Below are 72,089 nucleotides of genomic sequence, written 5' to 3' on the forward strand. Positions count from 1 at the left end.
AGTAGCAAGTTGATCAGTAAGTACTGAAACAGCAAGCACAGATCAACATTGACACTCAAAAGACTTCAGGTAACATCTGAGAAATAAAAATCTTCTGTGCAATTAACACGCAGTGTCCATAAGCACACAATCTCCATCATGCACACACTTCAGCTCTTATGTTAGAAGAATCTTAGCTGACGATTTCTTCCTACCTCCCTTTGTTGTCCGTTTGCTTGACAAGTTCCATCCTAGTTCCAAAATTCTGAAGGCCTGAAGCATCCCTTGAAGTTGGTCCGACCCTGACCTGTTCCACCGCCTGCGTTTCTGTACTGCCTCTCAAGTCCATAGACTCTAAGAAACATGAAGTTGTATTTTAAGATTAATAAGTTACGTTACGCAATTTGAGCATTTTCTTGTATATCATTTTAAATACGAGTTTTTGTATTTAATGCATATGTATGTAGAACTGTATAAATATACATACTGAAGTTTACTCCTATATACGTTGTATACATACATTCTTTATTAAAAAATGCTGGCGTATATGTAGGTTAAGATTTATGTCTTGTATTTACGATCTACACATCTTGCCTTGGTATCTTGTGCTCTTTGCCACCTTACATATCACTACTTTCCATAACTGCGTTATGAAAAACAAAACTATTCTGTACATCTCCCCTTCCAGTTCTGATGGAAAGCAATGACAATAACAACAGAAGGAAAGCACACTGTGCCATACTTCTGTCATTCCCAGGCCAGTAATTGATTTTGACATTTCATTTAATTTTAAATTGAGGCTTTGGTTTATGTATAAAACTACAATAAATGAGTATCTCATGGTATAGCTTTGACACATAATCTGTGGACAGGAATTGGAAAAATCACTTCAGTTTTACGTTATAAAGAGCCATGAATCTGCTAGAAGAAACTATTTTAAAATCCCAGGATAAGAAACAGGCTTACCACTTTGAACACTGTCTAGCTGTTCCACAACTACATTCATATTAAGAGACTTCTGGATTGCACTTTCATTAGACTTCAGTACTTCAGTGTTTGGATCTGACTTCTGGAGACTGTCTCTTCCCAGTCTCATACTGTTCACCAAAGGCAGAGAACTGTTGCTAAAGGTAAGAAGGAGAAATGCCATCAGCATAGCTCTTGATTTCTTGACATCTAGCAATAAGATATTCTCAGCAAAGACGCTGTACAAAAAAGATGAGAGAGGTAAAACAGATGACAGTGAACAGATGTAACACAGACTGCAGCTGACAGAGGAGGCATTATTTGGCAGAAAACAAAACAAAAGCAAACATCAGCTACTTTGGTAACTGGAACAAGTACGTTTATTGCAAACTAGTACGTACTCTATCAAATTAACTGAAACATGAAAATGTGAGATGATCAGTGATCTAACGCTGATCACATGCTACTAAATTTTGGTTAAAAATATAGCAAAAGAACATATAGCAAAAGAAAAAATAGCAAAAGCACTTAAGTAAAAGCTTCAATTATGTTTTTACAGAAGAGTATAAGCTGATAATTTGTTCAAGCAGTCAACAGTCTTCCAAATAACAGAACATGCTGATCTCTAGATTCTTTCTGAAAAAGAGTTCCATCTATTTTAACTTTGAAGAATATCTGAGTAAAATTGACAAACACAATGATAGAAGATCACTGCTCCTTGATATTTGTTCTATATGCAGAGCGCAGGAGCAATGACAGTTAAGCAATCTGCCTTGGCCCAATTAGCCATAAAGTACTTTGGGAAAATGATCTTAAGGATTAGCAGCAATTTCATACCAAGAAAGTTCTATCATTCTTCCCTCCCAAACATAAATTAACTTCTGGAGTGACGAATAAATTTCACATCTCTCAAATCACAGAACAACATCGCAAAAATTATAAAGAAAAGATATAGGTGATGGTTCCATATGACACAGAAAATTACCTAAGCTGAGAAATTTTCACTAAAGCAAGACTGCTTGCAATTCAAAACAAAATTCCATAGAGAACCCTGCAAAAGTGAGCAGCGTCAGAGGATTTGTCTCTACAAATTAATTGAAGTAGTAATTTAACCTGGCATCTGCTGCATTTTCCTTGACATATTCTTCAGCACCTGTTCCTGCACAAGTGCTTCGGTCCTCCACATTAACGTTGCTTCCATCCTTGCAAGGTACCTGGGCAGAAGTAGCTGAAGAAACTACACACTGATAAGGAGCTCTGTTTTGCTCTGACTCATCGTGGCTCACAAGACTGTTGGCCACGTTCATCTCATCTTGCGCAGGTAACACGTGTGTCCATTCTAGTTAGAACAGCAAACAACACAGAACAGCAAAATTTAGAAAGTTAATATTCAAACAGTGGAAGTAGATGATAAATTCTATATGAAAATCTACCAAAAACTAGACTAAAAGCCTGGTAACCTAACGTTACAGCTAGTCGGAAGGGAAGGCCTATGTTTCAATTTAAAGGTCTGCAAAGATCACTTATGTCCATTTAACTCTAGATCCTCCCTTTTGTCCAATCTGTGCAGCCAACAGAGATCAATTAAAACACATCCTTCCTTAAATAGCTCTGAGAAACACACAGTGATGCAGTTGGCACTACCTGGTAAGGTGCTTTGCTTTTCCCATCCAAGACTCTTGTCCTCCTGCTATTCAGCCTCATGTAGAGAAGCTCTGCAGCTACTGCTCTGTTCCTCCTTAGGTGGACCCAGAATGCACAAGGAAGACTTTGTCTCATAAATCAGTTCATACCTTCAGTGCTTGCTTTTAACTGCAACATTGGATCACCCATTGCAAGTAAAGTCATGGCAGCTTCAGTGCTTCCATCGCTAATTCCTACAGAGTTGTTCAGAGGTAAAAAATCACAAGTATACTTACAAGAAATTCATGTACCCACATCCCCAAAGCATTTGATGTTATCATCCATACAGCACAGAATGCATTTTTACGCTGTTGCCATTCCTGAATTAAGATACTCATGGACAGATGGCAGTTCTCATCCACTACATTCAGAACTCCCTGAATGACACCCCCTGAAGGAACCGCAGTCTGGAGGACATATGGTGGAGAAGGCTTACGCTGAAGAGTTGTGAAGGATTGCATCCCGTGGGAAAGATCCCATACTAGGCCAGTGGAAAACCACGAGGAGGAACGCGTGGTGGAGGTAAAGTACTATGGGCTGACTGCAGCTCCTGCTTCTTCTGTTCACGAGCAGCATGGGGAAAGGGGAGTTAGGAGTGAAGGTGTCAAGCTGAAGGTGGGAAAGGCCAGGATGGGGAAGTGTGGTGGGGACGAGGTGTTTTAGTCTTCCCTGCTTCTCACCACTCAACTCTACCTTTAGTTAGCAATAAAATAAACTTTCTGTCTTGTAAAACGATCTCTCTGTCTACATCTCAATCCATGAGCTTTTCCATCTTACTTTATCCCACCACATCTCATAACCAACCAAGCCACCAAGAATGGAAAGGGAGAAAGTCTTTAAATGCAGATATCCATAACCCGTAATAGCACTGAACTATATCCCTGTTTAAACTTCTGTTTCCTAACTAACTGGTCATACAAAACTAAACATTTCCATCCTCCAAAATTATCGTACCGAAATAAACCAAAGCAAGACAGTAGATTTCACCTCCCTCAACCAAAACCGTAGCCCAGGCAATATCAAGTGCTCCTTACAAAGACTGAGAATGTAATTAAATTCCTAAGTGAGAGCAATTCTGAAAAGCAACAGTTCTGTAAGGGTTGGACACATATCTCCTATGGAAAGAGTACTTTCTTCTGGTCAGAGCTGAGTTAGGGACCTTACATACAGAGGACAAAGCTTAGACTCTGGCCACTTTATTATCACTTCACAACACGTCAAGTCAGCTGTAAGCTGGGGGTTGGAACTAGATAATGTTTAAGATTCTTCCCAACCAAGCCATTCTATGATTCTATGGTTTGTAAATGTTTCTCTTCTCCCAGTACAGATAACTACAGAATAGGACTCAGAAAATGCACATTCCAACTCTAAGAAACAAAACTTTGCAATGCTTGGTCCATCTACTTGATAGAGAACAGAAGAATGTAGATAGTTTAAGCCTGTTCAAAAAGACATGAAAGAATCCAGCACCTCATGAGTGTTTTTTTTCTAAAATACATGAATTTTGAAATTTTCTCCAAGAGTAACCACAAATTGGTAGCATGTTAATGGAGAAGACACAAACAAGAGAATTGCATATCTACCTTTGTCCGCTTCTGGATTTTCATGCTCAGTTGCTTCCTTAAGCAAAAAGAAAAACATATCAGGTATTTACATAAAAATCCGTCTGCAATTTCAATGTAATGCATCCTGGTGAATTCTCAGCCCAGAGGTCACCCTGGCTTTAAAACAGATAGTAGGAGCTGACAAAATGTTACAGTTTTCCATATCTATACTGTCACAAACAGGCCTGGAAACCAGTCAGAGGCCAGAGCTTTGTATCTGCTATAAAATAAGAGAGACAAAAGGAAGGTGAAGGAGACACGGTGAGGACACAGTGGGAATCTGTCTCCTTCATCAACTGGCTCCCCAAGGAGAAAGAACGCAATTATCAATAGTTCCTGAGAGATGGTTCCCAAAGTAGATGGCAATGCTGAATAAGATGTCAAAATAAAGAGGCATTCTTACAGCTGGTAAGGTGCTTCCTTTTTCCTCCTCCTGTATGACTGGCTGGACAGACACATGAGAAAGACCTTCTCCATTAGTAGCCACCGGCACATCAGGGATATTCAGAGATATATCCAGCTGTAAAGATTAGTTTGAAAGCATTTCAGTTCATCAGCCCTGGTAGAAAAATCTGTCAAATACTTTATTTTTTTCCTAATAAACTACATGCTTAGCAGACATTGAACATCTCACGGAATCCCTCCACAAATCAAGTACGAAACAATACTGCAGGTTAAAGAAGGAAGCAACTGGAGGAAGAACTGGCAGTGCTGCTTGTAACCAACGAGAAGAATCAGAAAATCTACATTATCTAGCTGAGACCTTTTGAGCTGGTTATTTAACTCAAACGGATTTTGTTGATTTTATCATTTTTTCTGCTTTAAATTCTCTCACTGTCATTCAGAGCAAGAAACTGTATGATTAATTTATGGAAATAAGAAGGATTTCAACAGGAGAAAAGAGGAAGAGAACTACTAGTAGTAAACCAAAAGGAGAGCTGGAAGCAATGTCCACTCTAGTGTTTGTTCAGTTGAGATGATACTCAGTCTTGTTACATTCTTAGAGTTCTAATTCTAGTCTAAAACCACAATTAAACACTAGGCCTTTACTCCAGGCTGAACTATAAAAGCAGTTCATGGGAGAGGCCAAAAACAGCTTTTGAAAAAATAATTGCCAAAATGTAAGGACCACAGGCTTTGAATCTGCCCACACCAGACAGAGCAGGATCTTCCTTGAAATACCTCCAGCCTGTGGAAGGGTTACATTGGAGCACAGGGAAGGAGTGGATTCCACTGCTATGTCAACCTCTGCAGCCTAAACTGCAGATATAGGGCTGTATCTTGTAACAGACACATGTTTAAACTTAACCCATTACTTAAGTTTTATGTTACAGGAAGTATATCACAAGAACAAAGGAGGACAAACCTGCAGAGAAACCATAAACTGTACTGGTAATCTCTCTCATTCCCTGACATTCAAATGTAGAACTGAAATGCTCCATTTGCTCCACCCTAGGCCTCAAAACATGCAGTAAGCACATCAGACTGTGCCTAAATCCAGTCCCAGATTAATTACCTGGTGAGCACCCTGCAGACCTACTGATAGTTCATAACACTGTTTGGATCCCAGGCTGATGTACATTCATCTGAAATCAAGTACATGTGTCAAGTAAACATCCTTGCTACTGTCAGCACTACTCTTAACAAACTAAACTTAACAAGTACTAGCAATTGCAATTAGAACAAAAGCTTCTGTTTGAAGAAACAAAACAAACATGGACACAGAACACAGCTGCATTATACCTCTTGCATCGTCTCCTCTATCTGAACAGGAATAGGTTTAGGAGATCTAAGTCACTGCATTTTCTCTGTTTGGACTTTCCTACCACATGAACTAAGAAGTTCAAGATGCAAAGCATCTCTCAGGAGTCCATACTGAGAGTAATACCATTTAAAAGCTTCAGTAATGAGACAGAGGTGTTGCGTGTATCCTCTGCAAGTCTATGGATGATATCAAACTGAGTGGTGAAGTTGAAACAAGAGAAGGAAGGGATGCCATTCAGACAACCCACAAGAAGTCAACCCATGTGCATCTCGTGAAGCTCAACAAAGTGCAGCACGGCATCCTGCATAAAGGTTGGGGTAATGCCCAACACCTGTAAAGACTGGGAGGGTGACCTGAATGAGAGCAGCACAGTGGATAAGGGCTTAAGAGATGAAAAGCTGGATACGAGCTGGCAACAAGCACTTGCAGCCCAGAGGCAGTCATATTCTGGTCTGCATCCAAAAGAAGCCAACAGGGTGGGGAAGGTGTTTCTCCCCACCTACTCAGCTTTCAGGAGACCCCATGTAGAGTACTGCATCCAGCTGTGGGGTCCTCAGCACAAGAAATATGTAGATCTATTACTGAAAGTGCAGAGAAGTACCACAAGAATGATCAGAGCCACAAAAGTCTCCCCTGTGCAGAAAGACAGAGAACTGAGTTCCTTCGGCCTGCAAAAGAGAAGGCTGGGGGGGAAACCTCATTGAGTCATTTCAATATTTAAAGTGGGCATATAACAAACACGGAGAAAGACTTCACAGGAGCCTGGAAGAGCGGTGGTTGCCCAGAGCTATGGGTGCCCCACACCTAGAGGCAGGTGTTCAAGGCTAGTTTGGTTAGCAGATCTGAACATCCTGATCTAGTGGGAGGTATCCCTGTCTATGGCAGGACAGTTGAAATGAGATAGTCTTTAAGATCCCTTACAGCACAAACTGTTCTCTCAATCTAAAGTAAACATTCATTCATGTGATGCTTAGCATAGCAGTAACTGAGGCTTTCATACAACTAGCGTTAAATCTACAAGTAGTAACATTCAGAATTTTTATTAGACATTCTTAGTCAATTAGAAATCCATCTAATTAGATGGATTTCTAGTCCATCTAACTAGAAATCCACAGTTTCCTCTTAAAATGCCATCCTTGTTAGTCGAGGTATAAATGCAGCTAGACCCTTACCCAGCAATAGTACTTGAGGTCTCATTCAGGTAATCTACAGGTAGACAGGCCTCCATGTTGCCACACTCTGATCCAGAAGGTTTGTCTGGGGACTTAAAACTTGAGCTTTCAGAAACATCCTGTGGGCCAACTGACTCTGCCTTTCCTAAGGATTCCAATGACTGCAGGACTTCACAGTTTTCTGCTTTCTGAAAAATAGGAAAAACAAATATGAGCAAAAGCAAGTCATGGTACTAAACCCAAAAAGGAGATAGCTTTATGTTCACAAAGCTCAGTACTAATCACTCCTCAGAGCACTTCCTGTCCAAAAAGACCATCTCCTTTTAGTTGCTCCCTAATCACTTCACTTCACTTCACTCCTGTGATACACCTTTATTTATATCCATCTCTTCCTTCCTACTCATTGTTCTGAAATTTGGCTTTGGTCTATGGAATTGACTCCTCAGTTACCGAACTGATGAAGTAACAGTTTTGTCTTCTTGGATCTCAGGACCAGACTCCCTAAAAAACCAAACAGGCAGTTGATGGCATGGGACAAGATGAATTCTTCCAATCACATTTCAAATGCTTGTATTTAATTTTCAGCAGTAGCTAGAACGAGAGCAAAGGAAGGGACGTCATGAAAAAGATCAACTCAGATCACATCAAACATCAAGAACCTGTACCTTCAGGACAGGTCAGCAAATGTAAGAAGAATGAAGCAGTTTCAAAGCAGCTGCAACTTCTAGTCAAACCTTGAGAGGAATGTAAACATTTAACCAAATCCTTCATCTAGGTCATAATTTCTAAAACTACAAAACAGATCTACAGCATTTCTTAAATTCTTATTCATTAACCTTTTTCTTTACCAAAAGGAGAACTTGTCACAGACACGTCCAACCTGGAGCGCATCCTCCACTCCATCTCTCCACTTAAAAAATAATCTTACCCTGTACTGAGATCTGAAGCGTCTTTCAAGACATCTGAAGGTCCTTTCTCATCTTCAACAGCTTTTAGCTGCTGTGGGCTTTTCTTGGGAGCATCAGCCACTCCCTAAAAAGAAGACAAGTTCCACTCTAGTAAGAAAAACATTTTTGGCCAATCTCTTTTTTGGAATGAAAGGAAGAAAAAATATTTACTTTAATCATTCTCGTATTAAAACACCTCAAAAATTAAGTTCTTTTTTTTGTTCATCAGCTAAAATCCCCGAATACTTTAAAGAGAAAAATTTGTTATTTTTCTGCATACATTCCATCTGAAATGTTTTTTTTTTCAACATTATCCTTTCTGTTCAGCACTTCTCTTTTCAAATCTGGTATCACCACCACCAACAACAAAAACATCAGTGAAATATAATCTCTGTCTCCACAGAAAGCGGAATCTAATTACAAGCACCAGAAAACTCTATGACAGTTCAGTTTAACTGGAAGGAATAAGACACACAAACACCATGCTTGCAGATTAAGTGGTAAATCTTTCTTACCGCTGCCCAGCAAAACTACATCTATGCAGCTGCTTGAGAAGCTTACATCTTTGTGGCACGAATCCTTGCTTTCATTCACATGGTGTAACGCACGTCCTTCTGCTTCTCCACCTTCAGCTTCCTCCTCTTCAGGATCTTTTTCATGTCCGTGGTCTTTTCTCCATGCAACAGTTCTTTCTAGGTTTGGTCTGGTTTTCTGCACTCGGCCTCTTTTGAAAGGTGCTGGTTTCAGCACACTCTCTTTGCTGCCTTCTTGTGAACCAGCCATGTCATTAGACCTGGAAAAATACAGAATACATCTTGTGTACTTATGGATCTTACATTGGAAGGCTCTTAAGGCAAATATGTTTTCCCTTTTAAGCACTAAATCACATACATTTCCATAAAGCAGAGCTATGCACTGCTAAGTCCATGGAGACAGTAGAAGTGCTTGAGAAGTAAAAATGTATGCTTGCACCGTTCTTTTCTCTCCCCACTGGAAATGGGATACTACGCTACAGATCTTCTTCTGACTCACAAAGGCACTTCTCAAATTCGTAGCTGCTCTAGAGGCAGAACAACCTAATTTAACAAAGGCTATGAAAGGTATCGGGAGCTTTATAAGAATATAAAAATAACTTACTAATCTTACTGGCGTACAAATACAAGATGTATCTACAACTACCACCTTCTTCTATGCCTTTACACCGAGAGCCACGTTATACAGCAAGGAAGATAATAACAGAACTAAATGCTGAAGTGTTTTTATGTCTGATCAAACCTTGTATAGTCATCCTTCACCTTCTTTAAAAGGACTAAATAAAAAGACAAGGTGTTTTTGTTATTAACTCCCCTGCAAAGGACATTTCTCCTGTCACACCACATCTGCCATTTCTCCACTGAATACAGGAAACACTTATTAATTAAAATATACATTAAACCACCCACACTGGAATGTTGTTTTTTTTCTCCCCACACTCAAATGCTTAACTACGCTTTAAGAACAAACACTTATTCCTGTTGCTTAAACACTCAATACTTTTCACTCACTGAAAGGATGATACATCAGTATTCAAACTATTGGAGAAAACTTGCTTTAGTTTGCAAGGGACTAGCTAATTCTTTGCATTCATCATGGGGATTGATGCATTTAAAAACACCGCTTTGAATCGAAAAACAACCAATTTATTTCATGCATTTAATAAGTAAGCACACAAACAAACAAATAAATAAATGTTACTCTTCTCTGAATTTCTATCTCAGAGCAAAAAGTGCCTAAGAAACTTCTGTTTTAAGAACTGCAAGATGGTGAAGATGCTGGTGTTCCGTGATCCTGTGTAACTAACATCCTGTGTAACATGACCAGATGTGAGGGTGGCAAATTGCAAGAAAGAAGCATCCTTTATTTCCAACCCCACTCCCAGCATACTTACTGAGACACCATCTCCAAGACTTTGCCATCTTTTTCCACAGCTTCTCCACTGCTGACATCAAACTTATTCCTTTGGTCAGTATTCTGAGTAGAAATAGAATATTAAGACATTAACACCTTTGTACTTATCAAGTGCATCATTGCCTAATAGACCAGGTAACTATCCATGACAAGATAGAAAACAGGCTGCTCATGACAGATGCAATCACTTATGCAGTAAGTATCACATGCCCAGAAAGGTGCTGTAAAGCCTAGTTCAAAAACCAGTGTTGTGCTTGCTGCAAGGGGGGGCAGAGAGAGGGGGAGCTGCAGACACTAAGTCTGAGGAAACAAGGGGATGAAGGCCATGAAGATCAGGGTGGAACAGCCCCAGAGCAGCGTGGTGATTAGATGTCCGCAGGGCAAGCTGGAAGCAGGTTGGGGGGTGCCCCTCCCGCAGGGTGGAAAGTTGAAGGCGAGGAAGACGATGAGCCTTCATCCCACCCCCACCCCCACCACTCACTACGCAAGGGGGAGGGGCTGATGCTCATGGGGTCTCAGGAACGCCACGATCATACCTGCTTGATCTCTGCTCTGTGGGGATGGAGTTGGATTCCTAAGGCACTCCTGCAGCAGGAGCTGTGCTGCCATTGTGGATGGGAGCAAACGATCTCTCGCATCCCGGTGCTGCTCTCGATCAGCCCGAGCTTCCTGTCTGTGGTTTGTGCTGCTGTTCAGTGCTGTTTTTCCTGCTGTTTGGATGCTGCTCCCTCACACCTCTGTCCTCCCCCCGCGGCCATTCCTGGCTCCCAGCTCCTGACCGGTGTCCGCCCCTCCCCCGGCCTCCCATTGGGCAGCGGCAGCTCCGCCGGCTCCGATTGGCTGAGCCGCAGTGCGCGGGAACCAGCGTTGCGTCCCGGCCGTTGGAGGGGCGGCTCCACACAGAGCGCGGCTCCCGCAGCCCGGTCCGAGGCCGAACGGGACCGGCGCGGCAGCCGGGGCTGTGCGAGCTGCACCGGGACGGAAACCGGCACCACGGAACGAGTGCTGAGGACAGCTCCGCCGGAGTGCGGGGAGAACGGCACTGGTGCGGGGAGAGGGCTGGGGGGGGGAGAACGCGGTATGGGACTGGGGGGGATGGGCAGAGGGGGATATGGGGCTGTGTGGGGAGGGCCAGAGGGGGATATGGGACTGGGGGGGGGGGCAGAAAGGAATATGGGACTGGGAGGGAGGGGCAGAGGGGGGATTTGGGACTGAGGGGGTGGGGGCAGAGGGGGATTTGGGACTGAGAGGGGGGGAAGGGGGGATATGGAGCTGGGGGGGGCAGCTGGGGAAAGCATCTCTCTGTGTAGATTGCTTCTCTTGGAGTTTTCCCTGTAAGCCTGTGCAGGTGTGCATTTTGCATTTGTTTTCAATGGTCTCTTTCTAAGTGCACCGCTCTAGTTTTGTTTTTTCTTCAGGGGCCATAGAGGGATGTGGGGGTCGCCACTGGGGGATATAGGAAAGTAGGGGGCTGTGGGGGGACTCTAGGTAGTCATATAAGACTGTAGGGAGCTGTGCAGGGGCTGTAAAGGCCTACAGAGAGTTGAGGGGGACTCTAGGGGGAATATGGGGCTGTGGTGGGCCATAGGAGGACTAGGGGCTCTAGGGGGCTATGAGGGTGTGTAGGGGTTGTGGGGAGCTATTGGAGGATATGGGCAGGTATGGGACTTGAAGGGGTGGTGTATAGAGAGAGAGAGGGTTGTGGGGGCCTTAGGGTGATATGGGTCTCCTGGGGGCTGTTGGGTGCTATGGGGAGGAATATGGAGTTCTAGCAGATGGTGGGGGTGTAGGTGTGGTCTATATATGTACATAGATGGGAATCTAAGTATGAAAAAAGATACATCCACGTGTGTTCTGGGCTGCACTGAAAAAGGGGTGGCCAGCAGGGAGAGGGAGGTGATTGTCCCCTCCTACTCAGCTCTTGTGAGGTCCTGTTTGCAGTACTGTGTCCAGGCCTGGGAAGGATGTGGAGCTGTTGGGGTTGGTCCAGAGGAGAGCCACTGTGCTGATCAGAGGGCTGGAGCAGCTCTCCTATGAGGAAAGGCTGAGGGATCTGGGCTTGTTTAGCCTAGAGAAGAGAAGGCTGCGGGGAGACCTCATTGTGGCCTTTCAGTACCTGAAGGGAGTGCACAAACAGGAGGGGGAAGGGCTGTTTATGAGGGTGGATAGTGATAGGACAAGGGGGAATGGAAGTTGTGGATGCCCCATCACTGGAGGCATTCAAGGCCAGGCTGGATGTGGCTGTGGGCAGCCCGGTATGGTGGTTGGCATCCCAGCACCCAGCAGGGGTGTTGAAACTAGATGATTGCTGCGGTCCTTGGCAACCCAGGCCATTCTGATTCTCTGATACGGGGGGATATGAGTCTATAGGGTGGACAATAGGGGGATGTGCTTGCAGACACTCGTGCAGCCCTGTGCACACACACACACGTGTGCAATTCCATCCTGGCTTTATGCAATCCTGTGTGCACTCATGTGTTCTCTATTGATTTCCCGCTGAATCCTCCGGTGGACTCGTAGTTAGGCTGGGAGTGAAGGGGAGCACTGGGTAGCTGTTTGTGTTCCCTGCTGTGTGCTGCGGGGTTGTGCTGGCAGCGGTGCGGTTGGTTTGCTTTTCCTTGGGAGGGTGGGAAGGAGCTGAGCAGGCCCGGTTCTTTTCTCCAAGGATTCTGATCCTCCAGTGTCACTGCACCAGGGAGTGCACGATCTAAAGGACTTCTGGGTTGTGATAAACTCGTATCTCGGCAGCTTCTATGATTTCAGATTGGGTGTTCTAGTGCAAGCAGTTTGGGGGCATGATTTATTGTCCCTGTAGCTAACGCAGTGTGGGAAATTTTGACCTGCTTTGGCTTGCCAGTGCTTTCCCCTGTCTCCACTTGTCTGGAGCCTCCTTGAAATGTATGCCTAATGTGGAAATATTTTCCAAGAAGGCCAGTGGGATCCTGGGGTGCATTTAAAGGAGCCTGGCCATCAGGAGAATGGTCTCTAGTGGTCCCTTCCAGCTCCAATTCTGTGATTCTGTACTTGCATCATTGCTTCTTGCAGCAGTACAGTGTTTCAGAAGAGAGAAAAACGTGGCGGGCATAAACTGGATTTCAGCCATTAGTGAAGTTGTGCTGAGATCTGGGCAGACTGTTGCACCTGTGAATGTGTGCAAAGCCTGCCGACAGAGAGAAATAACTTTTCCCTGCAGGTTGAGCTTGTCTGACATAGGTCATTGCTAGGTGAGCTTCTGCTTTAAAGCATCAAGCTGTATAAACAAGGCAATTTTAAAAGCAAGCTTGCCAGTTCTTTTTTTACCAGTGATTTTTTCAGGAAGGAAGGCTTGGAGATGCTGTTTGCTAATGGAAGATGGAGAGAGGAAAAGCAGGAGAAAGGCATGGTGTGCATAGCCACCACATCCCATCTGCAGCGTTCTCCCCCTGTGCAAATGAGGAGCAGCTCAGCAAGCTTGGCCTGGGCCGTGGAAAGGGAGCATGCAAACGTCTGGACCAACCCCAAAGGAGTTAGTTCTGCAGGTTGGTTGTTTTCTGCTGTTTGTCTCATATCCTGTTGCTCAGCGGTAGATTTGTTCATGTTCAGTGCCAACAGGAAACTCTCACAGCATTTTTGTTTCTGCTGTCCCAGCGCTTTGATCCCTTGCTGCTGGGATGGGGTGTTTGAAGAATGATGCATGTGTTGATGTCCAGCCTGGCTCTGAGGATGAGTCTGCATCCCTGGCGGGACTGAGGGTCGGAGCAGGCCAGGTTGAATCCGATGCACTTTGCTCTCGTTCTTAGTGCTTGTTCTTGCGCAGGAGGGCAGGTGGTGAACCTCATGAGCCAGTGCCTGCAGGTGGGGTTTGCGGAGAAAGAGGTCCTGCAGGTCTTGGGTGACACCCATGGAACCGTTGCGAGGCTGCATGGGTGTAAAACTCTGGGAATCGACAGAGGTGTGAAGGTGAGCTGTGGGCTCCAGTACCACAAGAAGGGATGTGTGTGCTCTGGGTTTGGATGCTTCTGTGTGTTTTAAGTGACTGAGAAACCGATGCTCAGTCCGCTTGAGTGTGTAGAACAAGTGTAACATCCTTTCTGAGTATTCTGAGTATTGTGAAAGGAATCCTATGGGATTGAGACCTGCCATTAAGCTTGTGGACATCATCCAGGAGTTGGGGATGAGGCAAGAAAAGTTGGGGTGAGAGAATGAGGCATTAGAACAGAAACTATCTTGGTCCATATTAACTCCTCCCTTTTTTGAATTGGAATTGATGTGGGGTTTTTTTTGTATAAAGAACAGACTGATTGTGCAGCTTGTCAATGAATTCATTCACGCCTGCTGATTGGTGCTGTTCTCTACAGGGAGCTGCAGTGGAAATGGACACTTGTGGTCCACTGTCTGGCCCCCTCCCGCGTGCTCAGATCAGCCAAGTTGTCAAGGCCTGGCTCTTGGTTGGTGAGTTGTGCCGAGGTCAGAGAGTTGGATTTTCTGGGCTTTGAGACACGTCTTCCAGTGGCACGTTGTGTTATTTCTGATGTGCTGACCTGTTGAGCTCCAGCCCCAAATGAGGATTCAAGTCCTACCACAGCAGGAATGGTTGAGATTGGAATTGGAATGCAGAAGGCTGGAGCCAGCAGGAGCAGGGAATCCATCATCCCCCTGTAGTCGGCACTGGTGAGTCCTCACCTGGAGTTCTGTGTTCTGATCTGGGCCCCTCACTGCAATGAAATGCTGAGATGTGTCCAGAGGAGACCAGTGAAGCTGTGAGGTGTCTAGAGCACAATCTTATGGGAGCTTCTTATGGAACTGGGATGATTTAGTCTGGAAGAGAGGAGGCTCAGGGAAGACCTTATCATTCTGTACGATTACCTGAAGAGAGGTTATGTGGGGGTGGGGGTTGTCCTGCTCTTCTCCCGTGTAACTAGTGACAGGAGTGGAAGGAACAACCTCAGGTTGTATGAGGGGAGATTCAGCCTGGATGTTAAGAAAGCCATCTCCAAATGGATGCTCAGACGCTGGAGGCATCTGCTGGCTGAGCGCTTTGTTGGGTGAGCATCACACTGCTGGAAAGCACGCAGCTGTTGTCTCTGCGAACAGCCCCATCTGTGGGGACTGGTGGCTTTTTCATGTTACCCTTGTGTTTCAAGTCCTACATCCAGTTACTCGTGCTGTTTGAAAGCACCATCTTAGAGGCAGCCTTGATTTCTCCAGCTGCGAGCTTTGTGCCACGAGAGCTCTCCTGCTTCTCGCTGGGATGGGCGAAGGAATGGAAGGCCCAGCAGAAGTCTGGGTAGGTGATATCACTTGCTGTTCCTTTCCCCACCCGTGCCAGGAGAAGCAGGGAATGGAACTGGACGAGATCCCGGCGGTTTGATCCTGCCTCAGCAGAACTGAATGGCGGTTCTGATCCCCGTATTTTAACCGGAGTGAATCTGACACTAACGACAGAATTGAGGGGCCTGTGGGAAGAAACTGCATGTGCCACAATTTGTGGTGCAAGGTGTTCTCAGAACTGCTGCTTACAGTGCCCAGAACGCCTCCTTTTTGACAGGGAGAGGATTAACTCGGTTATTTTAATGAATCTCTTTCATTTCTGCTCATCTTTCATACTACCTCTCATAAAACTGTCTGTGGATTCTCAAGTAGTATTTCTTGCTAAAGAGAATAGGCGTGCAGCCTGCACTTTCGTTTCCACAAAGGATCTTCTAATCATCTCTGTCTGTGTTTCTTTTAGACCCTGATGTGGAGCAGAGTGGAACACAGACTTGGGTGCATGTTCAGTCAGGAGCAGGGACACGTAATGCTCATCTTAGGTGTCTGGCTGACATGAAGAGCAGAGAGGTAAGTTTCACAGGGTGGCGTGCCCATTTAATTTTATTTTTCATTCATGATGCATAGAGGCGTTACCCAGACAAAGTGAGCATTTGTCAGCTGGACTTTCTAGAAATGACCTGGGCAGTGAAATGGGTTTGAAGCATCCCAAAGAGCCCTGCAAAAGAATGCTGAGAGTTAACCAGGCACCCTCCTTTGGAAACGTAAGGTGTCTGCCAGCTCTTCAGCTGTGCCCAAACACCTCCCATTGCGCTGCCACACCAGGACGTAATTCCAACCCCACAGTGAGTTCTGCAATGTTGTGGTGCCGTGTTGGAATCAGATGTGACCCCGTGGTCTTGCCTCCCCCCCTTGTGGGGGTCATGGTGGAGCAGGCTGGTGGCCGTTGGTGATGTCATAAGCGGCTGGAATGAGGGGAGGAGCGGTGCGTTCTGTGTTCCTTTGTGGGCGAGTAGGAGTTCGGAGTGGTTGGTTTTCTTGTTGTTCTTGTGCGTTTAGTGCCTTTGTTTGAGTACCATCGTGCGCAGCATCCTGTAGGTAAGCTGAGCCAGCGTGGGATGGACGGGTGGGCAGCGAGGTGTTGAGAAGTGCTGGCTGTCAGCGCTCAAAGCACCATATTGCTTACTCTTGACCGTCAGACATAATCTTCCCCTGGTACACACATTCCAAAGGGGGTGTCCATAAAGGTGGCACCTGTCCCATGCTTCTTCCGTTGTCTTCTTTGCTCAATTATGGAAGCAGAGTAAGGTTGCTGGGTGGACAGGCATCACGTAGCCTGAGACTCAGCATGTCTTGCAGCAAGTGGATGGGACGGTTGTGCTGTGTGCGTTATGCCATGGCTGTCTTAGCCCTGCTCACTGACCTGCTCTTTCTCTCTCCTCTGCCCACCCTCCGCCCACTGCCTTGGTGCAGCTTTTGCTCTCATAAGATCTGAGCAGAGTGACCAGGAACTGCTGCAGATAGCCTGAGGTGATCTCGTTGCCAGGTACGTGCCATGTTTTGTCCCACCACGTCGTTTTACATGCCGTGGGTTTCTTCACTGCCCTCCAGCTCAGCCCTCAGAAGGATGCTGTCTAATGCCCTGCTATCGCACTGTCAGAGTGCTCTGGGTAATTGCATCTGCTGCTCTGTGCCAGAGTCCCCATCTGCTGGCAGAGGGATAGCAACTTGGTACAGCGCTGCCTAATAGGCTGTCACGTTTGAATTTACTGAAGCAAGGGGTAGTTTCTCGAACTCTTGCCTATGCCGCAGAGTATGCAAGGGTAGTTCTGAAGAAGTCCCTCCATACTGTGCTGGGTGAATAGAGAAAACAGACGTGTGTTTCTTCTCTGTTCCAGCTTGTCACACCTGCTGGGATGGGCAACGCATGCAGCGAGATCAGATGTGAGCCCGAGGTGGCGGGCACGGAGGTACAGTATGAAGCTCTGGCTTGTCTTTGTTCTCTGTGTTGAGCCAGCAGAGGGAGCCGCAGATGTGCTCTCCTGCAGGAAAGAATGGGCCAAAAAGGGCTTGGCCACCTGTCTGCGCCAGTGCCATTGCTGATGAGTCTGGGTAGAGAGAGATGCATCTTGGCATGGCCTGGCACTGCCCGCCAGGAAGAGAAACAACTGTGATGAGAAGTGCAGCTCCTTCTGAAGTGCTCCTGATCAGGAGGGAGCGCATTTCCTGCAGCTTTCTCTGCAGATGTGCTCCTCCCCTTGAAATCCTCCTGGTTTGTCCTCAGCTCCTGACCACGGCCTGTGCTCTGTTTTGCAGGCTGATAACATGTGGAAGCCGCAGCTGGTGCGTGCGGAGTCATCTTTCAACGTGCCAGCGATTGCGGCAGCCCATGTTATTAAGCGTTACGTCGCCCAGGGGCCGGATGAAGTCTCCCTGGAGGTAAGCAGTTACAGGCGTTCCTTGTTGTCATGCACGGGAGAGTAGTCTAGGGTGTGAACGGCTCAGGAATCTTCTCAGACACCTTCAGAATGTCTCACGAGGTGAAGCTTCGAAGGTTCGGTTCCAGCTTAGACTTGCGCTGGGTCAGGAGGAGTTCAGCCATCTCTCCAGTATGGTTGGATTGGGCATTTGAACCTTGTAATCAAGCAGATCCTGCCCAGTATGGGAGCCTGGTCTCTGAGCAACAGCAGACGGGTGTGTGAAGTGTGCAGATGTGTTCAGGAAGCCCTGCTAACTGATGCCCGTGGTTAAAGTGGAGCTCTTGCATAGCCTTTGGCAGAGAGCCAGCTGATTTTGAGACCTGTTTCCTACTGCACAGCAGTACTGTGTATGTTGTGTGACTCTTGTACCTCCAAGTTCAGTTTTAGAAGGGAAAATGCCTTGGGGCTGCATTGGTGCAATTGCTGTCTAGCTTTAGGATATTCTGTGGCGCAGAAGAAGGCAGTTATTTGAGCTGTGCTTTCCTGCCAGCTGTGCTGAAGCTGGGATTGACGTTTCAATCTCTTGCAGGTGGGAGACTTGGTGTGCATTATTTCTATGCCACCAAAGGAGCTGAGCCCCTGGTGGAGAGGCAAGCTTGGCTTTCAGGTAGGCACACGCTTTCGACTAGAGAGCCCAACTTCAGTAGAGTCAGGAATATCAGCTTGGAGCTGCTCTGCCTGCACAGGATGGCTTCCGGATGCAAACGGTTGCCCTGTGTCACTGTCAGGGGACATTCCCTTTGGCTCTGGGCTCAGGCTAATGCCCTCCTCTCTTTTTGTTCTTGTTACAGGTTGGGTTTTTCCCTGGTGAGTGCGTGGAGCTCATCAGTGGAAAAGTTCCCGAGTCCCTCATCAATTCATTGCCAAAGCCAGGTACACATGTTACATTTGACAATGCGGGTTAGTAAAATGGGGTCAGAGCGTGGCTTTCAGGGCGTTCGTTAATGCCCGCGTTGAGCAAGCTTAGCAACAGGACTGCATTAAGGTCCATGGGAACACGCAGAGATCTGTCCCAATCCCACTGTGTTTATTGTTGGGCTTGGGGAAGTCACAGAATCCTCCTGGAATGGCTTGGGATTGGAAGGTGCCTAAAGGATCATCCTCAGGCTCCAAGGCCCCTGCCTCAGTCTGGGTGCCCAGCCTGCGCATTTAGCAGGAGTCGAGAGCAGGCTGTCCGGGGCCCCTTCTGACCTGGCCTTGGGCACGTGCAGGGACGGGAAAAATCCGTTCTTGCGTGTCCTTGTTGGGAATGTTCTTCCCGATGTTCCGTGCTCGGTCGAAGGCGTTAAGCTCAGCCTCGTCCAACTGAGCCAAGCCTGAAATGAACTGGTTTCTTTGTTTTGTTTCTTTGCAGTGCCGAAGAAACGGGGCAAGCTCAGCACCTTCCTTCGTTCGGTGGTGAAGGCTCGCCCCAGGAGATCGGAGCAGCCGGAGCCGGCGAAGGAAGGGGTGTTTGGGTGTGACCTGGGGGAGCACCTTCTCCGCTCTGGCCGTGATGGTAAGGAACAGCCCATTGCTGAGATCTCCCTCCTCTGGGCATCTAAAGATGAAAGGGAGATCATATCCAACAATTGTTTCAGTCTGAAAACGTAGGAAGCCTTCTGGCCAAAGAGAGCATCCTGCAGCCTTTTCCTAGCTCTTCTGGTCGTGAGATTGGATTCCTCCATTCCCCAGGGAGCTGTGATGGGACTTGCAGTGTCTGTGATTTTGCCAGAATTACTTTCTCCAGGCTGTTGCTAGGTGGTGGCATTTCTGGAAAGCCAAGAACACGTCTCTGTGCAGCTTCCTCACAGCTGTCTCTGCCAGCTTTCTCCTCTAAGGAGGAAGCAAGTGGTAGCCCGGCTGGGCTTACTGGGTGGGATGTGAGAAGAGCAGGGCCTGACCCAGGACTTGAGTCAGAAGCTAAGCTAACCGCTGGCTCTTGTTCTGTAGTCCCCCAGGTCCTGCAGAGCTGCGCTGAGTTCATCGAGCAGCATGGCGTGGTGCAGGGGATCTACCGCCTGTCTGGCGTGGCGTCCAGGATCCAGCGACTACGGTAAGAGTGCTGCGACTGACACAGCTGTCAGCAGGGGCACGTGCCATGCTGCGGGCGTTCAGAGGAACCCCTTCCTTTTCTTGACTGTATTTGTTGTGGCTTTGGACTTGCTTTCCTCTTTCTCAAAGCCCTCTGCTCAATCCTGTGTCCTTCTCTGCAGCCATGAATTCGAGTCGGAGCAGGTTCCCGAGCTCAGCGTCCGAGACATTCACAGCGTGAGCTCCCTGTGCAAGATGTACTTCAGGGAGCTCCCAAACCCTCTGCTGACCGAGCAGCTGTATGGCAAGTTCTCGGTAAGCTCAGGGCAATGTCTTGGAAATGACACGTACCTCTTCCCTGGGCGTCCTGGCTGATGGTTGCAGCAGTGCCCCAGCTCCGAGGTCTTCTTTCTGTTAGCCCCATGAGGCATGTCTTTGCCACCTCCTGCCTCTGGCTGATGCCACTTCTGGTGGTGCCAGGAAGTGCTTACTTAAACCATTCACGATGCTTGCGAGAATTCCCTTCCCTTTGCTATTCCCGCCTGGTGTCTGAATCCCTTCCTGCCTTTTTCCAGGACGCTGTTTGCTCAGCTACAGAGGAGGAGCGGCTGCTCAGAATGCAGGACACCATCCAGCAGCTGCCCGCTCCTCACTACAGGTCAGTGCTGCACTCGGTCTGCTGAGCTCAGCCCTGCTGCCTTTCAGAGGGCCATGATGCGATTCCAGGTGTTGCCTCACGCTGGCAGCATCATGCCTGTGCACGCTGAAGCGGCTGAAGGCTGCGTCGGGTCGATTGATTGGGTCAGTTCCTTGGCATGGGGGCACAGTTGGTGCAGCCGATGGCTGCGGCTGTGCTGTGCTGGGGCTTGGTGCTGCAGCGTGGTGGCACATAGTTAAGTTTTACCTACTTCCTATTCGGGGACAGTAGCAATGACAACAACCAGCGTGAAGTGAGGTTTGTTTTGTGCACTGCAGCACGGCTTGCTTTTTGGTGCTGAACATCTGCCCCTCTTGTTTTCCAGGACGCTGGAGTACTTAATGAAACACTTGGCGTCTCTGGCTGGGAACTGCTCCGTGACCAACATGCACGCTCAGAACTTAGCGATAGTGTGGGCTCCAAACCTCTTAAGGTAAACTTCTTTTTCCGTTTCACCACGATGCTTACTTCTGCTCCTGCCCAACGCCAGGGGCACAATTTCCAGATGACAGTTTCTAGTCACTTGTTTAGCTGGGACTGCTGTGTTCCTGCTTATCCAGGAGAATTTTGTCAGTGGCATCGCTGATTGCCCACTGCGGAAGTCTCCAGAGCCCAACTTGTCAGTTTTTGGCTACAGAAATTCAGACTTGGGGAAACGATCTTGGGGAAATGACTTGTAAGATCTGCCTTTTCTTCAGATCCCCGCAGAGCCAGTCTGCCTCCACCTATGGAGAAGCTGCATGCAAGGAGCTGCAGATGCAGTCAGATGTGGTGGAGTTCCTCATCACCCACACAGACGTCCTCTTCCCCTCCACATCCACACCAGCCGTGGGAGAGGGAGCAGGTGAGCGTCTTCCTCCATTAGCTTGATGTTGATCTGACACCTTGATCTAATCCAGGCCTTCTCCAAGACCTTTGAAAATGCTCTTACTGTTGAGGAGACAGCAGGCTTCTGGGTTTAGATTAGAATATGGTGCCCTGTTCCTGGATTCTGAGAGTGTCCAAACCCATAATTTACATGGAGAAAACCGTCACTGCCATTCAGATGTTTTGAGCCCCTCTTCTTCCAGTGGCTCTGATAAGCAAGTCTGAGAGAAATGCAGAACTGGGATGTCTGTGCTGCTGCTTTCTGATCCTCCCTCTTACCTGTGGTTTCCCCTTGCAGGGCACAGTTCTCTTGCTGGGCCCAAGTCTGTGTGGGTGTCTCCTCCATCTGCAAAGCTGCTCACGCTGCAGGAGGCTCTGGCAGAGAGGAGAGGCCAGAGCAGTTCTCCTGCTGCGACACGGAGCAGCAACACTGAGGTGGAGGAAGGCCCCGCAGCTGTAATGAGGATCTTCCACACAGTCCTTGATTTTCCATCTGAAAGGTAAAGAGGACTTCCCTTTCCAGCCCCTACCATCATTAGTCGGGTGGGTTTGCCAGAAATGGGCAACTGTCGTCAAGGGCTCGGAGCAGCTCTTCCCTCACCCTGCACCACGACTGGCAGCATGCTCTGTTTTCTCTCTCCAGACCAAGAGTGCCCAGCAAGAGGAAGCAGGCACCAGCTGGCAGTTGGCGTTCCTGCTTCTGCCTGGGCAAACCATCCCCTGCAGCCGAACGCCAACTGCAGAGCAGTGCCAGGGAGCCCTCAGAAGCAGAAGTGTTGGTCCTGGCAGGTAAGGGTGCAAATGCAGCTTTCAAAACACTGCTTGTCAGCAGCACAGGTAGGATTCATGCTTTCAGTGGGCTTGTACCTCCTTCTGGCGTTCGAGCCCGTGCCTGACATCTTTGGTTCACCCCTGTCTTTCCCAAATGTGTCTCTTGTCAACACAAGAGGTGCACCTGCACGAGGATCACTGTCAAGACAGTGACACTGTTGCTAGAAGCCTATTTGCTTCTGCCCACCACCACTACATAGCCAAATGTCAAGATCCTCTTTAAAGCACGATTCATCTTGTGAACGTTTGACACTAACCGCTGTGCATCTCCTCCTTCCTAGGTGACCCGAGCCCATGTGTTCCCCGAAGACGCCGGGCATGGGACGACAGCGCATCCTGTGCTTCCATCAACGCAGAGCTGTTAGGAAGCACAGGATGCTGCATTTCAATCGACAGCCTTCCATATGGCACCATCAATGAAGATGAGAACGTCATCGTTGTTCAAGCCCTTGTTCATCCCATCCCTCCTGAAGCTGCTGACCTGAGCCTGCCAGACACCACAGGCACCAGCCTGGATTGGGACCCAGTGCAGGGGTCCCAGGACAGCACAATCCCAGCACAACCCGAGTGCCCCGACAGCAGCACCACCATGCAGGCTCAGGTCAGCATCAGTGAGGAGAAGCCGAGCGTCTTGGGTGGGGGCGTAGAATCAGACCACCAGTCCCTGCCTCCAAGCAACAGCACGAGCTGTGAGCCACTCTCATGATGATAAGGGAGGATGAATCCCACCTTTCCTTCAGACCTCACACCCCCTCCTTTCTCCTATTGAATAAAGGCCCGCTTGTGCTCAATCAACGCCTTGACTGCATTCCGAGTCTTCATTCGCAGAGATGGGGATGAGTGCAAGAAACAGCAAGGCAGCTCAGCTTGCACTGCTCTGGTTGTGGGGTGCGTGCAGGGACACTGTAACCATACAGGGAAAGGCTTCCACTGCTTCCTAAAGCTGTAGTCCAGCCCTGCTACTGCTCTGTGGCACAAAGCCCTGAGGGGTGTTACATATTGTTAACCCAAGAGAAGTCAGCTTCATGCACTGCGTTTTGTTGTTGCTGGGTGAGAGGGGGATGCACCTTGGTGAGAAGATGAGCAGCGCTGGATCTGCCTCTAAGAAGATGTCCTAAGGAGGATGTGAACACTGCTGGCACTTCCTCGTTGCACGTGCTTGGAGGATCTTAAGTTCATGCACATTTCAGGATGTCTGTCAACAGCTACGAGGAAATTCTCAAGTCCTGGGAATTGCATTAAGCAGTTGGAACGGGTAAGTGCCATCTTTGTACAGAAACAGCACACCTAACAGTCTGTCTCACCACTCTAGAGTTAATCTGAGAATAGATTGACAGCTCATGTCAGTTCTCTATGTCAGGTTTCATTTGTATAAACTTGAAATTGGACTTTTGAAATCAGTTGGAAAATGATGGTGCCGATTACCTCTTCCTCTAGTATTACATTAGAGAAGAATTCACACTCAACTTTAAGCATCTGTATTTTGAACTGTGGGTGGTTTTGCAAAGGTAACACTCGGGCGGCATCTTCTTACTGGTGAAAGAGTTGCAATAAAAATCATGGACAAAGTTACTTTAGGGGTAAGCCAAAACGCATTTCAATATGATCGTATCTTCTGTTGGAGTTGTGGAGTTCTCAAGAACACGGGGGCAGGGGGATGGTACATAGGAATGCAGCCTGCTGGTCCCACTGGCTTTTGAAAGAAGCTGTAGAACTGGAAAAAGTTGAACAGAGCACCACAAATCTTGTTCCTCGCTGTTCAGAGGGCAATATTCTCTGGCTGTAAAGTGGAGGAAGTTCAACATCATGACAGCAACTTTCACAAAATGCCAATGAAAATGCTGAATGTTTTTCTGTTCAGTTTTCACAGATCTGCGTTCCAGAATTTCTATGGAGTGATGTCAGTCTTTGCTGAGTTGATGTTGAATTGTGCACTGTGCCATATGTGCTTTTTATGCTCCACAGCAGTCAGATGTGGTACCTGGTATGGCACAGTAGTTAGCGATTCCATAGCTTGCTTTTATGGTCTCTTAAGGATGACTTGCCTCGTGCTAAAACAGAAACTGATGCCACGAAGAACTGAAGTCATCCACATGTTTGCCCATTGTATCATGTAAGAGAGACACCAAAGAAATATTTACAGTCTTAGAGGTAAGAAATAGTTTCTGCCACACTTCGGTTTACTGTTTTTATCTTTAGCAGTAGACAATAATATAAAAATAAAGCTGAAATGAAATGATTCTGACAGATCTCAGTGGAGACTGGGTTCAAGATTCACTGGTTTGAAAATGAAGTAGGAAATGTGATATATTCTCTTTTTGTAGAAGCCATTGATCAGCACTCACGGTAAGAGAACTGGTTTTAATTCCTAACATATTTCAGTGTTTTGAAGTAGCATCTGCGAGGTCTGTGGGACACCAGAGCCCCCGAATGTCATCACCTTCTGAGTGATCTGTGCCACCCACAGCATGAATGCAATGCTTCAGTTACACAGTTTGAGGCCAGGGTCAGATTTCTTAGCTGGTGTGGTCTGCCACAGTGACGACCCAGGGCGTAACTGGAGCACTTGTGCATACTGCTCTGATTGAGCACGGGGAATGGGAGAGAGTCCTGTCGGTGCTGCTCCGTGCTTTCTGTGCTGCCGTTGTTACTGATCTTTCTCTGATACTTTCTAAATGCATTTTCAGATCACCTTATCTTACAGGGCATCTCTCTGATTTCACTGTTTCTAAATTGGAGAGAGAAAGTTACCCTGCTGTTGTGGTTTAACCTGGCAGGTGGCTCAGCAGCACACAGTCCTCCACTCCATTCCAGTGGACTGCAGGAGAGAACCGAAGGGGGAAAAAGTAACACAAAGTGAGATGGAATTATTTACTGAGATAGAGAAAGGGATGGTAGTTATGATGAATGCAAAAGCAATTGCTCACCACCTACCAGTCCGTGTCCAGTTAGCCTCCTGGTAGTGGAAGAGATTCACATGAAGTTCTACCCCCTTCAAAACTCTTTCCACAAGCTGTCGTATGGTATGGAACATCCCTTTGGCCGGTTTCAGTCAGCTGTCCTAATTCTGTTCCTTCTCACTTCCTTGGGCACTCAGCTGATGTTGACTTTGGCTTTGCACAACGCTGCCTGGCAGCAACTTCAAGCATCACCGCACTGTCTACATTGCTTTTCTAGAACGAAAGCATTCATACTATCAGACACTGAAGAAAATTCAGTCCCAGCTGAAACTCAGACATCCTTCATCATCTTGTGCGTAGAATTCTTTCACTACAGGAAACGTTAGATACTTATTGCTATTTGGTACTACGTTCTGGATCTGAGCTGGATTTTGTATCTTCCTCTGGAAGGGGAGTAAAGCATTATGCTCCTCATGGGACACAGATCTGATATGAGTGTTGGTTTCCCATTTTTGTTACGCTCTTTGCTGCAGTTTGTATCTAGAGAACAGCCCTTGTGGTGTCAGTCTGTTGTGTAAACTGCTCTAGTTTCGTGCCTCAAGGAAGAGTGATCCTTTAAACAAATGGTGGCCATACAGAGGGTGTGGGGTGAGATGCATTCCTCTGGCCCCATCCAGTGGATTTTCTGTCACTGAAGACTTGAAGCACAGGTTAGGTACTGGAAGGCTTGAATCTTTCCTCACAGGTAGGTTAGAGCTTTGCATGTTTTAAGCTGCCGGTATCTCTCAGTAAAGCAAATTATTCCGGCACGAGCATTTTCCTAGGCATCTTATGAAATCCCTCTATCTAAAGAGCCTTTCCCCTCTGAAAAAGAAAGCACTGTCTATCCCTCTTAGAAGAAACTGGCTTCCAGCTGAGAGGCTGATGGATTTATAGGCTTGGATGGTAACTTGGTGTGGAGGGGACTTGTAGAGATCTGTGCCTGAACCTGCTGCTCTGGGAATCGTCAGACCAAGTTTCTCAAGAGCTTTTCCCACTCTCATCATCGCCTTCTCCCAGGGATGAGGCTGCATGTTCTCTCTGGGGAATATGTTCAGTGCTTGAAAAGCTTTTTCCTTCTATCTAGTCTGCTGTTCTGGTGTATGGCTGTTTCCTGTCACTATCCCATCGTGACCTGCTGGCCACAGCCTCAGTCAATCTTCATACGCACCCTCTCCCCCCCGTAGGCATTGAGAAGCTGCCATGAGGTTCCTCTGAACCAACATCTTTCTCCCTGGCTTCTCTTCACTGAGTGGGAGCTTCAGCCCCCTGCACAGGCTGCAGGTCATCCACAGACTCTGTGTCAGGTTGTTATCCTTCCTGGCCAAAACTAGATACAGTGTTGTAGATGCGGTCCAATGAGTGTTGAAGCAGGAATGACTTGTCCTGGTCTGGTTGTGCTGCTTTTTAATGCAGCTGATGACGTTGTTGTACTTCTTTTCTGTCAGAGCGCACTGCTGGCTTGCATTCAGCCTGTGCTCTATCACCACTTGTCCTCCTAGTCCCCAGGTCCTTTCCAACAGATACAAGCTGGTATTTCCCACCTGGGCTATTGGAAGATGGGTACTTGCTAGCAGTGAAGATCTCTGAGACGGCGAGAGCGAGCGAGCTTTTAGTAGACTGGGAACCACTGTCCACAGCAAGAAATAACAGAAGAGAAAATGTCTTTCCTTGGGCACTTGGGTGAAAATCATTCCTGACTGCTTTCCATCCACTGGGAAAATCTGCTGACTGATAATTAGAAGCTGATAGACTTTGGACTCTGTGCAAAGCCAAAGGGAAGAGCATCTGTTAAATAAAATGCATGTTTGACCACCATATGCAACAGGGACTTGTCCAAGCAAACACCCTAAATTCAAGCTGTTTCTGTGGCTGGCATGTACTTGCATCTTGTTTGGAATGGCCTGAACTGTGTGAGAGTGGTTAACAGATTGCTCAGAAGCACAGTTAGATTATTTTCTCCACCTAGACTCCCTATTTTCATAGTCTAAGCTGTAGATAATCTTGTAGGTACATCACCTCTCTTATGCAAGGGTATGTGGTAGGAGTATGGGGTTGGTGTGCCTCAGGAACCTTCTAAGGAACTGTAGGTAGGCTGAGATTGTGGATAGAATAAAATGACTTTTGCAGGTGACATACGGATCCTGTGATTGCATATGCTTGAACTGAATTGCTTCTTGATCTTCAAACTGATTTCCAGAAGCCTTTATTAACATGGAAGATGGGTGCTGGTAAGAAAGAATGGGAAGGCTGCCTTACTGATTCAAAGAGAATTACTTACCCTCAAATAATTTTTGCTGGCCAAAGTTGGAGCCTCTCACAGGTAATCAAGGCCGACAGGCTGTTGTTGCACAACCAACAGGCACAATCCAGATGATCAGCTGAGGAAAATAATGCATCATGCCAAGGGCACTGGATAAGTGAGCAGCTTGAGATCTGCACATTTACGTGATACTCACGGTCTTAGACAATACTTGCTTAGTGAGGTCCCATTGAATGAAAGCAAAATGTAAGATGAATGAAAATATACACAGGAGAAGAAGCCTCTGAGGCTTCTGGAACGTTATTCCCAGAAGACATCAACTCTGTTAAAGCAAATGTTTCTCTCTATTCTTTGTGTTATTCCAGGGAGGCCTTGATTACCACCTGAGCACATGCTGTGGAAGCCCAGCTTCTTCAGCACCAGAGCTAATCCCGGGCAAAGTGGATACTGGCTCAGAGGTATGTAGACCGGTGTTTGTTTTACCCTCTTTCCCTCCCCTCTGCACGGAGCATTTAAACGCAGTGGAGCTCAGGTAGGCTCTCTTGGTTTCCCTTCTGAATTCTGCATGGCTGCATTGCTTGGTAGCTCTCAGAAGCCGTCAGTGGCCACAGACTAGAAAAGTGCAATTGGTCTCAGTTCACACAGCTGGCTGGTTTGTCTCTGGCTAATCTTGAACTGTCTCAAGCGACTGCTTTGGGGCTCTACAAAACAGCAGCTTCAGAGATCTCTTTCTACTACTAAGTTTTTGAAAGAGCAATTTGCTCTGTTAATTATCCATCATTTGTCACATTTTTGCGCAGTCTGTTTTGTCAGACTTGTCTTTAGCTGCCAAGTTGTATGTGAAGACTTGTTTCCATTGTAATGCATCATGTACTAAAAACTGGGAGATGAAAATGTGAAGAGTTTTTCCATCTTTGATTTCATGTCTGAAATTTTGGAGCCCATTCCTTGCAGTTGTTCATCTGTCCAAACTGGTCAGGTTTGGAATGCCCTCATACTTCTTGAATCGCTCTGCTGTTAAAGGCGGAGCAATTCCTACAAGTGCCATGGCCCCGCTGTTGTGCTAATTCTGGCTTTGTTTGTTTTCCACACGCTGCTTTTCAAGCCTCCTTTTTCTTTGCAGTCCAAGTGAGAATTGCACTGTGAGGTGTGTGAACCTTGTTGTGCCTGTACATAAACAGAGCAGCAGCAAAGCCTTACAGGTGACTGTGCTGACAGCTCTCGTAGCCAGTAACACACAACTGTGCTGAATCCCTTGTGAGGGCTTTGATTTCGTTTTTGCCAGTGAAATCCTGGTCAAAGGAACTGCAGCAGTGTGATGAGCTAAGATGAAGATACTGGTTTTAGTAGCGCTCTAAGTTGAGTGGAAGAGCAATTGAATGAGTGTTACATGCTTTCTCTGGGACTGTAAGGGTTTTTTTTCTGAGGGAAAGAGCCAGCTTTTCATGGGCTGTGTGGGCTTTGGCAAGGGCAGACAATGCAGTCTGTCAGTAAGCCATTTTGGGTGCTTCAGGTTTGTAAGCTTGTCTTTCTGTTTCTCAGGCGGATATTTGGAGCATGGGTGTACTGCTGTATGCTCTGCTGTGTGGGTTTTTCCTTTGGATGATGACAATACGATGACACTCTACAGGAGGATAACATTGGGTATCAGTGGTGCTAGAATACACTGAGAAGGGAAATAGCTGAGCTTGACAAGAGACCTTACTTTTCGGATGGCAGAACATGCTGAGCTGTGGGCAGAAAGGCCTGTCTGATGAATATTGTCCCCCTTTTTTGCTGCTTTGTCTACCAGTATTTTGTGGACTTGGTTCCACACTTGGTTGGCCTATGTGGCACTGTAGCCTGATTCTATGACATGATAGCATACAGAATTTAAGAAGTATTTTCTTGCCAATGGGCTAGATTTTTGTATCTGATTCTTCAACTGGCTGCTCCCTATGCTATATGTAGTAAAAATAAAAACACATCATTTGATTTACCAGAAATGAATGTCATTAAACGCCAGCTCTTCTCATGTCTATGAAGAGCAAAGTTCTGCATTTGCTATTAGAATTTCCTCTTCCAGAATCAGAAGGCAATGCAAAACCCCATAGATTGCCTTCGGAATTCAGCATTTGGTTCCATTTCCTTTTGGAGTGCATAACAACCTGAGCACATTAATTGAATGACGTGGCTTTTGAGTCTGGCACAAACTATGCTGTACATTGAGACTTTGTCCATTTGTAAGCAGGATTTTGTTCGTTTCTGCAGGGCAGCAGAAAACCCTTTGTGCTAACCATTATGCCAAGAAGCAGAATGCAGCAAATGGCAGATGATCCAACTGCTTCAGGTGTTCGTTTCCTTAAAATTGTGAATAGTTTTGGACTGCGAGTTTGCAAGCAGAATGGAGCTCTTAAAGCTGTCAGAGATCATTTCTGCACTGCTTAGTCCTATCTGCCTAACATACGCAGGATCTTAGAGCTTCATTGGTTGAACTGGTGGAACTTGCTTAAGTGAACTGGGATGAGCAAGTTTTAGAACTTAGTCAGAATGCAGTAAAAAATGGATAATCTCACAGGTATTAAGATACAGACTTGCTATTTCTGCACTGAATTTGTTTTAATTTTATGTGTCTGTGATCTGAAAGCTGCTTGAAATGCAGACACCTAGGCATTGTTGTGTAACTGAATTTCACATGTTATGGATCTTGAAATATCCTGGAATCTAAAACTCTGACTTGTTTTAAGTCTGCTGCTTGAATCTAACCAGGATCATAGTGTCTGTGCACAGTATTTTGTTCCCCATAATCTCTTCATTTTGGGAATACTGAAGGAAATCGACTATGTGCCATAACTGTGGTCAGAGCAAAGTATGTCTGGTGTGATCTTATGCATTTTGTAGCTCTTGTGAGCAGTTTGCCTTCCAGCATTGCCCTCAGCCAAGCACATCTTCATTTCACCATTGAATTTATTCAAGTGATTCTTAAGGCTGATTTTGCATATGTCTGTTCCTACGTTTGGAAAGTAAAGAAATGTCAGTATCATCCAAATAGTTGTTCAAGGTTCATTCTAAATCCTCTTTTATTTTAGTTATTTTATTTTCATTAATTTTTTTTATTGCAGAGAGGAAAATACACTGTTCCAAAATGGCTTTCACCTTGCAGTACCCTGCTAGTTCACCAACTGCTACAGGTAAAAGAGCTGCTTCTATAAAGATTGATCTACAAAATGCTGTTGCATAAGGTCAAAACATTGATGGAGTACTTAGAAAGTATTCAGTGTTTAAACAAGTTTAACTGTTCCATGCTTTGAATCCTTGAAGGTTAGCATTGCTGTGTGCTGGAAATTCTCAAATAAAAACATGGTACTAGTTATGGCTTATAGAAACAATTACTATTTTAGTAATTAAACAGTCTTCAAGCAGCTTGCATTTGGATGTTCTTAACCGTGCTGTATAACTAAAAGTGATTTATAAACCAAAGATGTCTCATAAAGAAAGCTGAACATACTCAGTATGCATTTGAGCTGTATCTAGGCAGTCTGATAATACAAAATGCTCGTGGAACGTTTGCTGTAACCGCAGGTTCTGTAACTGCTCTTCCCAGCTCAGGTGTTTGACCTTCCTGTTGGTGAAGTGATGAAATACTGCTGGTTTCTATTTGTGCTTCTAGGCACCTCGAAGCTCTTAGGAATAGAAGAATTGTCTCCAGTTCTTTTCAATGCTATAAGTAACAGCTGGAGTGTTTCTGCCCACTAGGTAGACCCAAAGAAGCGGATTGCAGTTAAACAACTGTAAAGTCACCCTTGGCTCATGCAAGGTCCTTCTGATGCTGTTCACTGGTTCAGTAAGTGCACGTACCCAAAGAAGCATTTTCTGAACTCTTTTCTGGACCGCTGGCATCCTCACAGCATGGAAGTGAGAATACATTGCTTCAGAGGCTGCTGACAAGTGGTGTCTCTCTGGGGTCCACCTTGGGACCAGTGCTCTTCAACCTCTTGATCAGTGACAAAGAGAACGGAACTGGGTGCACCTTCAGGAAGTTTGCAGGCAACTGAGGAGAGAGGAGCAGTGGATAAGACAGGAGGTAGGGATGCCTCGTCCATGGTGGTATTCAAGGCTGGGCTGAATGAGGCCCTGGACACTTTGATCTGGTGAGCTGCAACTTGGCGACTTGGAACTCAATGGTCTTTAAGGTCCATTCCAACTCGAGCCATGCTACGATTCTCTGGATCTGTGCTTGTCATTTCTGTCTCCTTGTCTCTCAGTTGTTTCCCAAGGGTGGGAGGCTGGGGAAGCAGCGTTGGGGTGGGAACTGGAGCGTGTGGGGAGATTGTTGCTGCAGATACTGGGAAGTTGCTGTGTATTTGCAGGCAATGGCTGCCGTTGGTCACTGGGTGGCGCTGTTTCTCTGCAGAACAGCTGTGCTGTGCATGCCGTGTAACTAGTGATTAAGAGGAGACAGAAGCGTCACTTCTGCTCTAGTCAAAAGTCTCATCTGCTGACAGGTTTTGTACCTGAATTCAGAGCTCAGAACCTGTTGCCACAGAGGGACTAGTTGCTGAAGTTGGGTGGCTCTTTCTGTTTGCTCCTTGTAATAGGTAGCCATAACACTAACTGTTTAGAAAAGCATCTGAAATCATGGCTAATTACTGACTGCTGCATAGCAGAACACTATCACGGTGAGACTGGGCTGTGAGATGACTTGAAAGCTGCTTCCTCAGTATAGGTCTTATTCTTGCAGCTGGGACGCCTCAATGAAGACTGTGCAACAGAGCTTTCTGTGCTTCACAACAGGAGAAGAGAGAGTCTCTCAGCATTAACATCAGAGGTAATAAGCGTCTGTCAGTAATTCTCTGTATTGAAGCCCACTACTACAGTAAATAACCTTACTGCATGAACAGACTCTAACACTCACTTCTTCTCAAACAGGAAATATTTCATACCTTTCAGAGGTAAGGTACCACTGCAGCACTTCATAGTCTACCTAATAACTACATTTCTGAAGTTCACAGTTATTCTTTTTTTCTCCTTTAATTGTGTTTTCTCAGCCTTTCTATGTTATTTATATGTTCTGTTCTACCATGCTAAAATCCTTATGGATCTCTGGAAGTCCAGGCAGACTCAAAACAGAAACTGATGGACGAGCAACAGATGTCACATGCTGGCTTAACTCACATTAGTGAAATGTTTCACTAAGAGGTGGAAAATATCAACACGTGGCTCAGACAACCAAGCAAGTTCGGGGAATTACAGTTCACAAATACTTAAAGAAATAAATTCATTCCTGTAACTTCTGGAAATAAATGAGGAAAGCTGAACTGAGCGCTTCTGGAGATGCTGTACTAATGTTAACAATGGCATTCCAAGCTTTCTGTAAAACTTCAGAAAGAATAGATATAAAATGTAAGTTTTATCTAGGAGAGATCATTTGTGGAGTCACTGTTACTTCTTTTTAGGTACAGGGAATAAAGAGAACAATCTACCTACAAGGGGAAAAAGTGCTTCTCTTCAAGTCTGTGATATTTTCTCAGTCTTAATTCAGAGGACTTCTCATGCCTTGTAAGTAATTCAAGCTTATTATACTACAATGAGTCTGTCAAGCATTGTACTCATGGTTCTCACAGTAGTCAAAATATCCAATCCAAATCCTCCTTCTTCTGGTTTAAAGCCATTTCCCCTCATTCTTTTGCTACCTGCCCCATCCCTCTCAGTCTGTCCACATAGTAGAGGTGCTTTCAGCCCTCTCTGATCACCTTCATGGCCCTCCTCTAGACCTGCTTGAGCAACTCCAAGTCCTCCTTGTGCTGAGGGCTCCAGAACTGCATGCAGTACTCCAGATGGGGTTTCAATCAGAGGAGTGTGTATGTTTGGTGGCCCTGCTAGGCAGGGGGGTTGGAACTACATGATCCTTGAGGTCCCTTCCAACCCGGGTCATTCTGTGATTCTGTGATTCTGTGAGTGTGGAGGGGCAGCACCACCTCCCTTGACCTGCTGGTCATGCTTCTACGCTTTAAGGCTTATGCTGTAAGGTCCTGTATGCTTTAAGGTTTAGATTAGCTCTAAATCTTTTGGTACCTTACTTGTTCTGTTTGGCTTAGCAAGGAAGGTCTTCTTCTGAAGCATCCTCAGTCTTCGTCTGGGCAGCATCCTTAGAAATTACATGGACATTACGTGAGTGGGTGCTCCAAGGGGGGAAGAGCTCACCTTTCTGATCTGTTTCCTTTTAGGACACAGTCCTGGAGAGGATCTGCTTTACTTGTTTCCTGGAGACTTGGATTCTCAGATGGCTTTGACTGCAGCAATTTCTGATGTTCAAATTCTATTTTTCAGGTTTTGTTAGCTTACTGCTGTGCATTTTGTTTGCCTTTCACAAATGAAACTGCAAAATAAATCACGGGTACTCAAATGAAGTGCTGCTGTGCCTCCTGTGCTGGAAGGTTAATGACCTATGTAACTTCTTTGCAAAGTATAAGTGCAGCGTGCATTGCAAGATGCATTAACTGCAGCGTGAGAAAAATCAGTCCTGTCTAATTCTCATTTAGGAGATAGGAAAGCCTAATCCAAAGGACAAACAAACCCCAAAACCTGGAGACTTAATATCCAACAGGTGAACAGGTAGGATTAGGGTCACCCTAGGAAGTAGCAAGTGCTGCAGTTTGGTTTGCTTAGCTCTGAACCACAGAGAGGCACCACAATGTGAAGGGCAAACGGAATGAAAACACATGCACAGGCGCTCCGCATTCAAAGCGTTTTGGTTGCCCAGGACTTTGTCAAGGAAGCTCTTCTTGCCCCTTAGCCCCAGGAGTCTGACTGCATCACCCCTGTGATGGACTGAACAGCGACTGCAGTCACACACCTGAGAAAAACCCTGATCTCAGTCCCTCACAAGAGCACTTAGAGCTGCTGTCCTGTGAAAGTCCATCCCTGTCCAACTCTGTCACAGCACTCTGTGTTACTGTGTGTCTGAGCGGCAGCTGGCCCACCTTCCAGCACTGCACACAGATGGCACTGTCCCCCCTTATTCAGTCAGCCTGTTTCCTCTGAGCACACTCGGCTTCTTCTCACACTGCTGGGAGTAAATATTCACCTGGAAATAGGACAAAATAGGTTTTGAACACAGGCAGAAATGGCTGCATGCAGGACTGAACCTATCAGTTGCGCTGTATCTTTGTGGCCCCTTCATTAATTAATGCCCAGAACGCAAGCGAATGGACACACTTTCCTCCTGTAAACCTGCCTCTGCACCAGTCGGGTCTATAAAAGTCTGCTCTTAGTGCAAGGGCTCCTAGGAACTCAAAGGAGCACCAAGAAGTGGAAGCTGAGATCCTAATGAGTGCAGTGAATTACTGCTGCCCAACCAAAGCAGCCGTAAGAGCCAATCCTTAGAGCACAGTGCACATGATGAAGGACAACCTGTCTGGCTGTCCTGACATCCAGAAGGGCCAACAGCAAACAGACGGCCAGACCTTCATCACACACTGCCACGCACTCTCGTGTTTGCACTGTTACTCCCTGCACGTGATTCTTGTCTCTGACTGCTGAACACCTCACAGCCCTTCGTGCCTGTAAATGCACTCCCACCGCACACAGGGGGGCTCGTGGAACAGAGCCACCTTCCTTGTCTTGAATCTCATTGCCAACTGCTGCCCAAATACACGGCAGCTAAAAACGGAAGTGAAAATAAAGTGTTCTACAGAGAGTTATTTGGATTTTGAGATTTAAAGGTGCTCACACCAACGCAAATCCACCGACAGCTTAGCAGAGTAAATGCATTTATTCAGCTGCTGCTTTTGTGCTTGTTTGTTTGCAGATGCAAACACATGCACACGTATGACATGTTATTCCACATGTTTACATACGTGTACCTAAACACACCCATATAATCAACCGTGGCACGTATATATACGCATACAGGAGTCCCAGAGCAGTTTCTGTAACCCGAAGTTTATATTTAAATGAAATATCCACGAGAGATACACCGATCTGAATGGATACACTCGTCTGTTTCCTAATGCTTACAGTAAGACAACACGCACACACTTCAAGTTACATGTGCCGGGCAGAACAAAAGCTCCCATATTTCCCAACAGGAACTGGTGGTGGTGGATTACCCCCCACAGCCCCTAAATGCAGGCAGGGCCACCAACCTCCACTTTCATACCAGCCCAGGCTGCCCAGGGCCCCATCCAACCTGGCCTTGAACTCCTCCAGGGATGGACGGGGCATCCACAGCCCAGAGCTTCTGTTCTCCTTCATCCCACTTTGTGCGGTGCTGAGCTTCCTGCTGGGTTGAATCGCAACAGAAGGAAACTGGCATTTATACTGAGAAACGTCAACCTCTTCCTCTCACTCCAATGGGACGGTTCCAAAGATTATCGTTGTATAAATGAAATGTTATCCAGGCTTTTCCTCTATACATTTTAAAGGAGCTAAAGTCATTGGGCTTTTCAGGCTTTTTATTTAGTTGCGCTAAGATCCCACCATCTTTATAAAGCCAATTTCCTACTCTGGGTCATCTACCTCCATGAAGATGTCACTGAAAAATACTCTGAGCTTTTGGTTGGCTCCTCTTCCTTCTCTTGATCTTCAGCACAATGAGGAGGTTTCTCGGATGGTTCATTATGTGGAGCCTAATAGAAAAAGAAAAGGCTGCTCGTAACAGAGCGCATTTGCATGCAAGTATAAGCATATGCAGATGCAAACCTTGTACAACTTCTGCACAAGTAGAAAAATGGGCGACAACTTCCCGAGAAACCAAAATGCTCATAGACAGACGTGCACAGAGAAGGCTGCTCTGTTTCCCTTTAAGTTTCCTAGACATGCACCAGTCAGAAACCATTCCCTGCAGCAGATCAGTCTCTCAGAACTGGAACACAGCATGCCCCCCTGCTCACCTGGAAGCGACTAATTCATTGTTTCTCACAGCTCAGAAATGCAAAGACATTCAGAAGCAAACATACCATAACTACAGCTTCAGCAGCTACGCTGTCATACTCCACAAATGACGATGTGCTTCTAGAGGGAAAGGAACAAGATTCCCCATCATCCTTATTAGACGGAGTTGTTTCCTTCAGACTTTGCTTTGTGGTCCCCATCTGTGGGTTTGGGATCTCTCCTCTCCTCCTTTGCATTTCTTCTGCAAGTTCAGAACTGCTTTTTCTGCAAATTAAAGATAAAAATCCCAATGGTTTTCATCTACTCCTGCTCTGAACAAGTACAGTAAGAACGTCATAGAATCGATCCATAAAAGTGATATGTAAATAGTATTACAGGAATCCAGTTCATGCTACAGCAAACACACACCTCAGAAATGCTTGGAAACTCTCAAGGAAAAAAACAAGAAGTGATCCCAGGACTTCTGTGTTACTGACTATTCAGGCACGTGGGAGTTTATGAAGCGTTAAAGGAACACCGAACAACCTCCACCCTTGAGAACAAGGATATGTAACTCGTCTCTGAACTAGAGCCTGTAACTACCAGATGTTCAGAACGGTTTCTGAGAGGAACAGAGACACAGACCTGCAGGAAGAACTCAGAAGAGCACACGTCATGTCATCAGTGGGGAAAAACAATATAACATCATATAATATAAACATAATATAACATCAGAAGGCACAGCAATGAAGTAAGGATAGAGGAGGTACAAACTGTATCAAAGCAAGGATTCTTCATTTCAATTCATCGTTTCCCAGCTGCTGCAGATATACCAGATACAAATAACAGTCAGAAACAGTGTGCACAAGTACAACAGAGAGAAGAAACTAAAGCATTTAAATACTATGGAATGGTATATTAAAGCAAGAAAACATAATTCAGATAGCTGGATGGACAGATGAGAACAATATCCTCTGAGCTGTCAGGCTAGAAAGTCCCATGGGGAAAAGACAAAATTAGTACTTGTAGAAACATGGCGAGTACTGCATCAAAACCAAATCTTATTGGCAGGAGGCCGAAAATCGTAACAAATGGATGGGTGCATATCTAAGCATTAGACTGAGCTAGGAAAAACAATGACCCTAAGTCTGTCTTACAGCCTCACGGATGTCTGTATCAGAAGAGGCATCTGTCAGTGCCTAAACAGATCGTACATCAGTAGCATCATCCCTTGGTCAATCTGCCTATTTAATGTCTAAAACACTCCAAATTTCAAAGGAGACAGTTTAATCCTTTTCAATTTCTGAGGACAGACCTATAATTCTTACAGGTCACAGAGGAGGGCAGTGCTGCTCTTGTAGTACTAACTGGAAAGAGGATATCAATGACTCAGTATGGAAAAACATCTAACAGAAAAGGCTGACAGAAACATTCTGTCAATACCTGAGTAATGGAGCTTTAGAAGATTCTGTTTGGCTTTCCGTGCATTCCAACTGTGCTGCTTCGTGTTTATCTCCCGCTTTTCCTTGTTCACCTATTTCTGTTTTCCTGCTGGAGGTTGACCTGCACATCACCTCCTCTTGGCTGGACGCTACATTGTGAAACGATGCTTTCCCTGAATTCTCTCAAGTTTCACACTGGCTTCTCTCATCTCCTGCTGTAATAGGCTCAGGCAGCAGGGCAGCAGTAAGAACATTTGTATTTGTTGAAGCCCCTTTGATTTGGAAAGGATTACCTGTAAGAGAGGTGAGAGTCATTAAAAAACTTCAGTGATTCCCTTTCATTGATAACACCGTAGTCCAAAAATGAGCATAATATTAAAATGGCTTAAAAGATGAGGGCTTTTTTTTTTCTCTTCAGTTTTTTGTCATTTTGTTGTTCAAAACCACCGCTAAGACTAAAGAATTCACAATCTACTTTTAAAGTCTGTAAAATCTTACAGACATTGTATGGAAAGAGCTGGAGAAATTTAGTTGTACAGCCGCACCCCCAATCTTTACAGCACACAACAGAGCTTAGTGAAGTCATCCAGCTGCTTACAATTCCACCATCTCTCTTTCAAGTTCACTTCAGAACCAAGAAGTACATCTCCAAACCCTTCAAAGGCTCAGCTGATTGAAAACTGTACTGTCGGGAATTCTGCTTTCCTTCTGTTGATTTCTTCAGAGACTGATTAAACAGCGCATGTACTTCTTAAAAGACCAACAAAGACTAAAAAGGGAACTGTGTTACAGCACAGTAACATGAACACCTTCAGTTATTAGCGCTCTCCAGCAGGGGAAAATATTTGCTAAGCAGACAGTAACAGGTTCAGTCCAAAAATCTCCTGAAATTCACAAGTAGAATAAATCCAGCATCTTCTCATTGAAGATTACTTAAAATGCTCTACGAGACACAAAATCAGAGCATGGTGATGGACATATGGCAATAAATATTAACCCTGCTTTTTGCGCATGCCTGTGGATTTGGCAGGAAGAAAGTATTTTGGGCTTCTAACACTGATTTTCCCATATCCTACCCAAGTCTTAGTTCCAAACCTCCAAGCTCTGTTTTAGTTTGTTTTACCAACAAGCAGTTCTCACCTTGGCACCCTGCATTACTTTTAAATGATTAGCAGCTGAAAAGTGTGTGTTCTTCAATTATCACCTCCCATTCTCCTCTTCCTCTTGCTCTACACTTGCACAGTCCAGCCCAGCCACTCACATTCACTGCTGCTGGCATTCACTTCAACATTTCAGGAGCCACTACAGCTCACTAAGCTGCTGAAAAAATACACGGGCTTCCTCCCTCTACCACCTTCAGGTTTTGAGGGGTATGTGAGTCAGTGTCACAAAGAGCTCTAACAAATGCTGAACACGGCACAGGTAATGAGCAGGCGTTCACTGCTGAGAGAAAAGAGCAAGAACTTCCCTTCTATTGATATCTAAGCTCAAGGAGTCATCCGAAAGGTTTCCAAGTCTAGTTTGCAATAATGAAACTTAAATAAGAAGCAAGAGTGGGGAATGACACTAAGCTATCGGTCCTTTTGTTTGTTCATTAAGTAGATTATTTAATCACAACAACACATTCTCTTTTTTTTTTTTTAATTAATCTTTGCATCACTGTAAGATACACAACTTTTTTGCTCACTTAAAATATATAGTGTGCATTATACCTGAAGTCTCTTCTCTGCTGCTTATGTGTTGCTGCTGACAATCCTTAGCATTTGTTTCATTCTGGAAATATCTGAAATAAAACAACACGGTAAGCTTGACAAAGAACTCTACGAAAGAAGAAACAAAGCATGTCAGACTCCAAAGAGACATAAAACCTAAAATTGTGTTTTCTCAGCTTTTACTTCAAGGCATTCCAGGCTGAAGGATACCAGACCAACAAAAGTAATATGTAATTCATATGCAGCTCACTGTCTGCATGGATGATGTCTTGAAATAAATTGATATTTCCCAGCGCACAACTCTGTCACTGATGACTCACATAACAAATTGCTCTAGGAATGTAAGTTCCACCAACCATTTCAAAACAACCAAGTGCCAAAGAGAAGCACCCAGCGCTGCAACACACCCATCCTTCTATGGTAGAAGTTCTTTGCTAAGAGAAGGAATCCTCCATTGCAAGCTGCCTCCTCCTACTGTTTCTGCCACTCCAGTACGAGCACAGTCTTTTCTGCACCCTGTTCTAAAATGACACATCTACAGGTTGCACTGAGAAAACAAGTCACTGCAATTCAGCCATTCCACAGCAACTGCAAGTATGCTGGTATCAAGCAATGCTGGAGGTCTCAAGGGAAGAGTGAATGAAACCCCCTCAGGAAAAAATAAGGTAATTCTTTATGCTAGAATGGTATCAACCACTGCAAAACTAAAGATGCAAAATATATCCATGGCCCAATAGGTATATGTAAAAGGCAGTTATGCATAGAAATGGGAAGGAGTACAGCAAAGGAGAGAGTTTACTGAAACAAAACCAAGTTTGTTTAAGCAAAGCGAATGAAGGTGACAACGGAAATGCATTGTCCCTGCAGTATGTGACTTCAGTTTAAAGAGATTTAACAGGAAGAGGCCGGACTGAATGACACTGGAGTCACACGTACTTCTTCCAACAAAACTGAGAAATTCTCAACATCTTGCTAACAAGCATCACTTATTGCTGACATCCTAAAAACTGAGGCTTGTTGTCATGGTTAAATGTGACTATACCTGTGCAAAAATAAATGAATAAATAGAATCAGAAATACCAGGTCTGTAAAACAGGGGAGCACATTTGCACCAAATATTTCCCTCTACAGAGCTTGAGAAACCGGGCACTTCCAGGCTGTAATTGAATTAAATGACTTACCTGAGCAAAGCTGACTGTACGCTGACTGTCCTTGGCAGGGCAAGGATTTTGCACAGCTCTGTCCAGAGAACTTTCATCCAGATCATCCTCTGGCCCAAGGTGAGATTCCACACATTCTGGTGACAAGTGCCCAGAACTTCCACAAACATCTTCCATCTCTTTCTCTGTTCTGTAAGATGTATGATCAGATAGTTTGAAACCAATTAAGGGTACCCTGTGTAAGGGCTTAAACTCTGTATAATATGATTCTAATTGTGCGTTTACTGAGAAGCTTACACATTTACCTGTTTAAAAATTACTAAAGAACATACACAACATTCAAACAGATCTATATGAAATATTTCAGTAGAAAATCTCCATAACACCACTAACTTGAGACTTTACTAATAAAGGCACGACCAAGCAAGAAAGCTTAGGAGCTCACTAATGTTTGCAAACTGATCCATCAATTAATGTTTCCTTCCAGACACGGTTTGTTGACAGGCAGTGAAGTAGCAAGTTGATCAGTAAGTACTGAAACAGCAAGCACAGATCAACATTGACACTCAAAAGTCTTCAGGTAACATCTGAGAAATAAAAGTCTTCAAAACAGAAGTCTAAATTAAACTTCCATGCAATTAACACACAGTGTCCATAAGCACACAATCTCCATCATGCACACACTTCAGCTCTTATGTTAGAAGAATCTTAGCTGACGATTTCTTCCTACCTCCCTTTGTTGTCCGTTTGCTTGACAAGTTCCATCCTAGTTCCAAAATTCTGAAGGCCTGAAACATCCCTTGAAGTTGGTCCGACCCTGACCTGTTCCACCGCCTGCGTTTCTGTACTGCCTCTCAAGTCCATGGACTCTAAGAAATATGAAGTTGTATTTTAAGATTAATAAGTTACGTTACGCAATTTGAGCATTTTCTTGTATATCAAATATGAGTTTTTGTACTTAATGCATATATATGTAGTTCTGTATAAATATACATACTGAAGTTTACTCCTATATATATCGTATACATACATTCTTTATTAAAAAATGCTGGCGTATATGTAGGTTAAAATTTATGTCTTGTATTTATGATATACACATCTTGCCTTGGTATCTTGTGCTCTTTGCCACCTTACATATCACTACTTTCCATAACTGCGTTATGAAAAACAAAACTATTCTGTACACCTCCCCTTCCAGTTCTGATGGAAAGCAATGACAATAACAACAGAAGGAAAGCACACTGTGCCGTACTTCTGTCATTCCCAGGCCAGTAATTGATTTTGGCATTTCATTTAATTTTAAATTGAGGCTTTGGTTTATGTATAAAACTACAATAAATGAGTATCTCATGGTATAGCTTTGACATGTAATCTGTGAACAGAAATTGGAAAAATCACTTCAGTTTTATGTTATAAAGAGCCACGAATCTGATAGAAGAAACTATTTTAAAATCTCATAATAATAAATAAGAAGCAGGCTTACCACTTTGAACACTGTCTAGCTGTTCCACAACTACATTCATATTAAGAGGCTTCTGAACTGCACTTTCATTAGACTTCAGTATTCCCAGTGTTTGGATCTGACTTCTGGAGACTGTCTCTTCCCAGTCTCATACTGTTCACCAAAGGCAGAGAACTGTTGCTAAAGGTAAGAAGGAGAAATGCCATCAGCATAGCTCTTGATTTCTTGACATCTAGCAATAAGATATTCTCAGCAAAGACGCTGTACAAAAAAGATGAGAGAGGTAAAACAGATGACAATGAACAGATGTAACACAGACTGCAGCTGACAGAGGAGGCATTATTTGGCAGAAAACAAAACAAAACTAAAGCAAACATCAGCTACTTTGGTAACTGGAACAAGTACGTTTATTGCAAACTAGTATGTCCTCTATCAAACTAACTGAAACATATGAAAATGTGAGATGATCAGTGATCTAACACTGATCACATGCTACTAAATTTTGGTTAAAAATATAGCAAAAGAACTGCTGAACTTAAGTAAAAGCTTCAGTTATGTTTTTACAGAAGAGTATAAGCTGATAATTTGTTCAAGCAGTCAACAGTCTTCCAAACAACAGAACATGATGATCTCTAGATTCTTTCTGAAAAAGAGTTCCATCTATTTTAACTTTGAAGAATATCTGAGTAAAATTGACAAACACAATGATAGAAGATCACTGCTCCTTGATATTTGTTCTATATGCAGAGCGCAGGAGCAATGACAGTTAAGCAATCTGCCTTGGCCCAATTAGCCATAAAGTACTTTGGGAAAATGATCTTAAGGATTAGCAGCAATTTCATACCAAGAAAGTTCTATCATTCTTCCCTCCCAAACATAAATTAACTTCTGGAGTGACGAATAAATTTCACATCTCTCAAATCACAGAACAACATCGCAAAAATTATAAAGAAAAGATATAGGTGCTGGTTCCATATGACACAGAAAATTACCTAAGCTGAGAAATTTTCACTAAAGCAAGACTGCTTGCAATTCAAAACAAAATTCCATAGAGAACCCTGCAAAAGTGAGCAGCGTCAGAGGATTTGTCTCTACAAATTAATTGAAGGAGTAATTTAACCTGGCATCTGCTGCATTTTCCTTGACATATTCTTCAGCACCTGTTCCTGCACAAGTGCTTCGGTCCTCCACATTAACGTTGCTTCCATCCTTGCAAGGTACCTGGGCAGAAGTAGCTGAAGAAACTACACACTGATAAGGAGCTCTGTTTTGCTCTGACTCATCGTGGCTCACAAGACTGTTGGCCACGTTCATCTCATCTTGCGCAGGTAACACGTGTGTCCATTCTAGTTAGAACAGCAAACAACACAGAACAGCAAAATTTAGAAAGTTAATATTCAAACAGTGGAAGTAGATGATAAATTCTATATGAAAATCTACCAAAAACTAGACTAAAAGCCTGGTAACCTAACGTTACAGCTAGTCGGAAGGGAAGGCCTATGTTTCAATTTAAAGGTCTGCAAAGATCACTTATGTCCATTTAACTCTAGATCCTCCCTTTTGTCCAATCTGTGCAGCCAACAGAGATCAATTAAAACACATCCTTCCTTAAATAGCTCTGAGAAACACACAGTGATGCAGTTGGCACTACCTGGTAAGGTGCTTTGCTTTTCCCATCCAAGACTCTTGTCCTCCTGCTATTCAGCCTCATGTAGAGAAGCTCTGCAGCTACTGCTCTGTTCCTCCTTAGGTGGACCCAGAATGCACAAGGAAGACTTTGTCTCATAAATCAGTTCATACCTTCAGTGCTTGCTTTTAACTGCAACATTGGATCACCCATTGCAAGTAAAGTCATGGCAGCTTCAGTGCTTCCATCGCTAATTCCTACAGAGTTGTTCAGAGGTAAAAAATCACAAGTATACTTACAAGAAATTCATGTACCCACATCCCAAAAGCATTTGATGTTATCATCCATACAGCACAGAATGCATTTTTACGCTGTTGCCATTCCTGAATTAAGATACTCATGGACAGATGGCAGTTCTCATCCACTACATTCAGAACTCCCTGAATGACACCCCCTGAAGGAACCGCAGTCTGGAGGACATATGGTGGAGAAGGCTTACGCTGAAGAGTTGTGAAGGATTGCATCCCGTGGGAAAGATCCCATACTAGGCCAGTGGAAAACCACGAGGAGGAACGCGTGGTGGAGGTAAAGTATGATGGGCTGACTGCAGCTCCTGCTTCTTCTGTTCACGAGCAGCATGGGGAAAGGGGAGTTAGGAGTGAAGGTGTCAAGCTGAAGGTGGGAAAGGCCAGGATGGGGAAGTGTGGTGGGGACGAGGTGTTTTAGTCTTCCCTGCTTCTCACCACTCAACTCTACCTTTAGTTAGCAATAAAATAAACTTTCTGTCTTGTAAAACGATCTCTCTGTCTACATCTCAATCCATGAGCTTTTCCATCTTACTTTATCCCACCACATCTCATAACCAACCAAGCCACCAAGAATGGAAAGGGAGAAAGTCTTTAAATGCAGATATCCATAACCCGTAATAGCACTGAACTATATCCCTGTTTAAACTTCTGTTTCCTAACTAACTGGTCATACAAAACTAAACATTTCCATCCTCCAAAATTATCGTACTGAAATAAACCAAAGCAAGACAGTAGATTTCACCTCCCTCAACCAAAACCGTAGCCCAGGCAATATCAAGTGCTCCTTACAAAGACTGAGAATGTAATTAAATTCCTAAGTGAGAGCAATTCTGAAAAGCAACAGTTCTGTAAGGGTTGGACACATATCTCCTATGGAAAGAGTACTTTCTTCTGGTCAGAGCTGAGTTAGGGACCTTACATACAGAGGACAAAGCTTAGACTCTGGCCACTTTATTATCACTTCACAACACGTCAAGTCAGCTGTAAGCTGGGGGTTGGAACTAGATAATGTTTAAGATTCTTCCCAACCAAGACATTCTATGATTCTATGGTTTGTAAATGTTTCTCTTCTCCCAGTACAGATAACTACAGAATAGGACTCAGAAAATGCACATTCCAACTCTAAGAAACAAAACTTTGCAATGCTTGGTCCATCTACTTGATAGAGAACAGAAGAATGTAGATAGTTTAAGCCTGTTCAAAAAGACATGAAAGAATCCAGCACCTCATGAGTGTTTTTTTTCTAAAATACATGAATTTTGAAATTTTCTCCAAGAGTAACCACAAATTGGTAGCATGTTAATGGAGAAGACACAAACAAGAGAATTGCATATCTACCTTTGTCCGCTTCTGGATTTTCATGCTCAGTTGCTTCCTTAAGCAAAAAGAAAAACATATCAGGTATTTACATAAAAATCCGTCTGCAATTTCAATGTAATGCATCCTGGTGAATTCTCAGCCCAGAGGTCACCCTGGCTTTAAAACAGATAGTAGGAGCTGACAAAATGTTACAGTTTTCCATATCTATACTGTCACAAACAGGCCTGGAAACCAGTCAGAGGCCAGAGCTTTGTATCTGCTATAAAATAAGAGAGACAAAAGGAAGGTGAAGGAGACACGGTGAGGACACAGTGGGAATCTGTCTCCTTCATCAACTGGCTCCCCAAGGAGAAAGAACGCAATTATCAATAGTTCCTGAGAGATGGTTCCCAAAGTAGATGGCAATGCTGAATAAGATGTCAAAATAAAGAGGCATTCTTACAGCTGGTAAGGTGCTTCCTTTTTCCTCCTCCTGTATGACTGGCTGGACAGACACATGAGAAAGACCTTCTCCATTAGTAGCCACCGGCACATCAGGGATATTCAGAGATATATCCAGCTGTAAAGATTAGTTTGAAAGCATTTCAGTTCATCAGCCCTGGTAGAAAAATCTGTCAAATACTTTATTTTTTTCCTAATAAACTACATGCTTAGCAGACATTGAACATCTCACGGAATCCCTCCACAAATCAAGTACGAAACAATACTGCAGGTTAAAGAAGGAAGCAACTGGAGGAAGAACTGGCAGTGCTGCTTGTAACCAACGAGAAGAATCAGAAAATCTACATTATCTAGCTGAGACCTTTTGAGCTGGTTATTTAACTCAAACGGATTTTGTTGATTTTATCATTTTTTCTGCTTTAAATTCTCTCACTGTCATTCAGAGCAAGAAACTGTATGATTAATTTATGGAAATAAGAAGGATTTCAACAGGAGAAAAGAGGAAGAGAACTACTAGTAGTAAACCAAAAGGAGAGCTGGAAGCAATGTCCACTCTAGTGTTTGTTCAGTTGAGATGATACTCAGTCTTGTTACATTCTTAGAGTTCTAATTCTAGTCTAAAACCACAATTAAACACTAGGCCTTTACTCCAGGCTGAACTATAAAAGCAGTTCATGGGAGAGGCCAAAAACAGCTTTTGAAAAAATAATTGCCAAAATGTAAGGACCACAGGCTTTGAATCTGCCCACACCAGACAGAGCAGGATCTTCCTTGAAATACCTCCAGCCTGTGGAAGGGTTACATTGGAGCACAGGGAAGGAGTGGATTCCACTGCTATGTCAACCTCTGCAGCCTAAACTAAAGAGATATAGGGCTGTATCTTGTAACAGACACATGTTTAAACTTAACCCATTACTTAAGTTTTATGTTACAGGAAGTATATCACAAGAACAAAGGAGGACAAACCTGCAGAGAAACCATAAACTGTACTGGTAATCTCTCTCATTCCCTGACATTCAAATGTAGAACTGAAATGCTCCATTTGCTCCACCCTAGGCCTCAAAACATGCAGTAAGCACATCAGACTGTGCCTAAATCCAGTCCCAGATTAATTACCTGGTGAGCACCCTGCAGACCTACTGATAGTTCATAACACTGTTTGGATCCCAGGCTGATGTACATTCATCTGAAATCAAGTACATGTGTCAAGTAAACATCCTTGCTACTGTCAGCACTACTCTTAACAAACTAAACTTAACAAGTACTAGCAATTGCAATTAGAACAAAAGCTTCTGTTTGAAGAAACAAAACAAACATGGACACAGAACACAGCTGCATTATACCTCTTGCATCGTCTCCTCTATCTGAACAGGAATAGGTTTAGGAGATCTAAGTCACTGCATTTTCTCTGTTTGGACTTTCCTACCACATGAACTAAGAAGTTCAAGATGCAAAGCATCTCTCAGGAGTCCATACTGAGAGTAATACCATTTAAAAGCTTCAGTAATGAGACAGAGGTGTTGCGTGTATCCTCTGCAAGTCTATGGATGATATCAAACTGAGTGGTGAAGTTGAAACAAGAGAAGGAAGGGATGCCATTCAGACAACCCACAAGAAGTCAACCCATGTGCATCTCGTGAAGCTCAACAAAGTGCAGCACGGCATCCTGCATAAAGGCTGGGGTAATGCCCAACACCTGTAAAGACTGGGAGGGTGACCTGAATGAGAGCAGCACAGTGGATAAGGGCTTAAGAGATGAAAAGCTGGATACGAGCTGGCAACAAGCACTTGCAGCCCAGAGGCAGTCATATTCTGGTCTGCATCCAAAAGAAGCCAACAGGGTGGGGAAGGTGTTTCTCCCCACCTACTCAGCTTTCAGGAGACCCCATGTAGAGTACTGCATCCAGCTGTGGGGTCCTCAGCACAAGAAATATGTAGATCTATTACTGAAAGTGCAGAGAAGTACCACAAGAATGATCAGAGCCACAAAAGTCTCCCCTGTGCAGAAAGACAGAGAACTGAGTTCCTTCGGCCTGCAAAAGAGAAGGCTGGGGGGGAAACCTCATTGAGTCATTTCAATATTTAAAGTGGGCATATAATAAACACGGAGAAAGACTTCACAGGAGCCTGGAAGAGCGGTGGTTGCCCAGAGCTATGGGTGCCCCACACCTAGAGGCAGGTGTTCAAGGCTAGTTTGGTTAGCAGATCTGAACATCCTGATCTAGTGGGAGGTATCCCTGTCTATGGCAGGACAGTTGAAATGAGATAGTCTTTAAGATCCCTTACAGCACAAACTGTTCTCTCAATCGAAAGTAAACATTCATTCATGTGATGCTTAGCATAGCAGTAACTGAGGCTTTCATACAACTAGCGTTAAATCTACAAGTAGTAACATTCAGAATTTTTATTAGACATTCTTAGTCAATTAGAAATCCATCAGCAGAACAGTTTCCTCTTAAAATGCCATCCTTGTTAGTCGAGGTATAAATGCAGCTAGACCCTTACCCAGCAATAGTACTTGAGGTCTCATTCAGGTTATCTACAGGTAGACAGGCCTCCATGTTGCCACACTCTGATCCAGAAGGTTTGTCTGGGGACTTAAAACTTGAGCTTTCAGAAACATCCTGTGGGCCAACTGACTCTGCCTTTCCTAAGGATTCCAATGACTGCAGGACTTCACAGTTTTCTGCTTTCTGAAAAATAGGAAAAACAAATATGAGCAAAAGCAAGTCATGGTACTAAACCCAAAAAGGAGATAGCTTTATGTCCACAAAGCTCAGTACTAATCACTCCTCAGAGCACTTCCTGTCCAAAAAGACCATCTCCTTTTAGTTGCTCCCTAATCACTTCACTCCTGTGATACACCTTTATTTATATCCATCTCTTCCTTCCTACCTGTTGTTCTGAAATTTGGCACTGGTCTATGGAATCGACTCCTCAGTAACCGAACTGATGCAGTAACAGTTTTGTCTTCTTGGATCTCAGGACCAGACTCCCTAAAAAACCAAACAGGCAGTTGATGGCATGGGACAAGATGAATCCTTCCAATCACATTTCACATGCTTGTATTTAATTTTCATCATTAGCTAGAACGAGAGCAAAGGAAGGGACGTCATGAAAAAGATCGACTCAGATCACATCAAACATCAAGAACCTGTACCTTCAAGACAGGTCAGCAAATGTAAGAAAAATGAAGCAGTTTCAAAGCAGCTGCAACTTCTAGTCAAACCTTGAGAGGAATGTAAACATTTAACCAAATCCTTCATCTAGCTCATAATTTCTAAAACTACAAAACAGATCTACAGCATTTCTTAAATTCTTATTCATTAACCTTTTTCTTTACCAAAAGGAGAACTTGTCACAGACACGTCCAACCTGGAGCGCATCCTCCACTCCATCTCTCCACTTAAAAAATAATCTTACCCTGTACTGAGATCTGAAGCGTCTTTCAAGACATCTGAAGGTCCTTTCTCATCTTCAACAGCTTTTAGCTGCTGTGGGCTTTTCTTGGGAGCATCAGCCACTCCCTAAAAAGAAGACAAGTTCCACTCTAGTAAGGAAAACATTTTTGGCCAATCTCTTTTTTGGAATGAAAGGAAGAAAACATATTTACTTTAATCATTCACGTATTAAAACACCTCAAAAATTAAGTTCTTTTTTTTGTTCATCAGCTAAAATCCCCGAATACTTTAAAGAGAAAAATTTGTTATTTTTCTGCATACATTCCATCTGAAATGTTTTTTTTTTCAACATCATCCTTTCTGTTCAGCACTTCTCTTTTCAAATCTGGTATCACCACCACCACCAACAAAAACATCAGTGAAATATAATCTCTGTCTCCACAGAAAGCGGAATCTAATTACAAGCACTAGAAAACTCTATGACAGTTCAGTTTAACTGGAAGGAATAAGACACACAAACACCATGCTTGCAGATTAAGTGGTAAATCTTTCTTACCGCTGCCCAGCAAGAATACATCTATGCAGCTGCTTGAGAAGCTTACATCTTTGTGGCACGAATCACTGCTTTCATTCACATGGTGTAACGCACATCCTTCTGCTTCTCCACCTTCAGCTTCCTCCTCTTCAGGATCTTTTTCATGTCCGTGGTCTTTTCTCCATGCAACAGTTCTTTCTAGGTTGGTTTGGGTTTCTGCACTCGGCCTCTTTTGAAAGGTGCTGGTTTCAGCACACTCTCTTTTCTGCCTTCTTGTGAACCAGCCATGTCATTAGACCTGAAAAAATACATAATACATCTTGTGTACTTATGGATCTTAAATTGGAAGGCTCTTAAGGCAAATATGTTTTCCCTTTTAAGCACTAAATCACATACATTTCCATAAAGCAGAGCTATGCACTGCTAAGTCCATGGAGACAGTAGAAGTGCTTGAGAAGTAAAAATGTATGCTTGCACCGTTCTTTTCTTTCCCCACTGGAAATGGGATACTACGCTACAGATCTTCTTCTGACTCACAAAGGCACTTCTCAAATTCGTAGCTGCTCTAGAACAACCTAATTTAACAAAGGCTATGAAAGGTATCAGGAACTTTATAAGAATATAACGATAACTTACTAATCTTACTGGCGTACAAATACAAGATGTATCTACAACTGCCACCTTCTTCTATGCCTTTACACCGAGAGCCACGTTATACAGCAAGGAAGATAATAACAGAACTAAATGCTGAAGTGTTTTTATGTCTGATCAAACCTTGTATAGTCATCCTTCACCTTCTTTAAAAGGACTAAGTAAAAAGACAAGGTGTTTTTGTTATTAACTCCCCTGCAAAGGACATTTCTCCTGTCACACCACATCTGCCATTTCTCCACTGAATACAGGAAACACTTATTAATTAAAATATACATTAAACCACCCACACTGGAATGGTGTTTTTTTTCTCCCCACACTCAAATGCTTAACTATGCTTTAAGAACAAACACTTATTCCTGTTGCTTAAACACTCAATACTTTTCACTCACTGAAAGGATGATACATCAGTATTCAAACTATTGGAGAAAACTTGCTTTAGTTTGCAAGGGACTAGCTAATTCTTTGCATTCATCATGGGGATTGATGCATTTAAAAACACCGCTTTGAATCGAAAAACAACCAATTTATTTCATGCATTTAATAAGTAAGCACACAAACAAACAAATAAATAAATGTTACTCTTCTCTGAATTTCTATCTCAGAGCAAAAAGTGCCTAAGAAACTTCTGTTTTAAGAACTGCAAGATGGTGAAGATGCTGGTGTTCCGTGATCCTGTGTAACTAACATCCTATGTAACATGACCAGATGTGAGGGTGGCAAATTGCAAGAAAGAAGCATCCTTTATTTCCAACCCCACTCCCAGCATACTTACTGAGACACCATCTCCAAGACTTTGCCATCTTTTTCCACAGCTTCTCCACTGCTGACATCAAACTTATTCCTTTGGTCAGTATTCTGAGTAGAAATAGAATATTAAGACATTAACACCTTTGTACTTATCAAGTGCATCATTGCCTAATAGACCAGGTAACTATCCATGACAAGATAGAAAACAGGCTGCTCATGACAGATGCAATCACTTATGCAGTAAGTATCACATGCCCAGAAAGGTGCTGTAAAGCCTAGTTCAAAAAACCAATGTTGTGCTTGCTGCAAGGGGGGGGCAGAGAGAGGGGGAGCTGCAGACACTAAGTCTGAGGAAACAAGGGGATGAAGGCCATGAAGATCAGGGTGGAACAGCCCCAGAGCAGCGTGGTGATTAGATGTCCGCAGGGCAAGCTGGAAGCAGGTTGGGGGGTGCCCCTCCCGCAGGGTGGAAAGTTGAAGGCGAGGAAGACGATGAGCCTTCATCCCACCCCCACCCCCACCACTCACTACGCAAGGGGGAGGGGCTGATGCTCATGGGGTCTCAGGAACGCCACGATCATACCTGCTTGATCTCTGCTCTGTGGGGATGGAGTTGGATTCCTAAGGCACTCCTGCAGCAGGAGCTGTGCTGCCATTGTGGATGGGAGCAAACGATCTCTCGCATCCCGGTGCTGCTCTCGATCAGCCCGAGCTTCCTGTCTGTGGTTTGTGCTGCTGTTCAGTGCTGTTTTTCCTGCTGTTTGGATGCTGCTCCCTCACACCTCTGTCCTCCCCCCGCGGCCATTCCTGGCTCCCAGCTCCTGACCGGTGTCCGCCCCTCCCCCGGCCTCCCATTGGGCAGCGGCAGCTCCGCCGGCTCCGATTGGCTGAGCCGCAGTGCGCGGGAACCAGCGTTGCGTCCCGGCCGTTGGAGGGGCGGCTCCACACAGAGCGCGGCTCCCGCAGCCCGGTCCGAGGCCGAACGGGACCGGCGCGGCAGCCGGGGCTGTGCGAGCTGCACCGGGACGGAAACCGGCACCACGGCAGCGAGTGCTGAGGACAGCTCCGCCGAAGTGCGGGGAGAACGGCACTGGTGCGGGGAGAGGGCTGGGGGGGAGAGAACGCGGTATGGGACTGGGGGGGATGGGCAGAGGGGGATATGGGGCTGTGTGGGGAGGGCCAGAGGGGGATATGGGACTGGGGGGGGGGGCAGAAAGGAATATGGGACTGGGAGGGAGGGGCAGAGGGGGGATTTGGGACTGAGGGGGTGGGGGCAGAGGGGGATTTGGGACTGGGAGGGGGGGAAGGGGGGATATGGAGCTGGGGGGGGCAGCTGGGGAAAGCATCTCTCTGTGTAGATTGCTTCTCTTGGAGTTTTCCCTGTGAGCCTGTGCAGGTGTGCATTTTGCATTTGTTTTCAATGGTCTCTTTCTAAGTGCACCGCTCTAGTTTTGTTTTTTCTTCAGGGGCCATAGAGGGATGTGGGGGGGCCACTGGGGGATATAGGAAAGTAGGGGGCTGTGGGGGGACTCTAGGTAGTCATATAAGACTGGAGGGAGCTGTGCAGGGGCTGTAAAGGCCTACAGAGAGTTGAGGGGGACTCTAGGGGGAATATGGGGCTGTGGTGGGCCATAGGAGGACTAGGGGCTCTAGGGGGCTATGAGGGTGTGTAGGGGTTGTGGGGAGCTATTGGAGGATATGGGCAGGTATGGGACTTGAAGGGGTGGTGTATAGAGAGAGAGAGGGTTGTGGGGGCCTTAGGGTGATATGGGGCTCCTGGGGGCTGTTGGGTGCTATGGGGAGGAATATGGAGTTCTAGCAGATGGTGGGGGTGTAGGTGTGGTCTATATATGTACATAGATGGGAATCTAAGTATGAAAAAAGATACATCCACGTGTGTTCTGGGCTGCATTGAAAAAGGGGTGGCCAGCAGGGAGAGGGAGGTGATTGTCCCCTCCTACTCAGCTCTTGTGAGGTCCTGTTTGCAGTACTGTGTCCAGGCCTGGGAAGGATGTGGAGCTGTTGGGGTTGGTCCAGAGGAGAGCCACTGTGCTGATCAGAGGGCTGGAGCAGCTCTCCTATGAGGAAAGGCTGAGGGATCTGGGCTTGTTTAGCCTAGAGAAGAGAAGGCTGCGGGGAGACCTCATTGTGGCCTTTCAGTACCTGAAGGGAGCGCACAAACAGGAGGGGGAAGGGCTGTTTATGAGGGTGGATAGTGATAGGACAAGGGGGAATGGAAGTTGTGGATGCCCCATCACTGGAGGCATTCAAGGCCAGGCTGGATGTGGCTGTGGGCAGCCCGGTATGGTGGTTGGCATCCCAGCACCCAGCAGGGGTGTTGAAACTAGATGATTGCTGCGGTCCTTGGCAACCCAGGCCATTCTGATTCTCTGATACGGGGGGATATGAGTCTATAGGGTGGACAATAGGGGGATGTGCTTGCAGACACTCGTGCAGCCCTGTGCACACACACACACGTGTGCAATTCCATCCTGGCTTTATGCAATCCTGTGTGCACTCATGTGTTCTCTATTGATTTCCCGCTGAATCCTCCGGTGGACTCGTAGTTAGGCTGGGAGTGAAGGGGAGCACTGGGTAGCTGTTTGTGTTCCCTGCTGTGTGCTGCGGGGTTGTGCTGGCAGCGGTGCGGTTGGTTTGCTTTTCCTTGGGAGGGTGGGAAGGAGCTGAGCAGGCCCGGTTCTTTTCTCCAAGGATTCTGATCCTCCAGTGTCACTGCACCAGGGAGTGCACGATCTAAAGGACTTCTGGGTTGTGATAAACTCGTATCTCAGCAGCTTCTATGATTTCAGATTGGGTGTTCTAGTGCAAGCAGTTTGGGGGCATGATTTATTGTCCCTGTAGCTAACGCAGTGTGGGAAATTTTGACCTGCTTTGGCTTGCCAGTGCTTTCCCCTGTCTTTACTTGTCTGGAGCCTCCTTGAAATGTATGCCTAATGTGGAAATATTTTCCAAGAAGGCCAGTGGGATCCTGGGGTGCATTTAAAGGAGCCTGGCCATCAGGAGAATGGTCTCTAGTGGTCCCTTCCAGCTCCAATTCTGTGATTCTGTACTTGCATCATTGCTTCTTGCAGCAGTACAGTGTTTCAGAAGAGAGAAAAACGTGGCGGGCATAAACTGGATTTCAGCCATTAGTGAAGTTGTGCTGAGATCTGGGCAGACTGTTGCACCTGTGAATGTGTGCAAAGCCTGCCGACAGAGAGAAATAACTTTTCCCTGCAGGTTGAGCTTGTCTGACATAGGTCATTGCTAGGTGAGCTTCTGCTTTAAAGCATCAAGCTGTATAAACAAGGCAATTTTAAAAGCAAGCTTGCCAGTTCTTTTTTTACCAGTGATTTTTTCAGGAAGGAAGGCTTGGAGATGCTGTTTGCTAATGGAAGATGGAGAGAGGAAAAGCAGGAGAAAGGCATGGTGTGCATAGCCACCACATCCCATCTGCAGCGTTCTCCCCCTGTGCAAATGAGGAGCAGCTCAGCAAGCTTGGCCTGGGCCGTGGAAAGAGAGCATGCAAACGTCTGGACCAACCCCAAACGAGTTAGTTCTGCAGGTTGGTTGTTTTCTGCTGTTTGTCTCATATCCTGTTGCTCAGCAGTAGATTTGTTCATGTTCAGTGCCAACAGGAAACTCTCACAGCATTTCTGTTTCTGCTGTCCCAGTGCTTTGATCCCTTGCTGCTGGGATGGGGTGTTTGAAGAATGATGCATGTGTTGATGTCCAGCCTGGCTCTGAGGATGAGTCTGCATCCCTGGCAGGACTGAGGGTCGGAGCAGGCCAGGTTGAATCCGATGCACTTTGCTCTCGTTCTTAATGCTTGTTCTTGCGCAGGAGGGCAGGTGGTGAACCTCATGAGCCAGTGCCTGCAGGTGGGGTTTGCGGAGAAAGAGGTCCTGCAGGTCTTGGGTGACACCCATGGAACCATAGCGAGGCTGCATGGGTGTAAAACACCGGGAATCGACAGAGGTGTGAAGGTGAGCTGTGGGCTCCAGTACCACAGGAAGGGATGTGTGTGCTCTGGGTTTGGATGCTTCTGTGTGTTTTAAGTGACTGAGAAACCGATGCTCAGTCCGCTTGAGTGTGTAGAACAAGTGTAACATCCTTTCTGATGGAGTATTGTGAAAGGAATCCTATGGGATTGAGACCTGCCATTAAGCTTGTGGACATCATCCAGGAGTTGGGGATGAGGCAAGAAAAGTTGGGGTGAGAGAATGAGGCATTAGAACAGGAACTATCTTGGTCCATATTAACTCCTCCCTTTTTTGAATTGGAATTGATGTGGGGTTTTTTTTGTATAAAGAACAGACTGATTGTGCAGCTTGTCAATGAATTCATTCACGCCTGCTGATTGGTGCTGTTCTCTACAGGGAGCTGCAGTGGAAATGGACACTTGTGGTCCAGTGTCTGGCCCCCTCCCGCGTGCTCAGATCAGCCAAGTTGTCAAGGCCTGGCTCTTGGTTGGTGAGTTGTGCCGAGGTCAGAGAGTTGGATTTTCTGGGCTTTGAGACACGTCTTCCAGTGGCACGTTGTGTTATTTCTGATGTGCTGACCTGTTGAGCTCCAGCCCCAAATGAGGATTCAAGTCCTACCACAGCAGGAATGGTTGAGATTGGAATTGGAATGCAGAAGGCTGGAGCCAGCAGGAGCAGGGAATCCATCATCCCCCTGTAGTCGGCACTGGTGAGTCCTCACCTGGAGTTCTGTGTTCTGATCTGGGCCCCTCACTGCAATGAAATGCTGAGATGTGTCCAGAGGAGACCAGTGAAGCTGTGAGGTGTCTAGAGCACAATCTTATGGGAGCTTCTTATGGAACTGGGATGATTTAGTCTGGAAGAGAGGAGGCTCAGGGAAGACCTTATCATTCTGTACGATTACCTGAAGAGAGGTTATGTGGGGGTGGGGGTTGTCCTGCTCTTCTCCCGTGTAACTAGTGACAGGAGTGGAAGGAACAACCTCAGGTTGTATGAGGGGAGATTCAGCCTGGATGTTAAGAAAGCCATCTCCAAATGGATGCTCAGACGCTGGAGGCATCTGCTGGCTGAGCGCTTTGTTGGGTGAGCATCACACTGCTGGAAAGCACGCAGCTGTTGTCTCTGCGAACAGCCCCATCTGTGGGGACTGGTGGCTTTTTCATGTTACCCTTGTGTTTCAAGTCCTACATCCAGTTACTCGTGCTGTTTGAAAGCACCATCTTAGAGGCAGCCTTGATTTCTCCAGCTGCGAGCTTTGTGCCACGAGAGCTCTCCTGCTTCTCGCTGGGATGGGCGAAGGAATGGAAGGCCCAGCAGAAGTCTGGGTAGGTGATATCACTTGCTGTTCCTTTCCCCACCCGTGCCAGGAGAAGCAGGGAATGGAACTGGACGAGATCCCGGCGGTTTGATCCTGCCTCAGCAGAACTGAATGGCGGTTCTGATCCCCGTATTTTAACCGGAGTGAATCTGACACTAACGACAGAATTGAGGGGCCTGTGGGAAGAAACTGCATGTGCCACAATTTGTGGTGCAAGGTGTTCTCAGAACTGCTGCTTACAGTGCCCAGAAGGCCTCCTTTTTGACAGGGAGAGGATTAACTCGGTTATTTTAATGAATCTCTTTCATTTCTGCTCATCTTTCATACTCCCTCTCCAAAAACTATCTGTGGATTCTCAAGTAGTATTTCTTGCTAAAGAGAATAGGCTTGCAGCCTGCACTTTCGTTTGCACAAAGGATCTTCTAATCACCTCTGTCTGTGTTTCTTTTAGACCCTGATGTGGAGCAGAGTGGAACACAGACTTGGGTGCATGTTCAGTCAGGAGCAGGGACACGTAATGCTCATCTTAGGTGTCTGGCTGACATGAAGAGCAGAGAGGTAAGTTTCACAGGGTGGCGTGCCCATTTAATTTTATTTTTCATTCATGATGCATAGAGGCGTTACCCAGACAAAGTGAGCATTTGTCAGCTGGACTTTCTAGAAATGACCTGGGCAGTGAAATGGGTTTGAAGCATCCCAAAGAGCCCTGCAAAAGAATGCTGAGAGTTAAGCAGGCACCCTCCTTTGGAAACCTCCGGTGTCTGCCAGCTCTTCAGCTGTGCCCAAACACCTCCCATTGCGCTGCCACACCAGGACGTAATTCCAACCCCACACTGAGTTCTGCAATGTTGTGGTGCCGTGTTGGAATCAGATGTGACCCCGTGGTCTTGCCTCCCCCCCTTGTGGGGGTCATGGTGGAGCAGGCTGGTGGCCGTTGGTGATGTCATAAGCGGCTGGAATGAGGGGAGGAGCGGTGCGTTCTGTGTTCCTTTGTGGGCGAGTAGGAGTTCGGAGTGGTTGGTTTTCTTGTTGTTCTTGTGCGTTTAGTGCCTTTGTTTGAGTACCATCGTGCGCAGCATCCTGTAGGTAAGCTGAGCCAGCGTGGGATGGACGGGTGGGCAGCGAGGTGTTGAGAAGTGCTGGCTGTCAGCGCTCAAAGCACCATATTGCTTACTCTTGACCGTCAGACATAATTTTCCCCTGGTACACACATTCCAAAGGGGGTGTCCATAAAGGTGGCACACGTCCCATGCTTCTTCCGTTGTCTTCTTTGCTCAATTATGGAAGCAGAGTAAGGTTGCTGGGTGGACAGGCATCACGTAGCCTGAGACTCAGCATGTCTTGCAGCAAGTGGATGGGACGGTTGTGCTGTGTGCGTTATGCCATGGCTGTCTTAGCCCTGCTCACTGACCTGCTCTTTCTCTCTCCTCTGCCCACCCTCCGCCCACTGCCTTGGTGCAGCTTTTGCTCTCATAAGATCTGAGCAGAGTGACCAGGAACTGCTGCAGATAGCCTGAGGTGATCTCGTTGCCAGGTACGTGCCATGTTTTGTCCCACCACGTCGTTTTACATGCCGTGGGTTTCTTCACTGCCCTCCAGCTCAGCCCTCAGAAGGATGCTGTCTAATGCCCTGCTATCGCACTGTCAGAGTGCTCTGGGTGATTGCATCTGCTGCTCTGTGCCAGAGTCCCCATCTGCTGGCAGAGGGATAGCAACTTGGTACAGCGCTGCCTAATAGGCTGTCACGTTTGAATTTACTGAAGCAAGGGGTAGTTTCTCGAACACTTGCCTATGCCGCAGAGTATGCAAGGGTAGTTCTGAAGAAGTCCCTCCATACTGTGCTGGGTGAATAGAGAAAACAGACGTGTGTTTCTTCTCTGTTCCAGCTTGTCACACCTGCTGGGATGGGCAACGCATGCAGCGAGATCAGATGTGAGCCCGAGGTGGCGGGCACGGAGGTACAGTATGAAGCTCTGGCTTGTCTTTGTTCTCTGTGTTGAGCCAGCAGAGGGAGCCGCAGATGTGCTCTCCTGCAGGAAAGAATGGGCCAAAAAGGGCCTGGCCACCTGTCTGCGCCAGTGCCATTGCTGATGAGTCTGGGTAGAGAGAGATGCATCTTGGCATGGCCTGGCACTGCACGCCAGGAAGAGAAACAACTGTGATGAGAAGTGCAGCTCCTTCTGAAGTGCTCCTGATCAGGAGGGAGCGCATTTCCTGCAGCTTTCTCTGCAGATGTGCTCCTCCCCTTGAAATCCTCCTGGTTTGTCCTCAGCTCCTGACCACGGCCTGTGCTCTGTTTTGCAGGCTGATAACATGTGGAAGCCGCAGCTGGTGCGTGCGGAGTCATCTTTCAACGTGCCAGCGATTGCGGCAGCCCATGTTATTAAGCGTTACGTCGCCCAGGGGCCGGATGAAGTCTCCCTGGAGGTAAGCAGTTACAGGCGTTCCTTGTTGTCATGCACGGGAGAGTAGTCTAGGGTGTGAACGGCTCAGGAATCTTCTCAGACACCTTCAGAATGTCTCACGAGGTGAAGCTTCGAAGGTTCGGTTCCAGCTTAGACTTGCGCTGGGTCAGGAGGAGTTCAGCCATCTCTCCAGTATGGTTGGATTGGGCATTTGAACCTTGTAATCAAGCAGATCCTGCCCAGTATGGGAGCCTGGTCTCTGAGCAACAGCAGACGGGTGTGTGAAGTGTGCAGATGTGTTCAGGAAGCCCTGCTAACTGATGCCCGTGGTTAAAGTGGAGCTCTTGCATAGCCTTTGGCAGAGAGCCAGCTGATTTTGAGACCTGTTTCCTACTGCACAGCAGTACTGTGTATGTTGTGTGACTCTTGTACCTCCAAGTTCAGTTTTAGAAGGGAAAATGCCTTGGGGCTGCATTGGTGCAATTGCTGTCTAGCTTTAGGATATTCTGTGGCGCAGAAGAAGGCAGTTATTTGAGCTGTGCTTTCCTGCCAGCTGTGCTGAAGCTGGGATTGACGTTTCAATCTCTTGCAGGTGGGAGACTTGGTGTGCATTATTTCTATGCCACCAAAGGAGCTGAGCCCCTGGTGGAGAGGCAAGCTTGGCTTTCAGGTAGGCACACGCTTTCGACTAGAGAGCCCAACTTCAGTAGAGTCAGGAATCTCAGCTTGGAGCTGCTCTGCCTGCACAGGATGGCTTCCGGATGCAAACGGTTGCCCTGTGTCACTGTCAGGGGACATTCCCTTTGGCTCTGGGCTCAGGCTAATGCCCTCCTCTCTTTTTGTTCTTGTTACAGGTTGGGTTTTTCCCTGGTGAGTGCGTGGAGCTCATCAGTGGAAAAGTTCCCGAGTCCCTCATCAATTCATTGCCAAAGCCAGGTACACATGTTACATTTGACAATGCGGGTTAGTAAAATGGGGTCAGAGCGTGGCTTTCAGGGCGTTCGTTAATGCCTGCGTTGAGCAAGCTTAGCAACAGGACTGCATTAAGGTCCATGGGAACACGCAGAGATCTGTCCCAATCCCACTGTGTTTATTGTTGGGCTTGGGGAAGTCACAGAATCCTCCTGGAATGGCTTGGGATTGGAAGGTGCCTAAAGGATCATCCTCAGGCTCCAAGGCCCCTGCCTCAGTCTGGGTGCCCAGCCTGCGCATTTAGCAGGAGTCGAGAGCAGGCTGTCCGGGGCCCCTTCTGACCTGGCCTTGGGCACGTGCAGGGACGGGAAAAATCCATTCTTGCGTGTCCTTGTTGGGAATGTTCTTCCCGATGTTCCGTGCTCGGTCGAAGGCGTTAAGCTCAGCCTCGTCCAACTGAGCCAAGCCTGAAATGAACTGGTTTCTTTGTTTTGTTTCTTTGCAGTGCCGAAGAAACGGGGCAAGCTCAGCACCTTCCTTCGTTCGGTGGTGAAGGCTCGCCCCAGGAGATCGGAGCAGCCGGAGCCGGCGAAGGAAGGGGTGTTTGGGTGTGACCTGGGGGAGCACCTTCTCCGCTCTGGCCGTGATGGTGAGGAACAGCCCATTGCTGAGATCTCCCTCCGCTGGGCATCTAAAGATGAAAGGGAGATCATATCCAACAGTTGTTTCAGTCTGAAAACGTAGGAAGCCTTCTGGCCAAAGAGAGCATCCTGCAGCCTTTTCCTAGCTCTTCTGGTCGTGAGATTGGATTCCTCCATTCCCCAGGGAGCTGTGATGGGACTTGCAGTGTCTGTGATTTTGCCAGAATTACTTTCTCCAGGCTGTTGCTAGGTGGTGGCATTTCTGGAAAGCCAAGAACACGTCTCTGTGCAGCTTCCTCACAGCTGTCTCTGCCAGCTTTCTCCTCTAAGGAGGAAGCAAGTGGTAGCCCGGCTGGGCTTACTGGGTGGGATGTGAGAAGAGCAGGGCCTGACCCAGGACTTGAGTAAGAAGCTGAGCTAACTGCTGGCTCTTGTTCTGTAGTCCCCCAGGTCCTGCAGAGCTGCGCTGAGTTCATCGAGCAGCATGGCGTGGTGCAGGGGATCTACCGCCTGTCTGGCGTGGCGTCCAGGATCCAGCGACTACGGTAAGAGTGCTGCGACTGACACAGCTGTCAGCAGGGGCACGTGCCATGCTGCGGGCGTTCAGAGGAACCCCTTCCTTTTCTTGACTGTATTTGTTGTGGCTTTGGACTTGCTTTCCTCTTTCTCAAAGCCCTCTGCTCAATCCTGTGTCCTTCTCTGCAGCCATGAATTCGAGTCAGAGCAGGTTCCCGAGCTGAGCGTCCGAGACATTCACAGCGTGAGCTCCCTGTGCAAGATGTACTTCAGGGAGCTCCCAAACCCTCTGCTGACCGAGCAGCTGTATGGCAAGTTCTCGGTAAGCTCAGGGCAATGTCTTGGAAATGACACGTACCTCTTCCCTGGGCATCCTGGCTGATGGTTGCAGCAGTGCCCCAGCTCCGAGGTCTTCTTTCTGTTAGCCCCATGAGGCATGTCTTTGCCACCTCCTGCCTCTGGCTGATGCCACTTCTGGTGGTGCCAGGAGGTGCTTACTTAAACCATTCACGATGCTTGCGAGAATTCCCTTCCCTTTGCTATTCCCGCCTGGTGTCTGAATCCCTTCCTGCCTTTTTCCAGGACGCTGTTTGCTCAGCTACAGAGGAGGAGCGGCTGCTCAGAATGCAGGACACCATCCAGCAGCTGCCCGCTCCTCACTACAGGTCAGTGCTGCGCTCGGTCTGCTGAGCTCAGCCCTGCTGCCTTTCAGAGGGCCATGATGCGATTCCAGGTGTTGCCTCACGCTGGCAGCATCATGCCTGTGCACGCTGAAGCGGCTGAAGGCTGCGTCGGGTCGGTTGACTGGGTCGGTTCCTTGGCATGGGGGCACGGTTGGTGCAGCCGATGGCTGCGGCTGTGCTGTGCTGGGGCTTGGTGCTGCAGCGTGGTGGCACATAGTTAAGTTTTACCTACTTCCTATTCGGGGACAGTAGCAATGACAACAACCAGCGTGAAGTGAGGTTTGTTTTGTGCACTGCAGCACGGCTTGCTTTTTGGTGCTGAACATCTGCCCCTCTTGTTTTCCAGGACGCTGGAGTACTTAATGAAACACTTGGCGTCTCTGGCTGGGAACTGCTCCGTGACCAACATGCACGCTCAGAACTTAGCGATAGTGTGGGCTCCAAACCTCTTAAGGTAAACTTCTTTTTCCGTTTCACCACGATGCTTACTTCTGCTCCTGCCCAACGCCAGGGGCACAATTTCCAGATGACAGTTTCTAGTCACTTGTTTAGCTGGGACTGCTGTGTCCCTGCTTATCCAGGAGAATTTCGTCAGTGGCATCGCTGATTGCCCACTGCGGAAGTCTCCAGAGCCCAACTTGTCAGTTTTTGGCTACAGAAATTCAGACTTGGGGAAACGATCTTGGGGAAATGACTTGTAAGATCTGCCTTTTCTTCAGATCCCCGCAGAGCCAGTCTGCCTCCACCTATGGAGAAGCTGCATGCAAGGAGCTGCAGATGCAGTCAGATGTGGTGGAGTTCCTCATCACCCACACAGACGTCCTCTTCCCCTCCACATCCACACCAGCCGTGGGAGAGGGAGCAGGTGAGCGTCTTCCTCCATTAGCTTGATGTTGATCTGACACCTTGATCCAATCCAGGCCTTCTCCAAGACCTTTGAAAATGCTCTTACTGTTGAGGAGACAGCAGGCTTCTGTGTTTAGATTAGAATATGGTGCCCTGTTCCTGGATTCTGAGAGTGTCCAAACCCATAATTTACATGGAGAAAACCATCACTGCCATTCAGATGTTTTGAGCCCCTCTTCTTCCAGTGGCTCTGATAAGCAAGTCTGAGAGAAATGCAGAACTGGGATGTCTGTGCTGCTGCTTTCTGATCCTCCCTCTTACCTGTGGTTTCCCCTTGCAGGGCACAGTTCTCTTGCTGGGCCCAAGTCTGTGTGGGTGTCTCCTCCATCTGCAAAGCTGCTCACGCTGCAGGAGGCTCTGGCAGAGAGGAGAGGCCAGAGCAGCTCTCCTGCTGCGACACGGAGCAGCAACACTGAGGTGGAGGAAGGCCCCGCAGCTGTAATGAGGATCTTCCACACAGTCCTTGATTTTCCATCTGAAAGGTAAAGAGGACTTCCCTTTCCAGCCCCTACCATCATTAGTCGGGTGGGTTTGCCAGGAATGGGCAACTGTCGTCAAGGGCTCGGAGCAGCTCTTCCCTCACCCTGCACCACGACTGGCAGCATGCTCTGTTTTCTCTCTCCAGACCAAGAGTGCCCAGCAAGAGGAAGCAGGCACCAGCTGGCAGTTGGCGTTCCTGCTTCTGCCTGGGCAAACCATCCCCTGCAGCCGAACGCCAACTGCAGAGCAGTGCCAGGGAGCCCTCAGAAGCAGAAGTGTTGGTCCTGGCAGGTAAGGGTACAAATCCAGCTTTCAAAACACTGCTTGTCAGCAGCACAGGTAGGATTCATGCTTTCAGTGGGCTTGTACCTCCTTCTGGCGTTCGAGCCCGTGCCTGACATCTTTGGTTCACCCCTGTCTTTCCCAAATGTGTCTCTTGTCAACACAAGAGGTGCACCTGCACGAGGATCACTGTCAAGACAGTGACACTGTTGCTAGAAGCCTATTTGCTTCTGCCCACCACCACTACGTAGCCAAATGCCAAGATCCTCTTTAAAGCACGATTCATCTTGCGAACGTTTGACACTAACCGCTGTGCATCTCCTCCTTCCTAGGTGACCCGAGCCCATGTGTTCCCCGAAGACGCCGGGCATGGGACGACAGCGCATCCTGTGCTTCCATCAACGCAGAGCTGTTAGGAAGCACAGGATGCTGCATTTCAATCGACAGCCTTCCATATGGCACCATCAATGAAGATGAGAACGTCATCGTTGTTCAAGCCCTTGTTCATCCCATCCCTCCTGAAGCTGCTGACCTGAGCCTGCCAGACACCACAGGCACCAGCCTGGATTGGGACCCAGTGCAGGGGTCCCAGGACAGCACAATCCCAGCACAACCCGAGTGCCCCGACAGCAGCACCACCATGCAGGCTCAGGTCAGCATCAGTGAGGAGAAGCCGAGCGTCTTGGGTGGGGGCGTAGAATCAGACCACCAGTCCCTGCCTCCAAGCAACAGCACGAGCTGTGAGCCACTCTCATGATGATAAGGGAGGATGAATCCCACCTTTCCTTCAGACCTCACACCCCCTCCTTTCTCCTATTGAATAAAGGCCCGCTTGTGCTCAATCAACGCCTTGACTGCATTCCGAGTCTTCATTCGCAGAGATGGGGATGAGTGCAAGAAACAGCAAGGCAGCTCAGCTTGCACTGCTCTGGTTGTGGGGTGCGTGCAGGGACACTGTAACCATACAGGGAAAGGCTTCCACTGCTTCCTAAAGCTGTAGTCCAGCCCTGCTACTGCTCTGTGGCACAAAGCCCTGAGGGGTGTTACATATTGTTAACCCAAGAGAAGTCAGCTTCATGCACTGCGTTTTGTTGTTGCTGGGTGAGAGGGGGATGCACCTTGGTGAGAAGATGAGCAGCGCTGGATCTGCCTCTAAGAAGATGTCCTAAGGAGGATGTGAACACTGCTGGCACTTCCTCGTTGCACGTGCTTGGAGGATCTTAAGTTCATGCACATTTCAGGATGTCTGTCAACAGCTACGAGGAAATTCTCAAGTCCTGGGAATTGCATTAAGCAGTTGGAACGGGTAAGTGCCATCTTTGTACAGAAACAGCACGCCTAACAGTCTGTCTCACCACTCTAGAGTTAATCTGAGAATAGATTGACAGCTCATGTCGGTTCTCTATGTCAGGTTTCATTTGTATAAACTTGAAATTGGACTTTTGAAACCAGTTGGAAAATGATGGTGCCGATTACCTCTTCCTCTAGTATTACATTAGAGAAGAATTCACACTCAACTTTAAGCATCTGTATTTTGAACTGTGGGTGGTTTTGCAAAGGTAACACTCGGGCGGCATCTTCTTACTGGTGAAAGAGTTGCAATAAAAATCATGGACAAAGTTACTTTAGGGGTAAGCCAAAACGCATTTCAATATGATCGTATCTTCTGTTGGAGTTGTGGAGTTCTCAAGAACACGGGGGCAGGGGGATGGTACATAGGAATGCAGCCTGCTGGTCCCACTGGCTTTTGAAAGAAGCTGTAGAACTGGAAAAAGTTGAACAGAGCACCACAAATCTTGTTCCTCGCTGTTCAGAGGGCAATATTCTCTGGCTGTAAAGTGGAGGAAGTTCAACATCATGACAGCAACTTTCACAAAATGCCAATGAAAATGCTGAATGTTTTTCTGTTCAGTTTTCACAGATCTGCGTTCCAGATTTTCTATGGAGTGATGTCAGTCTTTGCTGAGTTGATGTTGAATTGTGCACTGTGCCATATGTGCTTTTTATGCTCCACAGCAGTCAGATGTGGTACCTGGTATGGCACAGTAGTTAGCGATTCCATAGCTTGCTTTTATGGTCTCTTAAGGATGACTTGCCTCGTGCTAAAACAGAAACTGATGCCACGAAGAACTGAAGTCATCCACATGTTTGCCCATTGTATCATGTAAGAGAGACACCAAAGAAATATTTACAGTCTTAGAGGTAAGAAATAGTTTCTGCCACACTTCGGTTTACTGTTTTTATCTTTAGCAGTAGACAATAATATAAAAATAAAGCTGAAATGAAATGATTCTGACAGATCTCAGTGGAGACTGGGTTCAAGATTCACTGGTTTGAAAATGAAGTAGGAAATGTGATATATTCTCTTTTTGTAGAAGCCATTAATCAGCACTCACGGTAAGAGAACTGGTTTTAATTCCTAACATATTTCAGTGTTTTGAAGTAGCATCTGCGAGGTCTGTGGGACACCAGAGCCCCCGAATGTCATCACCTTCTGAGTGATCTGTGCCACCCACAGCATGAATGCAATGCTTCAGTTACACAGTTTGAGGCCAGGGTCAGATTTCTTAGCTGGTGTGGTCTGCCACAGTGACGACCCAGGGCGTAACTGGAGCACTTGTGCATACTGCTCTGATTGAGCACGGGGAATGGGAGAGAGTCCTGTCGGTGCTGCTCCGTGCTTTCTGTGCTGCCGTTGTTACTGATCTTTCTCTGATACTTTCTAAATGCATTTTCAGATCACCTTATCTTACAGGGCATCTCTCTGATTTCACTGTTTCTAAATTGGAGAGAGAAAGTTACCCTGCTGTTGTGGTTTAACCTGGCAGGTGGCTCAGCAGCACACAGTCCTCCATTCCATTCCAGTGGACTGCAGGAGAGAACCGAAGGGGGAAAAAGTAACACAAAGTGAGATGGAATTATTTACTGAGATAGAGAAAGGGATGGTAGTTATGATGAATGCAAAAGCAATTGCTCACCACCTACCAGTCCGTGTCCAGTTAGCCTCCTGGTAGTGGAAGAGATTCACATGAAGTTCTACCCCCTTCAAAACTCTTTCCACAAGCTGTCGTATGGTATGGAACATCCCTTTGGCCGGTTTCAGTCAGCTGTCCTAATTCTGTTCCTTCTCACTTCCTTGGGCACTCAGCTGATGTTGACTTTGGCTTTGCACAACGCTGCCTGGCAGCAACTTCAAGCATCACCGCGCTGTCTACATTGCTTTTCTAGAACGAAAGCATTCATACTATCAGACACTGAAGAAAATTCAGTCCCAGCTGAAACTCAGACATCCTTCATCATCTTGTGCGTAGAATTCTTTCACTACAGGAAACGTTAGATACTTATTGCTATTTGGTACTACGTTCTGGATCTGAGCTGGATTTTGTATCTTCCTCTGGAAGGGGAGTAAAGCATTATGCTCCTCATGGGACACAGATCTGATATGAGTGTTGGTTTCCCATTTTTGTTACGCTCTTTGCTGCAGTTTGTATCTAGAGAACAGCCCTTGTGGTGTCAGTCTGTTGTGTAAACTGCTCTAGTTTCGTGCCTCAAGGAAGAGTGATCCTTTAAACAAATGGTGGCCATACAGAGGGTGTGGGGTGAGATGCATTCCTCTGGCCCCATCCAGTGGATTTTCTGTCACTGAAGACTTGAAGCACAGGTTAGGTACTGGAAGGCTTGAATCTTTCCTCACAGGTAGGTTAGAGCTTTGCATGTTTTAAGCTGCCGGTATCTCTCAGTAAAGCAAATTATTCCGGCACGAGCATTTTCCTAGGCATCTTATGAAATCCCTCTATCTAAAGAGCCTTTCCCCTCTGAAAAAGAAAGCACTGTCTATCCCTCTTAGAAGAAACTGGCTTCCAGCTGAGAGGCTGATGGATTTATAGGCTTGGATGGTAACTTGGTGTGGAGGGGACTTGTAGAGATCTGTGCCTGAACCTGCTGCTCTGGGAATCGTCAGACCAAGTTTCTCAAGAGCTTTTCCCACTCTCATCATCGCCTTCTCCCAGGGATGAGGCTGCATGTTCTCTCTGGGGAATATGTTCAGTGCTTGAAAAGCTTTTTCCTTCTATCTAGTCTGCTGTTCTGGTGTATGGCTGTTTCCTGTCACTATCCCATCGTGACCTGCTGGCCACAGCCTCAGTCAATCTTCATACGCACCCTCTCCCCCCCGTAGGCATTGAGAAGCTGCCATGAGGTTCCTCTGAACCAACATCTTTCTCCCTGGCTTCTCTTCACTGAGTGGGAGCTTCAGCCCCCTGCACAGGCTGCAGATCATCCACAGAATCTGTGTCAGGTTGTTATCCTTCCTGGCCAAAACTAGATACAGTGTTTTAGATGCGGTCCAATGAGTGTTGAAGCAGGAATGACTTGTCCTGGTCTGGTTGTGCTGCTTTTTAATGCAGCTATGTACATTGTTGTACTTCTTTTCTGTCAGAGCGCACTGCTGGCTTGCATTCAGCCTGTGCTCTATCACCACTTGTCCTCCTAGTCCCCAGGTCCTTTCCAACAGATACAAGCTGGTATTTCCCACCTGGGCTATTGGAAGATGGGTACTTGCTAGCAGTCAGTGAAGATCTCTGAGACGGCGAGAGCGAGCGAGCTTTTAGTAGACTGGGAACCACTGTCCACAGCAAGAAATAACAGAAGAGAAAATGTCTTTCCTTGGGCACTTGGGTGAAAATCATTCCTGACTGCTTTCCATCCACCGGGAAAATCTGCTGACTGATAATTAGAAGCTGATAGACTTTGGACTCTGTGCAAAGCCAAAGGGAAGAGCATCTGTTAAATAAAATGCATGTTTGACCACCATATGCAACAGGGACTTGTCCAAGCAAACACCCTAAAATCAAGCTGTTTCTGTGGCTGGCATGTACTTGCATCTTGTTTGGAATGGCCTGAACTGTGTGAGAGTGGTTAACAGATTGCTCAGAAGCACAGTTAGATTATTTTCTCCACCTAGACTCCCTATTTTCATAGTCTAAGCTGTAGATAATCTTGTAGGTACATCACCTCTCTTATGCAAGGGGATGTGGTAGGAGTATGGGGTTGGTGTGCCTCAGGAACCTTCTAAGGAACTGTAGGTAGGCTGAGATTGTGGATAGAATAAAATGACTTTTGCAGGTGACATACGGATCCTGTGATTGCATATGCTTGAACTGAATTGCTTCTTGATCTTCAAACTGATTTCCAGAAGCCTTTATTAACATGGAAGATGGGTGCTGGTAAGAAAGAATGAGAAGGCTGCCTTACTGATTCAAAGAGAATTACTTACCCTCAAATAATTTTTCCTGGCCAAAGTTGGAGCCTCTCACAGGTAATCAAGGCCGACAGGCTGTTGTTGCACAACCAACAGGCACAATCCAGATGATCAGCTGAGGAAAATAATGCATCATGCCAAGGGCACTGGATAAGTGAGCAGCTTGAGATCTGCACATTTACGTGATACTCACGGTCTTAGACAATACTTGCTTAGTGAGGTCCATTGAATGAAAGCAAAATGTAAGATGAATGAAAATATACACAGGAGAAGAAGCCTCTGAGGCTTCTGGAGTGTTATTCCCAGAAGACATCAACTCTGTTAAAGCAAATGTTTCTCTCTATTCTTTGTGTTATTCCAGGGAGGCCTTGATTACCGCCTGAGCACATGCTGTGGAAGCCCAGCTTCTTCAGCACCAGAGCTAATCCAGGGCAAAGTGGATACTGGCTCAGAGGTATGTAGACCGGTGTTTGTTTTACCCTCTTTCCCTCCCCTCTGCACGGAGCATTTAAACGCGGTGGAGCTCAGGTAGGCTCTCTTGGTTTCCCTTCTGAATTCTGCGAGGCTGCATTGCTTGGTAGCTCTCAGAAGCTGTCGATGGCCACAGACTAGAAAAGTGCAATTGGTCTCAGTTCACACAGCTGGCTGGTTTGTCTCTGGCTGATCCTGAACTGTCTCAAGCGACTGCTTTGGGGCTCTACAAAACAGCAGCTTCAGAGATCTCTTTCTACTACTAAGTTTTTGAAAGAGCAATTTGCTCTGTTAATCATCCATCATTTGTCACATTTTTGCGCAGTCTGTTTCGTCAGACTTGTCTTTAGCTGCCAAGTTGTATGTGAAGACTTGTTTCCATTGTAATGCATCATGTACTAAAAACTGGGAGATGAAAATGTGAAGAGTTTTTCCAGCTTTGATTTCATGTCTGAAATTTTGGAGCCCGTTCCTTGCAGTTGTTCATCTGTCCAAACTGGTCTGGTTTGGAATGCCCTCATACTTCTTGAATCGCTCTGCTGTTAAAGGCAGAGCAATTCCTACAAGTGCCATGGCCCCACTGTTGTTCTAATTCTGGCTTTGTTTGTTTTCCACACACTGCTTTTAAAGCCTCCTTTTTCTTTACAGTCCAAGTGAGAATTGCACTGAGAGGTGTGTGAACCTTGTTGTGCCTGTACATAAACAGAGCAGCAGCAGAGCCTTACAGGTGACTGTGCTGACAGCTCTCGTAGCCAGTAACACACAACTGTGCTAAATCCCTTGTGAGGGCTTTGATTTCGTTTTTGCCAGTGAAATCCTGGTCAAAGGAACTGCAGCAGTGTGATGAGCTAAGATGAAGATACTGGTTTTAGTAGCGTTCTAAGTTGAGTGGAAGAAAAATTGAATGAGGGTTACGTGTTTTCTCTGGGACTGTAAGGTTTTTTTTGCTGAGGGAAAGAGCCAGCTTTTCATGGGCTGTGTGTGGGCTTTGGCAAGGGCAGACAATGCAATCTGTCAGTAAGACATTTTGGGTGCTTCAGGTTTGTAAGCTTGTCTTTCTGTTTCTCAGGCGGATATTTGGAGCATGGGTGTACTGCTGTATGCTCTGCTGTGTGGGTTTTTCCTTTGGATGATGACAATACGATGGCACTCTACAGGAGGATAACATTGGGTATCAGTGGTGCTAGAATACACTGAGAAGGGAAATAGCTGAGCTTGACAAGAGGCCTTGCTTTTCGGATGGCAGAACATGCTGAGCTGTGGGCAGAAAGGCCTGTCTGATGAATATTGTCCCCCCTTTTTTTTTGCTGCTCTGTCTACCAATATTTGGTGGATTTGGTTCCACACTTGGTTGGCCTATGTGGCACTGTAGCCTGATTCTATGACATGATAGCATACAGAATTTAAGGAGAAGTGCTTTCTTGCCAATGGGCTAGAGTTTTTGTATCTGGTTCTTCAACTGGCTGCTCCCCATACTATCTGTAGTAAAAATATAAACACATCATTGGATTTACCAGAAATGAATGTTATTAAACGCCAGCTCTTCTCATGTCTACGAAGAGCAAAGTTCTGCACTTGCTATTAGAATTTCCTCTTCCAGAATCAGGAGGTAATGCAGGACCCCATAGATTGCCTTCAGAATTCAACAGTTAGTTCTGTTTCCTTTCTGAGTGCATGACAACCTGAGCACATTAATTGAACGACGTGGCTTTTGAGTCTGGTACAAACTATGTGGTACACTGAAACTTGGTCCATTTGTAAGCAGGACTTTGTCCATTTCTGCAGGGCAGCAGAAAACTCTTTGTGTTCATCATTATGCCAAGAAGCAGAATGCGGCACATGGCAGATGATCCAACTGCTTCAGGTGTTCGTTTCCTTAACATTGTGAATAGTTTTGGACTGAGAGTTTACAAGCAGAATGGAGCTCTTAAAGCTGTCAGAGATCATTTCTGCACTGTTCAGTTCTACCTGCCTAACATACACAGGATCTCAGAGCTGCATTGCTTGAATTGGTGGAACTTGTGTAAGTGAACTGGGATGAGCAAGTTTTAGAACTTAATCAGACTGCAGTAAAAAAGTGGATAATCTCACGGGTATTAAGATACAGGCTTGCTATTTCTGCACTGTATGTCTGGTGTGATCTCATGCATTTTGTAGCTCTTGTGAGCAGTTTGCCTTCCAGCATTGCCCTCAGCCAAGCACATATTAACTTCACCATTGAATTTATTCAAGTGATTCTTAAGGCTGATTTTGCATATGTCTGTTCCTACGTTTGGAAAGAAATGTCAGCATCATCCAAATAGTTGTTCAAGGTTCATTCTAAATCCTCTTTTGTTTTAGTTATTTTATTTTCATTGAACTGTTTTATTGCAGAGAGGAAGATACGCTGCTCCCAAATGGCTTTCACCTCGCAGTACCCTGCTAGTTCACCAGCTGCTACAGGAAAAAGAGCCGCTTCTATTCAGATGGATCTACAAAATGCTGTTGCAGGAGCTCAAAACACTGGTGGAGTACCTGGAAATTATTCAGTGTTTAAACAAGTTAAATTGTTTCATGCCATGAAGAAAAGGTGAGCGTTGCCTTGTGCTGAAAATTCTCAAATAAAAACATGGTACTAGTTACAGGTAATAGAAATAATTTCTATTTTAGTAATTAAACAGTCTTCAAGCAGCTTGCGCTTGGATGTTCTTAATTGTGCTGTAGAACTAAAACCAGTCTGTAAACCAAAGATGTCTCATAAAGAAAGCTGAACATACTCAGTATGCATTTGAGCTATATCTGGGCAGTCTCATAATACAAAATGCTCGTGGAACGTTTGCTGTAACCGCAGGTTCTGTAACTGCTCTTCCCAGCTCAGGTGTTTGACCTTCCTGTTGGTGAAGTGATGAAATACTGCTGGTTTCTATTTGTGCTTCTAGGCACCTCGAAGCTCTTAGGAATAGAAGAATTGTCTCCAGTTCTTTTCAATGCTGTAAGTAACAGCTGGAGTGTTTCTGCCCACTAGGTAGACCCAAAGAAGCGGATTGCAGTTAAACAACTGTAAAGTCACCCTTGTCTCGTGCAAGGTTCTTCTGATGCTGTTCACTGGTTCGGTAAGTGCACGCGTGGGGAGATGGTTGCTGCAGATACTGGGAAGTTGCCGTGTATTTGCAGGCAATGGCTGCCGTTGG

This window comes from Excalfactoria chinensis, chromosome 2 (genome assembly GCF_039878825.1).
Source record: "Excalfactoria chinensis isolate bCotChi1 chromosome 2, bCotChi1.hap2, whole genome shotgun sequence".
NCBI classification, from domain to species: Eukaryota; Metazoa; Chordata; class Aves; order Galliformes; family Phasianidae; genus Excalfactoria; species Excalfactoria chinensis.